The 72,089-nt window shown below is 33.6% G+C and overlaps 1 long non-coding RNA gene across 1 annotated transcript; it reads right to left on the bottom strand.

Moving 5' to 3' along the window:
- Positions 1-25,771: 25,771 nt before the first annotated feature.
- LOC124886519 lies at positions 25,772-62,252 on the bottom strand. The gene is made up of 2 exons (XR_007043852.1): positions 61,604-62,252; positions 25,772-26,254 (listed from the first exon to the last, which is right to left on the bottom strand). It is a non-coding gene; the product is annotated as an uncharacterized LOC124886519 (long non-coding RNA).
- Between the last annotated feature and the right edge of the window lie 9,837 nt (positions 62,253-72,089).

Here is a 72,089-nt window from a genome sequence, read left to right as displayed (position 1 = left end):
GCCTAAGCTTCATGAAATCTTCTACCTTAGCTTCTATCATCTATAGAGGGAAAAACCTATTTAGAAAGTCACTCTGAAACTCTAGCCATGTCACAGAAGCTGCATTTTCCCTTCTACTCTTCTCCCATATCACTACCCAATCATGACCAATATCTTTCAACATATAAGATGCTAACTCAACAGACTCTTCCTAAGAAACATGCATAGTTTAGGTGATCTTCTTCACCTCCTCTAGAAACAATTATGGGTCCTCACCTACTACCGACCCAAAGAATTCGGGTAGGTTCATTTTCATGAAGCTTTTAATACTGGATACGGTAGAATTCCTATCTTACTGAGGTGGGATTGTAGCCTAATGGTTGCCATAAATATTAGTCACCGCTTGGTCTAGCACCTGAAAAGCTACCCGAAACTCTTTATGTAACACTTTCAATTTTAGGATCTACTGGCTGAGGGGGCTGATCATAATCCTATGGATAAAGTCTCTACGAGGAGGCATACTCCATAAATCAAAGAATGAAGTGGATTACACTAAGGATCAAATTGAGCTCATGATCACTCACATGAAATGATCATTGAAAGAAGAGGAACTGCTCCAAACAACATCTTGTAGCCTCTTGTACATAAATATAGAGCGCTACACACCCATGCACAAGACTCTACTAGATACGGATTTTCAGACTCCCAAGGATACTCTTGAACCTTAGGCTCTGATACCAAGTTTTTAACGCTTCGGGTTCCCATCCCGAGATGTCAGACGGTGCTTATGACCCCGAAGGACCACAAGCTAACACTTTACTGATATATGTACCTGTACACTACATAATATCTTAAATTAATGCAGAAACTAGCCATAAGGTTCAACACATCTATGAATACTTATAATACAGAAAACTGAATACTAATACATCCGTCTGAAAAGTCTCTAAACTATTTGAACTGTTGAGTTGATGGGACAGGTCCACAACTAACTTCGTTAACTGAAAATAAGTAAATTCTGAAACAATAATTGTAAACTAATATTCGTCCTCAAAAGAAGAGGACTCACTGCTATTGCTGCTGACTGGGACTGAACTGCTGAGAATACTCTGGATCTTGTGCCTCTAAACGTATGGTGTCAAATAAAACACCATAGCCAAATGCATCAGTACAGAAATATACTTAGTATGTAGACGAGGTAGGATAACACAAAGGCTTATGCATGCACAATATCTAAGATGAATAATCATGAAGTTACCTCATGAGAACACATACATGAATGCATATACCATGAACACAAGATACTGAAACTCAGATACCACTTAACTACAAACTAAACTCACTACTAATACAAAAATACTGAATCACTGACTGATCAGATATTGACAATTAAAGATCTTGATGCACTTACATCAAGGAATAAATTCTGAGCCTACTAGTTTCGACTGACAGAATTAGAGATCAATCTTTCTAATTGATTATTCCTAAAGCAATTATCAACGATAGAAGTATGATCATATACAAATCTGACAACAAGAATACATAATAGAATCTGAGATAGAGATCAAGCCCATCTGATGCGAGATCTCATGATATGATAAGATAATAAGCACCTGTATATGAGACTAAGCCTATCTGACGAGATAGTACATGAATCAATTGAACTATTTGAGTTCCTCACTTGAGATAGACGGTTGTACTATATAGTCCTAATTTCTAAAGATTGCTACTGAAACTACAACTGTAGGAAGAACCGACATGACCCAACGTACCACAGGTGCGGTCAAACCTATGACCCCAGCAGGAAGGGTGTCAATATCGTTCAACGAGTAAAGACCTCTGTGGTCAATCCTCTCTGATGGGATGACCCTCGCAAGAAGTCAGCTTGAGGCAATATAATAGTCAACCTCTCTGACGGTGACAGCCTCTACTGATTGGAGACTCTTGCATCCTGCCCTGGCTATGCATTTTTGGAGTTCAGGGATTGCTACTAATGACTCAGCCTCTTTGATGGGAGAGTTCCATCCCTTTCCTCGCTCGGTGCTAGCTTCTTCTCCCAACTAAAAGTCTCTAAACTGAAATCTTAATTGAACACAACTGAACTAAATCTAATACTAATCATATTTCTCAAAAGATCTGACTTAGTTACGCTGAGATTAATTAGTTTCGTATCTAACAGAAAAGGTATCGAATCATGGTATCGGACTGACAATGCAGAGCTTGAATAGATTACTCAAAGCACTACTGAGATTAGAATTGAATCACTTGAATACTATTAGATCTGCGTTAATTGTAGGACAGAGTCTAGATTATTAATGATACAAAGATTACAGGGATAACTGAGATTACTGATCTTTCTTAAGTTCTGCACTTGTCTGAGTATACAAAGTTCTATAGTTCACTATGTTCTGCAAATCATGGTTCGATTGGAGTTATCGAGAAACTGACATGGGCCCTAGATAACAACTGTACTGTCTGGTATAAAAACTCCCAGGACTCGATGACATAAAAGTAAAGCGTAATCATTCATTATCACCATTATTCGTTCATTCATCATCACAATCATTAAAGTATCTTCCCAATCATTAACATATCTCTTCAAGTAATTAGGAATCACATAGCTTGGGGAATCTTCTTACTATCATGTCACACCTTACTTACTAACCACCTGACATGTATTAAAAAACTTAGCATATATCAAAGAGCACATAATCGGGGAACCTACAACCATCATATCTTGACTTGTTCACTAAGGTCTATCAACAACCACTCGACATGACCGATTTTTCACCTACTTGGGGATTTCATGCTATTTGGCACATTTCACTCACTAAGGCATTTTATCACACACAAGGAATGCATGGACTAACTCACAATTTGAAGTTTCATATTCAACATACTCTAATGGCTCTTATGCTTTACCTAAGCTCTTTATCAAAGCAATGGGGAATATTCTTCACTTATTCAACCATCTCTACACCTGAAGTCATGAACACATCACATGGAAAAACAACTTACAAAGGGTATATCATAAACATCACATGAATTCCACATACTAGGGTCAAAGCTCATAAATTTTGTAGCAAACAATCAATCAAAACTCAACAACATATTAAATATCAACTTCAACTCATACAAATCATTAACAACTCATAAACATAAAAATCTTTTAATTTTAAAAAGGGTTCTTGAGCTTCTTGGATGAAAGGGACCCAAGAATCAATATCTACATACCTTAACCTTTGAAATAAGATGAATTCTAATGCTTGAGACTGTATCCGCACTTTTAATAAATGATTCTCGAAGCCCACACTATGAGGAACTTAATTCTTCAAGAAAGTTTGAAGATTTGTAGATTAATTTTGGAATAATAGGGTTCTTGATGAAATCCTAATTAGATATTCTTGAGAGAATTGGAAGAGAAAAAAGATGAAATGAGGGTTTTCTAAGTGGGTTCTCATATTTATAGAAGCTCACAAAAGGTAGGAAATGACCAAAATACCCTTGTAATAACGTCTCTAAATTGCTAAAAAAATGGCTGACGATATTTGTGACTAGCCATCTAACCTGTGACAGGCCGTCACAAAATGTCGTCATAAAAGGATGGATTTTATGATTTTCTACCTAATTGTGATGACCTTTTGTGACAAGCCGTCAGACCTGTCACGGGCCGTTACAAAATGTCATCACACATTTTCCATACTGACATGCTGGAGTAAAATAGGCATAACTCTTTCTTCCGATATTGGATTTTGGCAAAATTTATATCGTTGGACAGATAATTCAAAGATATTTAATTTGATATATAGTAGGTCCTCTAATTCGATAAATTCTAGGAGTTATGGTTGATTTAAATTGACATAAGTTTTGACGGTCACTAGAACTTGAATGATAGGAAAGCTAATTCGTCCATGAGTTAGGGGACCTCTATGATCTTAATTCATGCTCAAATAAATTCCCACATGATTCAAAGTATTTCATGCTTGGGAGGATATTTCTAAAGCATTTTGACTCGGATTTCCGCTTTACCAAATACTCGCTAAGGCTCACACTGGTAGAGGATTTTGCGGCGCATTATAATTGGTATCAAAGACTATGTTGTTTAACGTTATTGAAAGTAGTATATATTTGGATTTATAAAGAATTAAAACAAATAATATATGAAAAAAGTAAAGAATTTAATATAAGGATAGAAAGACTACAGTATAACATAATTGTCGGAGTTAGTAAAAATTCAGTAAATGCACAAAAAGAAGAAATATCAATTTTTGAATCAACAATATACAGTCTAGAATATATATATCAACATAACCTATACACATTTAAATAAAATGAACAAAGAAGAATTCATAATAGACGAAAAAACATATGAAAATCACGAAGGATCAAAAATAAAAATAGTATTCTCTAATTTAGGAAGAAGAGATAAGAAAATAGATGAACATTTATATTTAATGTTAGAAAAAGAAGAATTAAAATTAGAAGATAAGTTGACAGCCATGGTAAGAATAGAAAGAGAAAACGAAGAGATAGACAGAAAAAAAGGAAATAGATAAAATAAAACAACAAACCATAGAAGAAATACAAAAAATAGAAGAAAGTAAAAATAGTAGGATTGCTGAATTAGAAAAAGAACTACAAATGCTAAAAGATTTATATAAAAAAAAAAGACAGAAAGAAAAAGAAGAAAAAAATAAAGAACAAAAATTATTAATTGAGATAAATCAATTTAAAGAAAAATTAGAAATAAAAAATAAAGAACCAGTGAATTAGAAATAAATAAAATAAATGCTGAAGAAATAGATAATTATGATTTGGAAGATAGTGAAACATATACAGAAATTCTAGAAAACATAGGAAAAACAGAAATTAATGAAAAACAAGAAGTAGTCAATAAAAAAAATCTAAAATTAATAAATACAGAAGTAAATACTCTAGATAAAAATATAATACCTAGTACAACGGAAATAAGAAAACCAACCTATAATTACAAAAATAAGTTGAAAAGATATAATCCAAAGGATGAATATGATAAATGGACACCAAAATAAATAACTAATTACAACTTTTTAGATTTAGACTGTGAAACAAACACAAATAAATCAATACAACTATGGGTAGGATACATGTAAAAATAATTATTAGATAATAAAATAGATACAACAAATACACCAGAATATATAGAAAAGACATTAATGGGAATTGTAAAATTATGATTTTTAAACCTAGCTGAAGCAAGTAAAGCAGCAGTAAGATCTGATAATAAAACAGAAGGAACATCAACAACAACTACTAAAATACTACCAACAGAAATATTAAAAAGTTATGAAATAGCTATAAGAGATGAATTTAGCAGTGTAACAACTGAAGAAGAAGAGCAAAATAAAGAAAAAGATATAAATAGAAATTTAATGTTAAAATTAGTAATATGTAATATGTGCTATATAGATGAGTATACATGCGCATTTAAAGAATATTATTATAAAGGAACATATAATATAGAAGAAAGTAAAAAAATAAAAAAATTATATTTTAGTAAATTATCTGAACCATTTAGTTCATAAATAATAAAGAGTTGGGATGAAGCAAAAATAGTAGATACTCTAGGAGCAAGAATAAAAATTTTACAGAAATGGTATAGAAATATATGTGAAAAATATAGAGAAGAGATAAAAATGAAAAAAATATTAATAAGAAATTTAGCATGTTGGAAAGATAAAATAGAACCTCAATTTGAATGTAAGGAAAGATATTATAAGAAAAGAAAAAGATAAAAAAATATAGGAAATATAAAAAACCAAAATATAAATATAAGAAACCAAGAAAAAAAATATTATGTAAAAAATTATAAACATAAAAGACCATATAGAAAAAAGAAATCTATAAAAGAATGTACTTGTTATAATTGTGGAAAACTAGGACATTTAGCTAGAGATTATAAAAAAAACACAAAAATAAACAAATATCAGAAATAAAACTAGAAAATAGAAAATATATGCAGATAGATTATATAGATTTTGAATTAGAAAGTGAAGATCGTATATATGAAATTTCGTAAAATGAAATAGATAATGAAATAGATAGTGAATTAGATGAATCAAATGACTGAAGAAGATATAAAAATGAATCAAATAACAGGAGAAAATGTAAAAATAATAACAACGGAAGAATATTTAAATTAAAAAGGAACAGATCAAAAAATAATATTTGACATTAATATATTTGACAAAATAAAAGGAAAAGAGTTAGGCTTAATTGTAGAAAAAATATTTAAAATACCAACAATAAAAATATATTTAGTAGAAAAAAGGAAGAATACTACGTAGTAAGCCAAAAAGAACATGTAATATACTGTAGATATGCAAAAGGGAAAGCTAGTATACCACTACTAACAAATAAAATAATTAATAAAGAAATAAACGATGTAAAAACTAAAGACCCAATAAAATATGTACACCTTGGAAGAACAGAGATATTAATAAAACCATGTTTTAGAGAAGGAATAGATACTGTAACGCCCCGAGATCTCATCTCGATATATCACACGGTGCTTATAACCTCAAAGGACCACAAGCTAATCCTTTACTAATATCTGTACCTGTACACTGCACAATGTCTAAAATAAATACGGAAACTAGCTATAAGGTTCAACACATCTATACATACTTAAAATTTAAAATTGAATAGTAATACATCTATCTGAAAGCCTTTAACTATCTGAACTGTGGAGTTGATGGGATATGTCCCCAACTAACTTCGTCAATAGAAAATAAACAAAGTCTAAAACAATAGTTGTAAACTTAGACTCGTCATAGAAAGAAGAGGACTCACAGCTACTGCTGCTGACTGGGACCAAAATACTGAGGATAAACTGGATCCTGTGCCTCTGAACCTATGGTGTCAAATAAAATAACATAGCGCAAATGCATCTGGACCAAAATATACCGAGTATGTAGATGGGGTAGGATAATGCAAGGGTTCATCGATGCACATTATCTAAACTAACTAATCATGAAAATGCCGCATGAGAACACATATGTGAATGCACAGAACATGAACACAATTATCGCAACTCTAGCTACTGAAACTCAGATACCACTTTACTGTAGACTAAACTCTTTACTGACACTGAGATACTGAATCACTGACTCATCTGATACTGATAACTAAGGATCTGGATGTGCTTACATCAATGACTAAATTCTCGGACTTACTGCTATCAACTGACATGATTAGAGATCAACCTTTATAACAGGTGATTTCGGAACCTTTATTAATGATAAGAAATATGATTATATCTGAATCTGACAACAAGAATACTCGATAGAAATATCATACTGTGATCAAGCCAGTCTGACAGTATATCTCTGAATATAATATCAAATACCTGTATGTGAGACCAAGTCTATCTGATGGGATGACCCATAAATCAAAGAAACTATCTGAGTTCCTCACAATGATAGATGGCTGTATATGACAGTCCTAATTTCTGAAGACTGATTTTGAACCTGAGGATGAATCTGTAAATGAAATTTTGGGAAGTAGTCACTTAACCAACATGCCCCGACCTACCACATATGGGGTCCAACCTGTGCCCTAGTTGGAAGGGTGTCATTACCGTGCCACTGGTAAAGACAACTCTATTTGACCCTGATCTAGCAGGTCCTCAAACGAGAATGGTGGAGCCCTCATCTAGCAAGTCAAGCTACCTCATCTACACTCATCTAGTAGGTATGATGTTTCTTATCCACCCTCAACTAACAGGTGTGATGTCTAAACCTACACTGGCTACGTAGTTCTGGAGAACAAGGATTGCTTTTAAGAATCACACCCTCCAGTAGTAGGTGAGTTCCCATCATTGAGCTATTTTGGTGCTAGTTTCTACTCCCAACTGAAAGACTCAGAACTGAATTCTTAACTGAACACTAGCTGAACTGAATCTGACACTGATCGTATTACTCAAAAGGTCTGACTGAGTTACGCTGAGATTATTTAGTTTCGTATCTGACAGAAAAGATATTGAATCATGGTATCTAACTGACGATACAGATCGTGAATAGATTACTCGAATCGCTTCTGAGATTAGGATTGAATCACTTGAAAACTATTAGAACTGAGCTAATTATAGGTCTGAGGCTAGACTACTAGCGATATAGAGATTACAAAGTTAACTGAGATTACTGTGCTTTATTAAGCTTTGAACTTGTCTGAGGATACAGAGTTCTATAGTTTATTGAGTTTTGAGAATCATGGCTTGATTGGAATTATCGAGAAGCAGACACGGGCTCTAGACAACAACTTTATTTTCGGGTATAAATACCCCTAGGACTCAATAACATAAAAGTAAGACATAATCATTCTTCATTATAAATCATTGATGCATCATCACGGTCATCCATTCATCACTAAAATCATTCATTCATCATTACAAGCATTCATTCATCATTATAATCATTCATCGCAATTATTAAAACATCACTTCAAGTAGTTGGGCATCATAACCTACTTTTCCTTTCAAGATCCTTAGGAAGTCCCATTAAGCATTTAGGAAACATAGACCTCTATTCATCATCACAACCGCAAAAAGGTCACTCCAAATCTTTAAGGATTATCAACATCAGTTCACTATCATATACTAGCCTAGGGAAGACGTGCTATTATAGTATACTCCATTCAATGAGATCTCACATCAAGTACTTCATACCTATATCAGTCTTGTCATGTATTTGGTTATCACTTGATTTGGGGGAAACTACATACTAACACGTCACTATTTACTTGCTAACCACATGACATGTATTAAAAGCTTAACATATATCAAAGAGCATAAAATCAGGGAATTTACAACCATCATATCTCGACTTGTTCTCTAGGGTCTTTCAAATAACCACTAGACACGACCAATTTTACACCTACTTGGGGATTTCATGCTATCTTGGCACATTTCACTCACTAAGGCATTTTATCAAACACTAGGCATGCATGGACTAGCTCACAATTTGGGGTTTCCTATTTAACATAATATAGTGTCCCTTATGCTTTACCTAATCTATTTATCAAACCTATGGGGAACATTATTCACTTATTCAACCATTTTTACTCCCAAAATTCATGAAAACATCACATAGAAAAACAACTTCTAGAGGGTTTATCACAAACATCACATGAATTTCACATACTAGGGTCAAAGCTCATAAGTTTTATAGGAAAACTTAAAACAAAACTCAACAACACATTAAACATCTATTTCAACTCATACATATCATTTACAACTCGTAAACACAAAAATTTTTTAGTTTTAAAATGAGTTCTTGAGCTTCTTGGATGAAAAGGACCCAAGAATCAACATCTACATACCTTAACCTTTAAAATTGAATGAACTTTAGTACTTGAAACATTATCCACACTTGAAATAAATAAATTCTTGAAGCCCACACTATGAGGAACTTGATTCTTGATGAAACCTTGAAGATTTATGGATGATTTTTTGAAGATTAGGGTTCTTGATTGAAACCCTAGTTATACTTTTTTGAGAAAGTTGAAAAAGAAAATGATTGAATATTGAATGAGAGTTCCTCATATTTATAGAGACTCAAAAAGGGTTGAAAATGACAAAAATACCCTTGTAAAAACTCTCTTGAATTGCTAGAAAAATATACTTGACGCCATCCATGATAGGCCGTCAGGTTCGTGATAGGCCGTCACGAATGGTCGTCACAAAAGTGGTCCAAATTCTTGATGTTCTGCCCAGGGCTGATGACATTGTCAGAAATGTCTTTAGAATGTGACGACATCATTAAAAAGGGCGTCAAAAACGTGATAGCCCGTCAGAAACGTCGTCACCATTTTCCAGCTTGACATTCTGGAGTAAAATGGGCATAACTCTTTGCTCCGATATTGTATTTAGGCAAAATTGGTATCGTTGGAAAAATAATTCAAAGATATTTCATTTGATATATAGAAAATCACCCGGTTCTTAATACACAACGAGGTATGATCAATTTAAGTTGACCCAAAATTTGACGGTTACTAAAACTTGAACGATAGGAAAGTTTTGAACTCGTTCATGAGTTAGGGGACCTCTATGATCTTAATTCATGCTCAAATAGATTCCCACATGATTTTAAAGTATTTCATACTTAGAAGGATATCTCTTAAACATTTTGACTCGGATTTTTGCTTTACCAAATACCCTCTAAGGCTCAGACTGGAAGAGGATTTTGCACGGCATTACATTATCTCCCACTTGAGAACATTCGTCCTCGAATGTCATTTGATAGAATAAGAATACGGATCAACAAAACTTACTCAAGAAATGGAAACATCTCAGATCAAGACTATGCAACTGGAATGATTGACATATAGAGTTCTCACATTACGCATGCAAATATGATACATGGAATACTCGACTGATGATACTCATAGCTGAATTCTCATAATACACATGCATATCTGATGAATGGACTCATAACTGGTATGATCTCATGAATGCACAACTAAAAACACGCTGACAAGCTGAACTTTTCTACTCAATGTGTATATCTAATGCATGAATGTCCGGCTAAGCTGACTTTTGAAAGGATGACTTTACAATGCAATAATGATTGATGCTAACTTTATAAGGAAAATCTAAACATGCATCAAGATGAATCGAATGGCATGTAACATCATAATACCGTAAGGTATCTCCCCCTTGGGACTCTATGTCCCTCTAAACACACTTCGCTAAAATACTAGAGCGGTGCGAGGGGCTCTTACAAACTGGGTCATAATTGACCGATCAAGATCTGAAACTTATGCATGACACATGCTAACATATAAGCTCAAAATGAGATCAAAGGATCTATCAATGTATAACATAAAGATAAAGTGCTCATAACATGTCCGGGTTAATTTCAGGGGATCTTTCCCGATCAAGGCGATCCTGAAGTGCATACAATCTATTATAAGCTGAAGGATGACTACGCTGACTTCGGGGACCTGGCTTAGGATAGTCTCTAACTTTGTGAATGGTCTCGCCACATCCAAAGCACACATCAGTACCCGCTCTACACACACCCTTATGATTCTTACCATATTCTTTATACAACGGGTAGGTACGAACACCACTAGTACTGGCTTTGGAGATTGGTGCTCCCTCAAATCTGACACCCCTAAATGCAGGTGCAAGTACACTAGCTGAATATGGAGTTGGAACTAAAAATCTTCAACCATACTGAGAAATACTATCATCTTGAGACCCTAATTGAGAGAAACCACGACTACTTGTCTTAGCTCTCTTACTCACTCTCCCTCTCTCCTTCATCTTATCTTTCTCAATCTATTATGCATTAGTCATTAGCCTAGAAAGATCCATATCTCTACTAAGCATGGCATCTCTACACTCTTTCAACACATCACTTGATACCCCAGTCAAAAACTTACTCATAATCGCTCTAGGGTCAGCTATCAAGTCGAAAGCATACTTAGCTAATTGGTTAAACTTAAGACAATACTCTTTCACTGTCATGGTGCCTTGCCTTAGGTTCATAAACTCTTTTACCTTAGCCTCTCTCATTTTTAGCCAGAAAAACTTATCTATAAAGGCACTCTGAAACTTTAGCCAAATCACGAGAGGTGTATTCACCCCTTTACTTTTCTCCCACATCACTACCCAATCATGAGCAATATCTTTCAACCTATAAGATGCTAACTCAACACTCTCCTCCTCTGACATATGCATAATCTGGGAGATCTTCTTCACCTCCTCAAGAAACAACTGCAGATTCTCACCTACTACTGACCCAAAGAATTTAGGCAGGTTTATTTTCATGAAGCTTCTAATCCTGGCTGCGAAAAAATTCCCATCTTGCTGAGGTAGGACTGCATCTTGACGGTTACCATGAACATTAGTCACCACCTGGGCTAGTGCTTGGAAAGTTTCCCGAAACTCTACATGTGACACACTCTCATTTTCAGGATCTACTGGCTGAGGGGGTTGATCATCAACCTTATAGACAAAGTCTCTGCGAAAAGGCATACTCTATAAATGAATGAATGAAGTGGATTAGACTGAGGACCAACTTGAGCTCATGCTTACTCGAATGAACGGATCACTGAAAGTAGAGGAACTGCTCCAAAAAACATCCTGTAGCCTCTTGGACACATATATGGCGCGCTACACACCCATGTACAAGATTCTACAAGATGCGGCTTTTCAGACTCCCTAGGATACTCTTGAACCTTAGGCTCTGATAAAAAGGTTGTAACACCCCGAGATCTTATCCTGAGACGTCACATGGTGTTTATGACCTCGATGGACCACAAGCTAACCCTTTATAGATATCTGTACCTATACACTTGACAATGTCTAAAATAAATGTGGAAACTATCCATAAGGTTCAACACACCTATACATACTCAAAACTGAAAACTGAATACTAATACATCTGTCTGAAAAGCCTCTAACTGTCTGAGCTATGGAGTTGATGGGATATGTCCCCAACTAGCTTCGTCAATACAAAATAAACGAAGTCTGAAACAATAGTAGTAAATTGAGACTCGTCCTTGAAAGAACAAGACTCACTACTACTACTGCTGATTGGGACCAAACTACAGAGGATAAACTGGATCCTGCGCCTCTGAACCTATAGTGTCAAATAAAACACCATAGCGCAAATGCGTCAGTTAAAAAATGTAACGAGTATGTAGACGGAGTAGGATAATGCAAGGGTTCCTGCATGCACAATATCTAAACTGAATAATCATGAAAAATCTGCATGATAACACATACACGAATGCACAGAATATGAACACAATTACGGCAACTCTAGCTACTGAAACTCAGATACCACTTTACTGCAGACTGAACTCACTACTGACACTAAGATACTAAATCACTGACTCATGAGATACTGATAACTGAGGATCTGGATGTTCTTACATCAATGACTGAATTCTTGGACTTACTGTTTTCGACTGACATAATTAAAGATCAACCTTTCTAACAGATGATTTCGAAAGCTTTATCAATGATAAGAAAAATGATTATATCTGAATTTGAAAGCAAAAATACTCAATAGAAATCTGATACTGTGATAAATCCTGCATGACAGCATATCTCTGAATATAATATCAAATAACAGTATGTGAGATTAAATCTATCTAATAGGTTGGCCCATAAATCAATGGAACTATCTGAGTTCCTTACAATGATAGATGACTATATCTGACAATCCTGATTTCAGAAGACTAATTTTGAAACTAAGACTGAATCCAAAACTGAAACTGTGGGAAGTAGTCACTTAATTGACATGCCCCGGCCTACCACATGTGGGGTCCAACCTGTGCCCTAGTTTGAATGGTGGCATTACTGCGCCACTGGTAAAGATAACTCTATGTGACCCTCATCTAGAAGGTTCTCAAACGAGAATGGTAGAGCCCTTATCTAGCAGGTCAAGCTACCTCACCTATCCTTATCTAGCAGGTATGATGTCTCTTATCCACCCTTAACTAACATGTGTGATGTCTCAACCTACGCTGGCTACATAGTTATGGAGCACAAGGATTGCTTCTAAGAATTACACCCTCTACTTGTAGGTGAGTTCCCATCCTTGAGCTCGCTCAGTGATAGTTTCTACTCTGAACAGAAAGACTCAAAACTGAATTCTCAACTGAAAATTGGTTGAACTAAATCTGACACTGATCATATTACTCAAAAAGGTCTGACTGAGTTACGCTTAGATCACTTGGTTCTGTATCCGATGAAAAAGATATCGAATCATGGTATCTAACTGACGATACAGAGCTTGAATAGATTACTCGAATTGCTTGTGAGATTAGGATTGAATCACTTGAATACTATTAGAACTGAGTTGATTATAGGTCTAAGGCTAGATTACTAGAAATAGAAAGATTACAGAGATAACTGAGATTACAAAGCTTTATTAGGCTTCGTACTTGTCTGAGGATACAGAATTCTATAGTTCACTGAATTTTGAGATTCATGGCTCGATTGGAATTATCAAGAAGCTGACACGGGCTCTAGACAACAACTTTATTTTTGGGTGTAAATACCCCCAGGACTCAATAACATAAAAGTAAGACATAATCATTCTTTATCACAAATCATTCATGCATCATCACGATCATCCATTCATCACTACAATCATTCATTCATCCTTACAATCATTCATGTAACATCAAAATCGTTAAAGCATCACTTCAAGTAGTTAGGCATCATAACATACTTTCCCTTTCTAGATCCTTAGGACATCCCATTAAGAATTTAGGAAACATAGACCTCTATTCATTATCAAAAGGGTCACTCAAAACCTTTTAGGATCATCAACATCGGTTTACCATCATATACTAGTCTAGGGAAAACATGTTATTAGATTATAACCCATTCAATAAGATCCTACATCAAGTACTTCATAACTATATCGGTCTTGTCATGTATTTGGATATCACGGTATTCGGGGAAAACTTCATACTAACACCTCACTATTTATTTTCTAACCACTTGACATGTATTAAAAGCTTAGCATATATGAAAGAGCACAAAATCTAGAAATTGACAACCATCATATCTCGACTTGTTCAGTAGGGTCTTTCAACAACCACTAGACACGACCAATTTTACACCTACTTGGGGATTTCATGCTATCTTGGCACATTTCACTCACTAAGGCATTTTATCAAACACTAGGCATGCATGGACTAGCTCACAATTTGGGGTTTCCTATTCAACATACTATAGTTGCCCGTACGCTTCACCTAAGCTCTTTATCAAACCTATGGGGAACGTTCTACACTTATTCAACCATTTTTACACCCAAAAGTCACGAACACATCACATGAAAAAACAACTTCAAGAGGGTCTATCACAAACATCACATGAATTTCACATACTAGGGTCAAAGCTCATAAATTTTATAGGCAAACATAAATCAAAACTCAACAACACATTAAACATCTATTTCAACTCATACAAATCATTTACAACTCAAAAACATAAAAATCTTTTAGTTTAAAAAGGGTTCTTGAGATTCTTGGATGAAAGAGACCTAAGAATCAATATCTACATACCTTAACCCTTGAAATTGGATGAACTTTAGTGCTTGATACTTTATCCACACTTGAAATAAATAAATTCTTGAAGCCCACACAATGAGGAACTTGATTCTTGAAGAAACCTTAAAGATTTATGGATGATTTTTGGAAGATTAAGGTTTTTGATTGAAACCCTAGTTTACTCTCTTGAGAGTGTTGAAAAAGAAAATGATTTAATTAGGGTTTGAACGAGGGTTCCTCATATTTATAGATGCTAAAAAATATTGGGAAATGACAAAAATACCCTTCCAAAAACTCCCTTGAATTGCTAGAAAAATATACTTGACACCATCCGTGATAGGCCCTCAGGTTTGTGATAGGCCGTCATGAATGATGGTCAAAAAAGGGGTCTAAATTCTTGATTTTATACCCAAGGCTGACGACGTTGTCAGAAATGTCGTTAGAATGTGTGGACATCATCAAAAAGGGCGTCAGAAACGTGATAGCCCATCAGAAACTTCATCACCGTTTTCCAGCTTGACATGCTGGAGTAAATTAGGCATAACTCTTTGCTCCGATTTGTATTTAGGCGAAATTGGTATTGTTGGAAAGATAATTCAAAGATCTTTCATTTGATATATAGAAAACCACCCAGTTCTTAATATACAACCAGTTATGGATGATTGAAGGTGACCCAAATTTTGATGTTCACTAAAACTTGAACGATCGGAAATTTTTCAACTCGGTCATGAGTTAGGGGACTTTTATGATCTTAATTGATGCTCAAATAGATTCCCACACAATTTCAAAGTATTTCATACTTGGGAGGATATTTCTTAAACATTTTGACTCGGATTTTCGCTTTACCAAATACGCTCCAAGGCTCAGACTGCATGAGGATTTTGCGGGGCATTACAGATACACCAATAGAATTATATTTAGCAGATGATAGAATTATAAAACCTATAGAAAAAAGTATAATAACAGCCATAAAAAGAAATTTAATATAGCAAAAATTTAAATTTATAATAAGTACAAATTATTCAGTAGCAATAAAAGATAAAAATATAGATAAATCATTAGTATTATATTTGAAAATATCAGGAATAGAACTTAACCCTGGAAGTAAAATATTTACAGCAAGATGTACAAATTTATATGTATTAACAACAAAACATAAAATAAAGGAAAAAAATAAAAATAATAAAAAACAAATAGAAAGTCCTTTCAAACAATTTGTAAAAACAATTGATAATAATGATTATAGTTACAAAGACATAGATATAGAAGAAGATTCCGAAATAATAAATAATAGAATAAGTACAACAGAAAGAATAGCTCATGAAAAACCAGAATCATCAAGCTCATCAAAAAGAACGAGTTATGAAAAAACTTCAATAGTTAATTTAAATCAATATTATATAACAGGAACAATAAATGAAAAAGAATATTTAATATTCTTAAACACAGGACAAGAAGAAAATTATATTGCAAAATATCTAGTAAAAAATGAAGAAATAAAATCTAATAGTGATATATGCCCAGATCTACCAAGGAATCTAATAAACATTAAGATACGACAGAAAAAAAATAATAATAGGAGTCAGAAAAATAAAAATAGAATTTGAAATAAAGAAAGAAATGCAAAAAACAAACATAATATTAGGAATAAAATGGTTAGAACAAGTAAAACCAATTATCTATAACATATAATAAAGAAAGATTATTCATAAGAAGAGCTTTAACATGATATGAAAATATATGTACTGGTAAAAATAATTGTAGAAGGATATTATAATAGGTATTATACACCTATGATAGATACAGTAGCAGAAGCAAACTTATGTAGACACAACTGTTTATCAGAAAGTAAATGGGATAAATCAAAAACACCAATAGTAGTCAAAGGATTTAATAATGACGGAAGTTTAATTACATATAAAGCTAAAAATGTAAAAATACAGATATGAGATAAAATAATAACAATAGAAGAGATCTATAATTACTAACTAACATCAAAGGATATGCTTTTAGGAATGCCATTTTTAGATAAATTATACCTACATATAATAACTAAAACAGATTGGTGGTTTACAACACCATGTAACCAAAAAGTAAGGGCAAAAAGAGTTATTCATAAAATAAGAAAGAAAACTGATTGGAAAGAAGGAAGTGAAAAAATTACACAAAAGTTAGAAAATATAAAAAATACAGAAGACACAATAGAACTAGTTCTATTTTCGATAAATAAAAAAGAAATAACTATATTTTCAATAGATAAGATAGAAATAATAAACAAAAAATTAAGATAATTATATAGTGAAGATCCATTAAAAGGATGGAAAAAAAAACATAAAACTACTGTAAAAATTGAATTAATAGATAAAAATAGAATAATAACTCAAAAACCATTAACTTATAATTTTGACGATTTAAAAGAATTTAAAATGCATATAGATGAATTATTAGAAAAACAGTATATACAAAAAAGCAATAGTAAATACAATAGTCCAGCATTTATAGTAAATAAATATAGTGAACAAAAAAGAGGAAAAAGTAGAATGGTTATTGATTAAAGAAACCTAAATGCAAAAACTATGACATATAATTAAAAATAAGACAAGTACAAGGATATAATTATTTTAATAAATTTGATTGTAAATCAGGATTTTACCACTTAAAGTTAAATGAAAATTCTAAGGAATTAACTGCATTACAGTACCACAAGGATTTTATGTATGGAACGCATTGTCATTTCGATATAAAAATGCACCAAGTAGATATCAACATTTTATGGATAGTTATTTTAAATAATTACCTAATTGTATAGTAAACATAGAGGATATACTACTATATACAAAAACTAAAGAGGAACATTTAATATTAGAACAATTTACAGATATAATAGAAAAATTAGGAAAAAGTTTAAGTTAAAAGAAAGCAGAAATTATGAAAAACCAGATAGAGTTTTTAGGAATACAAATAGATAAAAGTGGAGTAAAAATGCAACAACATATAGTACAAAAAATAATAAATTCAAAAGAAGAATTAGAAACAAAAAAAGAAATTACAATCATTTTTAGTATTAGTAAACCAAGTAAGAGAATATATACCAAAATTACCAGAAAACCTAAAGCCTTTACAGAAAAAAATTAAAAAGGACGTAGAATATAATTACAACGAAGAAGATAAAAAGCAATTCTAGAAAATAAAAATACTTTGTAAAGAATTACCAAAATTACAATTCCCATACGAAAATAAAAAATTTACATATATAGTAGAAGCAGATGCAAGTGAATATAGTTATGGAGGAATACTAATATATAAACAATGAAAATGAAAAATTAGAACGTCATTCCAGATACTACATAGGTATGTTTACTGAAATAGAAATAAAATGGAAAATAAATAGAAAAGAATCATGTTTATTATATAAATTTTTATTAGCATTTGAGCCATATATTGTATATAACAAATTTATTGTACGAATAGATAATACACAGGTACATTGGTGGTTAACAAAGAAAATATAAAATTCAGTTACAATAAAAGAAATTCGGAGACTAGTATTGAATATATTAAATTTTACATTTACAATTGAAGTAATTAGTACTAAGAAAAATGTTATTGCAGATTACATATAAAGACAAAGCTACACAGACTGATATAATAGAAGATGATGCTTTAGAAAAAATATTCAAAACCCTAACTATGCTTTCAGTGAAAGTGGACAGTATGGGTAATGAAATAGAAAAGCTAAAGACTAATGAAGTTAAACTGAAGTCTAAAGCTATGAATCAACTAACTCAGTAGTGTGCATAGCTATGTCGATCGGAATACATTAAAATTCCAGAGCTAAAAGGAGACGTTGGGACACTCCATAAAACCCATAACGTTTATCAATCTACAATTGCAGGTACAAGCAAAGGAGTTAGTGGAGAAAGATATCAGAACATGAACATGAATAAGATATTTAAAAAACCATTTTTACTAAAAATACAAAAAGACCCCTTGTACATACCCCAACAAATTACCACATATCGAGATAGTTTGAACCAAGATAAAAAAGCTTATAACCATATAACCCGAGGATATATAAAAAATATCTACAAAGTACAAACTTTTCTAAACCTTAACCCTAGAGCTACAAATATCCAAGAACCAAACACAAACTATATAACCCAAAAATTGCAAGGTTAAAACAAGCTAATCGCACTACCCAAAACAACCCAAGCTTAATAAAAACATATTTTGACTATGGATTATTAAAACTGTATATACCCAAGATGGAGAAAAACTAACTACTATAGAAGAATTACATAAAGTATTCACCACCTATAAAAGAGTGACCAAAGGAAATCTATTTTATATAAAGTTTTATACTACACCAGCAGTGATATTGTACGACGAAATCAAACCAGTTATACAAGTTGTAAAAATAAGATTAACCAGGGATATGATTATACCGGAAGATATTGTGCAGCAACCAGAGATACCCAAAATCGAGATACTTGATTTTTACACAAATAAATGACTTAGTAGAATAGCTGCAATTATTCAAGAATTAGCAAATAATTATATCAATGGAAACCCAATATGGAGCTATTATTCAAGAGGTCATCAAATGATTTATTCAAATTCAAGAGAACTAAGACAAATAGATATGGAAGATGTTAGACAATGGATAATGATGTTACTTATCCCAGAAAAATAATCTACTGCAAGAGCAATCAGGAAAGAATTTATTTCAGATGGATTATTAATAAGATTTTGCAAGATAATTGGACACAAATATCCAGACCATCGATGTTCGAGATGTAATGAAGGAGATAATATTATCCCAGAAGTCCAGCTAGAATAAAAGAAAAAACTAATCAAGAAGATAAGGACGTCAGCTAAAAGATAAAAATCAACGGAGCAATAATAGAAAGACAAGGAGACAAAAATATTAAAGAAAGAAAGCGATATATGGAGAAAAGGCTAACTTTGTGAAAAATAAAATACGTGAATTATGTAAACATTTAATAGCTTTACTATTTCTAGGGTAGACTTTTTGACTTTTCTTTTATTCATTCATTAGCTTTTAGTACTTGCCGTTATAGGCTTTTTGAGGACAAATGTATATAGGAAACGTGTAAAGTTATATTAGGACAGGTGTAAAGTAAAATAGTATACGCGTTTTCATTCTTAAGTTATAAATAGCAGAGTATTTGCTCAATTACAGGTAAGACTTTCATATGTTAAAAGCAAGCCTCCTCCTTTGTAAACAAAAAACTTTTGAATATTTAATAAAAAAAAGATATATTTCAAAGCAAAATCTATGGATGAACAAAGCCCAGAATTATCAAATCTACCAGAACAGGTATATTTATTTATGATTATGAATAGCTAAATTCATAAATTCCTAACAACCATGATATGATGAAATAAGTTCATGTTAGTTACTTTATAGTAGAATTATTCGAAAAATAGCATGTTAAGAAGTTTATTAGCAAAGTGGAAAAGGAGAAAAATCCCTAAGAACTATGTCATCCTAATGGTGAAACCGGTGAGGCAAGAAAGCCGTGATAGGAGAGTAGCCAGAGTAGAGGCACTGTTTAAAGGAAAAGTATCCAGATTATCATGCTAATAGTGACCGAAGAACATGTTATTTAGGAATAATCTAGTATATAGTAATCTAAAATGAACATATCTTGTTATGTGTATGATTGAAGGGAACATTTTGAAAATAGCATCATATGAAAAAACATGACTACCTATTTATCTGATGGAATGATAGATAAATTTAAAATACTTCTTTTGTATGCACTTAAAGATATAGAAATAGTAGATATAAGAAAAATTATATACGAAGAGGTATTTTATTTTAATGAAGATTTATTAAGTTCTACAGAAAACTTACACCTATATAATGAAAACTACTGTTCATATTTAGATAGCTGTTACTCAAATGGATATTATACAGATTAGAAATGTTAGAATATATTAGAAAAATTAGAGAAAACCAAAGTGACCTATATGAAGAAATTAATTATAGAAATCGACTCAAAGAAATAATGGAAAATCTAAAAGAAAAATTAATATGGATAAAAGAAACCTTAGAAAATTTAGTAAAAAGTACAGATAATAGTTTATATAACATAAAAAACTCATTAAGAGAAGAAGAAGGAGACATAATTAATAATATTAATAACCTTAATTCAGATATAAATTATAGTACAATCAGAATAGAATGTTACATAGAAATTAGTAAACAAGCAACTACTTTAGAATAAAATGATAAACTACGAGTATTTAAAATACTGGAAACAAAATATGGAAGAAATTAGATTAATAGAAATACTTATGAAAGACAATTTAATTGAATATTTTGATACAAAAAATATAGAATATTTAGAATACCTTCAAAATAATATACAAGAATTACAAAGACTAATAGAAAAAACTAAAGAATATTATAGTAAAGCATTTAATCAATTACCATATAATCACCTCCCAAGATATGACCATTAATAAAATTAAAATAAATAAACTAAAATAAAAATGATTAGAGAAGTTAAGAAATATCCACGTACAAAAAAAATAGATCCATTAAATAATAGATCTATTTAAGTTTCCCAAGTAATCCGCACCCCCTACAATTGGTATCAGAGCCTATGCTATTTAAAGTTATCAGAAGTAGTATATATTTGGATTTGTAAAGCTATCACAGCTGGCATAAGAGGTAATTAAAAAGAATTTTATTCTTGATAGCCAATCCTTACTAATGAAAACTTGAAAACGTAGAATTGGCTGTAAAAACAAAATAAACTGAGCGACAACTCAGCTGCCAGCTCTAGTAAGTCATAAATGATATGAGTAGGTATATGAAAGCTCTAATGGAGAAACTTTGTAGAAATTCAGAAAATGACCTGGACAGTCATTACATTATCCGCTATTGTAAGAACTTTCTTTCATAAAAGTAAAGGGTTAGGATGTACCTAAAGGCTCAAATAAGTAATGATACTAGGTTCGGATATCACTCGTGATCTCCAAAGCATACTCCTCAACAAGGTGGTACCTCCACTGAATCTTAACTACTGGAATCTCTCTATAGCGAAACTATTAGATATCCTTGGTTAATATGAAAATTGTCTCCTCCATGTAGGACAACCTCTCATCCAACTAAACCAAGTTGACCAAAGCACATGTGACTTATCGCGTATGTAATGCCAAAAAATTAAAACATGAAAAAATAGATGAAAAATGGCTAAATCTAGGGGAAAGGCTAACTAATATGCCATATCTCCAACTGTGAGAAGGATCTTAAAAGGTCCAATATCTATGGGGATAAGATTGCGTTTCCACCCAAACCTCATCGCATCCTTTATAGGTGATACTCAAAGAAATACTCGGTCTCCAACTCCAAATCCCATGTAACAAAGTCTATGATCTGCATAAGCTTTTTGCCTACTTTGAGGTGCCCTCAACCTATCCTAAATCATCCTTAATCTATTCAATAACTCTTGAAGCAAGTCCGTACCAAAGGTTCTAATCTCGAAGGTTTCAAACCATCCAGTCGGAGATCGACAATAGCCTACCATATAACACCTCAAGTATTTATATCTCAATACTTAAATAGTAGCTGTTATTATATTAAAACTGTAAAAAAGCTACCACTAACCTCTAAAATCCATTACACAAGCTCAAAGCATATACTCAAGAACTTGAATACTTTGATTCGACTGGTCGTTGATCTGAGGTTGAACAATGGTGCTAAGATTTGAGCCCTAGTCTGAAATGATAGATATAGGCACTCCATGCTTACAAACTATCTCTAAAACATAGATATGGGCTAACCTTTCAGTACTAAAGGACATCTGAATAGGAATGAAATACGTGATATGGTTAACCGATCAATGATAACCCAAATGACGTTTGAACCATGAGAGGTGCATGACAAATAACTAATAAAATACATGGTGATTCACTCCCACTTTCACTTATGAATTGGCTACCTCTAAATTAGGCCACTTGGCCTTTGATTTTTGGCTTTTAGCTACTGGAAACATAGATAATGAGTGACCAAATCCACCATATATCCCTTCAAGATGATCCATAAATAATATCAATGCAAATTCTTGTACATTTTAGTTGTCACGAGATGAATAGGACACATAGAGTTTTGAGCCTCACTTAATATCGACTAATAAAGCCACAAACCTTCAAACATAAATGCAACCATCATATCTAAAAATACCTTCAAAATCTATGATTGCCCTTCTAGACTCATCACTTAGAACCTGATCATGCATGACACAAAGTCCTCTATCGTCAAATTAGCTTAAATACGGTAGACTTGGTCTTAGCACTAGCAAAGATCTTCCTAGAATTAGAAATATCAAGTCGCACCATCAAGTTCTCTAAGGATTGAAAGTACCATGCTAACAATCTTCTAAGAACTGATATGAAGCCAAACTACCTATACTCACTACCTTCTGGCTCAAGGCATCTGCTTTGCCCGAATGGTACAAAATAGAGATGTCATAGTCCTTCAGCAACCCCATACATCTATGTTTCCTAGAATTAAGCTCTCTTTAGTCATAAGATTTTGAATGCTACAAAGATCAGTGCAGATCTAACAATGTAAACAATATAAATAATGTCTCTAAATTATAAGCACAAAAATTACCGCTGCCAACTCAAGAATGAGGTAGTTGCGCATGTGTACATTTAAGTTTCCTCGATGAATAAGCAATAAATCGACCATGATGCATCAAAATACAAACCAAACCAACATCAGAAGTATCATAATACATAGTGAATCTCTCGTCCTCAATGGGAAGATCTAATATAGGAGCCAAAGTAAGAAAATCCTTGAGCTTCAAAAAGATCAAATCACACTTTTCGTACCATTGGAAGGGACCTCCTTCTAATTCAATATATTTATTGGCTCTACAATAGTAGCAAAACCCTAAATGAACCATCTATAGTAACTAGCCAAACTTATAAAGCTACAAATCTTAGATAGGAATATAGGACAGGCCTAATAATGAATACCCTCAATCTTTGGTGGCTCCACCATAATCCAATCCTTAGCCACCATATTTCCTAGGAATGTAATCAACTCAAGACAACTCACACTTAAAGAATTTTTCAAAAATCCTATAATCTCTTAAAGTCTGGAACACAGTCCTTAAATGCTGCATATGTTCCTCCTAACTTCTTGAGTAGACAAGAATGTCATCGATGAACACAATCACGAAGGCATCCAAATAAGGCCTCCAGAAGTAGTTCATCAAATCAATAAACACAGTTGTAGAAATGGTTAACCCAAAAGACATCACTAGGAACTCATAATGGCCATTATGAGTCCTGAAGGATGCCTTTAGGATATCCTTAGCCCGAATCCTTAACTATTGGGAACTAGAGCTGTAGTCAATCTTAGAGAACTCCACTGCTCCCTGAAGCTAATCAAAAAAATTATTAATGTGAGGCATAGGATATTTGTTATTCAACATCACCTTATTATGCTTTCTATAGTTAATACACCTATGCAAGGAACCATTTTTTTCTTCATGAACAAGATAGGATCACCTCCAAGTTGACACACTTGATCTTATGAAATCCTTACCCAAAAGATTTTAAAGTTGAGAATTTATCTCCTTAATCTTAGTAAGAGTTTTACGATAGGTTTCCAAGGAAATAGGTTGAGTGCTCGACTAATAATCAATAATAAAGTCAACATTATGCTCAGATGGAAGACTATATAGATTTATAGGAAAAGCATTAGGAAGTCACAAATTATAGTAATAGAGTCAAGTGAAAGACTCCCTATACTAACATTATGACTAAAAGAAAGATAGATTGCAACCACTCATACTAGTCTCATTTCCTGAACATAGGAAATAATTCATGTTAGGTCGTAGGTAAGATATCTATGCCACACAATAGGGGTATTATCAGGAATGGCAAAGGTAACAGATAAAGCTCAATTTACTCAATTATCTTGGAGCAAGGTGATCTTTATCAATATAATAGCATAACTTAGGTTGGGGTCGAATACTTAAGAAGTGTAATTTAGCCTTTAAATCCTATGTATGTTAGACGTCACTAAGTGTCGACCAATAATGTACACTTACAGCAATCCATAACTTAAAATTTGGGGTTATAATTTAAAATGCATTTGAAAAAAATTATATTGTAAAACTATATGAGATCAACAATTATTGGTTACAATCTAATGAGAGAAGAGACTCAGGGTTGTACCTATCCTAGGGATTATACATGCATGGGTGATAGAGGGTTAGTCCATTTCTTAGTCAAATATGTCGATAGGCTAGTTTTTACCTCTTGGTGTGAGTCTTTCAACAACACACCAAGATTCACTCATATATTCTTTTGAATACCTCATGAGTGTGCCAATTTAACCAATCTAAGATCTCAATATACCATCCCTATTTTTATGATGATGCCAATCAATCTAGATACACACATAACATCCTTATTTCTAAGAATATGCTACTGACATAAATAGAATCAAATAGTTGTTCACTACTACTCATCATCCACACTCCTCTTTCAAGGATGGTGTGGGATTCAAGTCAAGTTAGGGTTTTCACCCACAATTATAAATTAAAGCAAAGTGTATTAGCAAAACCCATCATCAATAACTAATAATTATGACTAATAATCAATACCTATACACTTTAACACCTTAATCAAGCATTACCCCAAGATGAATATTTATATACCCACGAGATTAAAGAAAAGAGATATAGAAAAGTTAGGACCCAATGCATCCATTGATAGCAAATAAAGAATAATCTCGAAACATCAATATCAAATTATAACTAATAATTCTCTTAGAAATTTTAGAAACAATTGTATTTCCTAAATTGGTAGGATTTTTCTCTCATTAACAACTTTGAATTATGGTTGAAAAATGCCTCAATTGTGCGAGTGTTTTGCCCTTTTTTAGAATTTAGTTCATCCATGCATAATTATGAAACTGCCTTTTGAACTTCAGCCACATCATCACAATCACCATTAGTTGATCACGATCATGACTTCTACAATTGCGGTGATCCCCTTGCAATTCAAAAGAGTTTATCGAGCTTTGATTGGTCACGATTGCGGCTCTCAAACTGCGATCGCAGTAACTAAGGGTCAATCCCTTCTCTATGTTTTCCAACTTTTGAACTATCTTTTTTTGTTCCTTTTCCATCTTACTTCACTTTTTTTATTCCAATTACCTGTAAACCTACAAACAACGGGAATTAGTGCATTCTAACAACTAATTTTTCCATATTTACACAATTTAACCATAGTAGTATGCACGGATTTAAATGCCAATGAGTGATAAACTTACACCTCATCAACACCCATAAATTAAACCTTTTCTTATCCTCAACCAACACTATTTCATACTCAATGAGACTATGCAATTATAAGCATATTCATACCACCTAATGATCATGATGATTTTAAACTTGATTAGCACCAACAAATAGCTCTCAAGCGTGGGAATAATTATTCTCACAACTTTCTTAAATGTAAAACACACTTTTAAGGATGCAAAAGACAGTAAAGAATAACTAAGCAATAACCACTAACTCTCTAGAAGTGACTCTAGATCAATAGTGACACCATTAGCCTCCTTTGCCTGATTTTTGAAAGATGACAATTTTACCTACCTCACTTAGTCTACATTCCTTCTCACAAAAGAAAATCCCACACACCAAAGTATCTATCATGCAACAAGAGATTAAAGTGAAATCTCTCACTCTCAAAATTAATGTATCAATGCAAACAAGTATCATGCCATATGATTGCCCTTATTTTTAATTGCCACTAAATTAAAAAACTTAGTTGGAGATCTTGAAGGACTTGTTCAAGCTTGTAATGAAGGCTCGATAAAGATTGAGGATAACATTTGGGATCAAAGTGACTACACCCTTTTTGAACCTTACATAAAACACTATTTAATTACACTTTAGTTTATGGGCCACTGCATTTCTTTCTAACTCACACAAGTGCCTACTTTTACCACCTTGATTCGCCCATCTTTTGAAAGTAATTTCTTCTCATCTATTTTCTTTGTACAATTCATAAATTTTTTTCCTTTGTTGAAACCTTTCTCTTTCTTATTAAATTTTTGCATTGTTAAGATCTTAGGCACTCACTTATAATCTAATGGCCCAAAGTTACTTCTTTCAAGATTCACTACCCTAACTTAGGCTTTTAGCCTCAAGTTAGACTTTTAAGTTCAAGGAAAGTAGGTTTCAAAAAATGAATAAAATTCAAATGGTTCATGTACTGTAATGTGGTTGCCAAAGAAAGTTTTAAATGCTCAAAGTGGGTGACTAAAGACACTATCTATGTACGAGTAGACTTTTTAGGCTAAAATGGATTTGCATGTTAACAAAGAAGGCCTAAGATAATTTCACCAACCATGTGTAATTAAGATTATATTTGAGAGACTAATGGGGCAAGGTCTAGACACAGGTAAGTATGGGAATTAAATGATTAAGCTCACCAAACATGGCATGGAAACTTGTAACACCCCACATTTCCAAACTAGAAATTGAATTGTTGTTCCTACATGTGTAAGCTCTAATAGAAATTATTTCCATGTGATAATAAGTGTTATAATATTTATCCTTGTTTTTGAAGTACTTTCTAGGTGAAAAATCTTTATAGGAGTCACTTAGAGTGAAGTTGAGCTAAGAATCTTTGATTTGGCTAAATCTTTGAATTCAATTTTACAAGGGTCTACTTTGAATATGTATAAATTTGGATAAAAGAAGAATTTTGAATCTAAAGACCCACCAAATTGTAGATAATTGAGTCAGCTTTCTAATGATATCAATTTCTCCTTAATAGAATACCCGAGCGAGAAGTTGTACCCATTTTTGTGAGGAAGGCAGTGAGGTCATGCGATTAGAATGTGGCGTACACTCCAGTCTACCCCTAAGGGAGTTGATGATAGAGAATGTAGTGCACACTCCATTTAGAACCTTTAAAGCATGCGACACATGCTCCATAGCATGCTTTCTTATTTTCCAATTTCTATTTCCGCGTATTTGAGGGAAATAGGGTAATTTACCTCACCTAAAATAATCCAAAACATTAGATTTAAGCACCCAAAGATATTTTGTTACATCATTATTCTCTCTTCCTCTTCAATAAAAGCCTAATCCTCCAAAGATCACCAATCAAGCTCTTAGGTCAAGGTTTCTAAGAAACAAATCAAGATTCAGGTTTTATTCTTCGAACTAGGTAATCTAAGGTACATGAGGTTTTCCTAAACTACATGAGTTTATTGAAAACGTTTTGAGTAAGGTTTAAAGTCATGGAATCATATATTTACAAAGGGTTTTAAATTTACAATAACAAATATGCATGGTGAACCCTTTTTTATAATAATGTTCTTGTCTTGAGGCCTTCCACTAAATTTGATTTGTATTCATATATAAGTATGTATGCGTTTTGAGTTGAATATTGAATTGATAGCATACACAATTATAATCTCTCTCTTGTTATAAAACCTCTTGTTTTCATATGTTATGAATTATTTAATTGCATATTGAGAAGCATGATACAAATATCTTTACGATTGTATTAAACTTGATTTTGGTTATGGAGTGAAGAATGTGTACTTTCTTGTTTATATTAATGAAAAGTGATGATTTAAAGAAGTTCATGGTTTTATACGAAGTGATTGGCCACCATATGGTTAAGAATTGAAAGATTAGAATCTTTGCAAAAGTTGTCATGTATTTTGAATTAAAATTATATTGCACTGCTTAAATGATCTAGGTGGTGCAACTTACATATTTTGAATGAAAAGACCGTGACACAAAGTTGTATGGTTTATCTGAATTGAAATTCTTGCCATTACAATACCAAATAGACAAACGCCATAGTAAATTTAGAATAGACTAAAAATACTTTGTAAGATCATGTTTAAGAAAGAGTTAAAAATTGGCTTAAAGAGATTTATATGGTAACCCAAAATTTACAATAACATATATGCACGGTGAACCCTTTTTTATAATAATGTTTTAGTCTTGAGGCCTTCCACTAAATTTGATTTGTATTCATATATAAGTATGTATGTGTTTTGAGTTGAATGTTGAATTGATAGCATAAACAATTATAATCTCTCTCTTGTTATAAAACCTCTTGTTTTCATATGTTATGAATCATTCAATTGCATATTGAGAAGCATGATACAAATATCTTTACTATTGTTCTAAATTTGATTTTGGTTATGGAGTAAAGAAACTGTACTTTCTTGTTTATATTAATGAAAAGTAATGATTTAAAGAAGTTCATGGTTTTATACGAAGTGATTGGCCACCATATGGTTGAGAATTGAAAGATTAGAATCTTTGCATAAGTTTTCATGTATTTTGAATTAAAATTATATTGCACTGTTTAAATTATCTAGCTGGTGCAACTGACATATTTTGAATGAAAAGACTGTGACACAAAATTGTATGGCTTATATGCGTTGAAATTCTTGCTATTACGATACCAAATAGACGAACGCCATAGAAAATTTAGAATATACTAAAAATACAAATTTTTGTAAGATTTTTAGGTTTTGAATTCAGAAAAGTGCATGTTTAAGAAAGATTTAAAAATGGGCTTAAAGAGATTTATATGGTTACCCAAAATTTACAATACGAAATATGCATGGTGAACCCTTTTTTATAATAATATTTTGGTCTTGAGGCCTTCCACTAAATTTGATTTGTTTCGTATATAAGTATGTATGTGTTTTGAGTTGATATTGAATTGATAGCATAAACAATTATAATCTGTCTCTTGTTGTAAAACCTCTTGTTTTCATATGTTATGAATTATTCAATTGTATATTGAGAAGCATGATACACATATCTTTACTATTATTTTAAACTTGATTTTGGTTATGGAGTGAAGAATGTGTACTTTCTTGTTTATATTAATGAAAAGTGATGATTTAATGAAGTTCATGGTTTTATATGAAGTGATTGGCCACCATATGGTTGAGAATTGAAAGATTAGAATCTTTGCATAAGTTGTCATGTATTTTGAATTAAAATTATATTGCACTGTTCAAATGATCTAGGTGGTGCAACTGACATATTTTGAATGAAAAGACTGTGACACAAAATTGTATGTCTTATCTGAGGTGAAATTCTTTCTATAACGATACCAAATAGACGAACGCCATAGCAAATTTAGAATAGACTAAAAATAAAAATTTTTGTGAGATTTTTAGGTTTTGAATTCATAAAGGTGCATGCTTAAGAAAGAGTTAAAAATTGGCTTAAATAGTTTTATATGGTTACCTAAAAAAAGTATGAGTTGAAAGACTCAATGCTAGAAACTATGATTTGCCCACTTGGGGTTATGGTACCATGTTGTGTGGTCTTGTGTAGCTTGATTCATGTCGTATCAATGGGACTATGGTTAAGAGCTATGCTTTTTAGACTTATGCACTACCATGACATATTTATTTGATTGGGTATCATGGTACCATGTTGTATGGTCTTGCGTGTCTCCCCTTATCGATACTGTAATCCAAGCGGCAAACTTGGATTGGATGCTTGGCTACCGAGTCATGGGCAGATTCCATATAACCCATTGTATTATAGATTTTAGTGTGTACCGTCTAGGTAAGATGAATAACAAATAGTCGAGTCATGTTTTCAAGAAAGTTTTTTGAAATTTATCAAGGAACACCCATGTGTTTTTTCTATATAGTATGTAAACTATTTTATGAATTGAGCTCACTTATATTGTATAAAATACATTATTTTAGATTGCTCTACATAACAGTACAATTATATTGACCCTTTAAAATTCAGTATTTGAGGCTCAGTCCCAGGGTCCCGCTAAGTAATAGATTAGCATATCTGAGATTTACAGTTGGTAAGCCTCCCCTATTTCAAAATATCAAATTTAAAAAACATTATTATTTATTTAATTCATGGTCTAGCTAGGGCCCTTATCCCAGTTTTGATTTTAGACATATGTTGAATCTTAAATGTTAGAAATTTCACAGATGGGTATCATCTATTTTGAATGTTAAGAAATTTCTGTAAAATGGTTCAAGTAATTTTTTAGATTGGCTATGGTTCCATTTTGTTATGTTTTCCACAAATTCTTTATATTGTATGAATATTATGCTTGATTGCCAGGTAGAAAGGCATGCTTGGGCCTTCATGGTTTAGGATATTCGTCACGTCCAGGGCCTCAGCTCAGGTCATTACAAACTTGGTATTAGAGAACGGTTCATAGTCCTAATGTATCTGTGAAGTCATGTCTAGTAGAGTCTTGTTATGGGTGCGTTGTGCACCACACTTATAATCAGAAGGCTACTGGGAATTTAGGAGTTTTTTCTTACTCTTTCCTACTCTAGCTCATGCTATAGCATTGTCCATAAGAAAGTTATCAAAATTCCTTCCTTGTTCTAAATCTATGGGCTATGCCTCATTGTCGAGGCAATATAAGTCTAAGAGTCTAGCTCCCCCAGTGATGTGGTTCTGTCTGATTGAGTTATTCATAAAGTTATGAGATGGCACAAGGTCTTGAGAGGAGTCCATTAGTGATTCAAGGCATATTGATTTGAGTGTATACCTTTATCCTAATGAAATCGTTCTTTTCATCCTAGGGTATGAAGTATATTCAATGTCCTTTCAAAAGTCTTATTGTAGAGTCATACTTAAGGGTAATGATGTGTAGTAGAATGTTGGAACTATATTTCTAACCGAGTAGTAGTATATCTTAAAGTATCATAACCTATTTATGGTGAGATGGACAAGAAGTTAGTGATGTGAAGTCACAAGGTTAGAAGTCAGGGTGAGGAAAGCTTTTGTGTAAATAAATAGTTTTAGTTCAACAATCATGGATTGATGATTGGGTTTCCATTTTATAGTGATAGATTAATGTGGTAGCAATAATTATAAACTGTATCGTAGTCTGTAAATGAAGTGGCTGACTAAGATTATTATTTATTCAAAATAGGGAAGAATCTCAGAATGAATAGTTATGATGGTTATAGAAACCCCTTATAGGCTGTGAATGAAGATGGTTAGATTAGCTAATAAGTTATATGTAAAAACTTATTGTTGTATATGGAATTTTGAAGGTAGTTGTGATGTATGCATGGGTAAGGAACTATGATGTGAGAAAGTGGAATATGTTAATGGGATCATAATGGGTTATAATATAAGATTAAGATCGAATATCCCTATTATGTGACTATATGATCTTGGGTTATTTATACACCTAAGCACCAAAGCTTACCCATATTTTAGCTATGTTTGGAGAACAAAGTGCCTCATTTTTTATGTTTTTACGCTACTTCTATGTAATTGAGCTAACCGATGTGATTAGCATAGTTTCAAGTATTAATAAGGTAGGCGGAGAGATAATGGGACTATGGAATGCGGATGGCATATGACACAAGGGAAAATTAGTTTTTTGGACAAAATATGCCGCCTAGAAACTATGTCCAAGACTAATTTATTATTTATAATTAATTCAAGAACTTACAAGGCAAATATGAGAGAAAAGATTATTAAAAAGACTTGATGCGGAATTTTTATCATTATTCAATATTCTATAGTTTTTGGAACAAGGGAATAGCGGCTTAGGGTGGAGAGAGAAAATGTTTCTCTTTTGTTTTCACTATTTTCACACCAAGATCGTGTTCTAGTTTTTGGTATGATAAATATTTCTATTGTGATTTCCGTTTTACTCCTGAGTAGATAAGTTTATTAGTTAGGGTTATGGAAGTCTTGTAGCATACAATCTAGTACTTTGGGTTTTGAATTCATTATGTATTGATTTGTTTACATCATACTCTTTTCGTTTATCTTGAATTCTCGTGGTTACAAACATAGAGAATGTGCCTTAAAATACAACTTGTTCGAAAGAAAGGTTGTTTTTTGAAAAAGAGTGTAGTCACAAGAAAATAGGATTTCCAACCCCTATTTCATATGTTAATGCCTTAATAGGATTAACTACTTGGAGATTCTGTATTGTTTTTGTATACACTTTTGATTTGAGAGAATTAAAGTGAATTAGTCCTTGATGGTTGAGAAACACTAGGATTATGTTATTAAATACAATATGTTTCTCTATAAGAATGATACATGTATGAATTAGTAAAACCTATAGTAAGAAAGCATTGAAAACTACAAGGTGGACATAACCCTAGCTTGCTATTTTTCTGCATTTGAATACTACTACACATATTTCATCTTGTTAAACTGAAACCATGAATTTGTGAACTAAATCAAATTCACTCTTTTTGTTTTATGGAAACGAATGATTATAAGATAACTAATCTGCATACAACTTAATTAGCACCATATTCCCTGTGAGATTCAACCCCAACCTAGTTGGGTTATATATTTCACAACGACCGCTTACTCTATTGTAAAAGAGGTGTAATTTGGGCGTATCCTTATACCCTTTGATATTTCTTTGTCTAGTAGTTGTAAACTAGTTCTTCATGAGAGGAGGTATGTAGTAGATTTTGAGGTGTAGTAGTAATGTCATAGAGAGGATGAACTTATGGGCCATAGGTAAGTGAAATATGAGACTTAGGTTGATATTTCTATTTGACCGATTAGTATAGTGTATGGCATACTCTATATGATTAGCGTTGTTAGACAATAGGCTTGAATTTGAGATGTGAAGTGTAGTGGTGCAAATAGTAGCTCATGATTGATAATGCATGTTTTGGGAATAAAGTTGTTTCCCTAATGTAGTGTTTGAAATAGCCTAGATTGGTAACATATTGAATAAGTAGTGGAAAACTGTGATATATATAGATATATGTAGTCATAAAGATTAGTGTTAAGAGTTATGAATCGTGGTTGAGTAATTAAGTGGATAAGTGTGTAAGTATATAAGAATAAGTTTTACCCCCCGGTAGTATGACGTTTGATAAGATTTTATGGCATAAGATTCGTATGTACCTAGTTCATGTTCTTGGATTTTGTAGTATGGGAAAGACTAAGGAGTTGTTGTATGACGTTCCTTAGAGCTGAATTGAGGAAATACAGGTAGGAAGTATTTGCCTTTGGTGTAATATTTAAAATATAATCATGATGTAAGTTATGTGATTAATGGTCAAATGTTAGAATTTTAAGTGCTAGAGAGTAGATTTTTATGTGATACGGGGTGGGATATGTATGATCATGAAAGTCTGAGTTGTAGGGTGATGGCTTAGAGGCTAGCAAAAGTTAAGCATAGCATTTCCGGAAAGCAAGGCCTTCAAAGTATAGTTTATCAGGGAGATTATACAGTTTATGTATATGGTGATATCACTTTTGTGTTGAGGGTTATGGCTATAGATTTGATGTGAGGTTATGTCTACAAGTATAGGATTGTGACTTTGATCTAAGGAAGAGATGGTGAATTAAGGTAGTTCCCAAATTTTCTCAGTGTGGCAAATTGTGGGGAGGAGTCATGATAAACCTATTCTTACTCAATCATACTTCTCCTACTTCAATTTTTAAGATTATTCTGCTAATATCTTACGTCATGTGTTCAAGTAATACCAATGTCGATGGTTTGAGTTCTCTATGTAACTCATGTCAAGTCTCGACCTCCAAACCAAAAGCAATAAAATTCCTCAGTGGTTCAATATTCCAAGTATCCAAGCTCTGTGTATGTTGTTCATGTTCCATAAATCCATGTCCCAAATGATGCCTGGTTCTAAGGACCTATGTTTTAATATATTACTAATTCATTTTTATGATGAGATTAACCAGATTGATAAGGTTTATAAAAATAAAATAAGGAGCAATAGCCTTAAGTAGCAATCCTTGTCTTAATCACTGACCTTATGAATTTTGACCTTAAGTTATACAAATCATGAGATATGTACACCCGTGTTTCTCATGTAGTCAGTCCTAATAATTCACATTGTGTTGTACTTATGCAGAACGACTCTTTACTTATGATCTAGACACTTGATATCTGAAGCACTTCGTGTCTATTCTATCGTATCTTCACCTCATGTCCCATCTTGAGTAGATCAATAAATATAAGTTATGATTAAGTGGTGTTTCTCCCATTTATGATGCTTATGCTCGGGTCCCTCAATAACCCTCTGTATTATATTATGACGGTGGTTATGGAGCGTGGTGATATTTTAGGTAGGAGATTTGATTTTCTTGAAGGTGAAATATTTTTGTATACGATTTCTTGAGCTAAGTCCATCGGAGAAAGAGGAAGAAGGAGATGGACTTTTATTAGGTGAAATAATTAGAAAGGAGATATATGGAAAGAATCCTTGTGAGAATGATTGAATTTGTTGTTCTTAGTGGGGGAAATCCATGAATTGGGTGTAGTAATGATAGGCTTGAATGTTGTGGTTGATGAAAACACAAACCAATGTACTATCTGGCTAGTACTCCGTAAATGTACCACTTGAGTGTATTTGATGGTAGTTATAAGGCAAAATAATATTCTTAACTGAATGTAGAGTACTGGGTCCCGTAGTTTAAAGTAGCTCCTTGTTACTCTGAGTTAGGCTTCAACGTAAAAGAACTTTACAGTGCGACTCAAACTCTTGTGGTTAGATGTGTGATGGTAGAAATGTAAGATGAAAATTGTGAAGTATCCCATTTAATTTTGGGGCATAGCCGAGTAGTGTCTCTAAGTTTAAGTCTATTCGTTGTACCTTGTAATGTAGAGAACTCTTCTAATCCTCAGTCCCATGAAAACTTTATTTCATGATTAGCACTGATGTGAATCAGACCTATTATAACCAAATTAACTCATGCCTTATGTTTTGATGATGATTATGATTAATAGAACTCATGTGCAAGATAATATCTATGTAAAGTCTCGTTACCTCACTCTTCGTGCTTATATGTTCACTAAGGGTTATCATAAAGCTCATTTGATGCCTTAGTATATTTTATTGTAGAAAGATGTTCAATGCAAGATTATGTTCTTTATTCTAGATTTTCAAAGCTTTAAAAAGTCACTACCCATCATTCAGGGACGAATGATCCTAAGGGGGATATAATGTAACACCCCGCAGTTTTGAACAAGAAATTGAACTTTTGTTCCTAGGTGTGTAAACTCTAATAAAAATTATGACCAAGTTAGAATAAGTGTTATGATCTTTATCCTCGTGTTTGAAGTGCTTTTGAGGTGAAAAATCTTCATAGGAGTTTGTTAGAGCGAAGTTGAGCTAAGAACCTTTGATTCAAATAAATCTTTGTATTCAATTCTACAAGGGTCTATTTTGAACGTGTATAACTTTCGATACAAGTAGAATTTTTCAATTCAAGACCTCCCAAATTATAGATAATTGAGTCAGCTTTCCAACGATACCAGTTTCACCTTAATCCGATACCTGAGCCAAAAGTTATAGCCATTTTCGTGAGGGGGGTGGTAAGGTAGCGTGATTACCATGTGGCGCATATTCCATTCCATCATTGAGGGGGCACACACTCCATTTCGATGCTCCAGAGCATGAGACACACGCTCTATAGCATGCTCCCTTATTTTCCAGTTTCTATTTCCACTATTTTAGGGAAATAGGGTCATTTACCTCACCCAAAACTGTCCAAAACACAAGATTTAAGCCCCCCAAAGATCTTTTTTTACATCATTATTCTCTCTTCTTCTTCAATAAAATCATAAGCCCCCACAGATCAAAAATCAAGCTCTTAGGTCAAAGTTTTCCAAAAATAAATAAAGATTCGGGTTTTATTCGTCGAACATAGTAATCTAAGGTATGTGGGATTTTCCTAAACTACATGGGCTTATTGAAACATTTTGAGTAAGGTTTAAAGTCATGGAATCATATAATTACAATGGATTTTGAATTTATAATAACAAAATTTTTTTATGATAATGTTTTAGTCTTGAAACCTTTCCCTAAATTTTATTTGTATTCGTATATAAGTATGTATGTGTTTTGAGATGAATGTTGAATTCAGATCATGAACAATTATAATCCCTCTCTTGTTATAAAGCCTCGTGTATTCATATGTTATGAATTATTCAATTGCATATTGAGAAGCATGATACAAATGTCTTAACTATTGTTTAAGACTTGATTTAGTTTATGAAGCAAAGAGAGGGTACTTTCTTTTATATATTAATGAAAACTGATGATTTAAAGAAGTTCATGGTTTAATAATAGGTGATTGGCCACCATATGGTTGAGAATTGAAAGATGAGAATCTTTGCATAAGTTTTCATGTATTTTGAATTAACAATTCTCTTGCACTGTTTAAATGATTTGGGTGGTCCAAATAACATATTTTGAATAAAAAGATTGTGACATGAAGTTGTATTGCTAATTTGACTTGCAAGTCTTGGTATAACGATGCCAAACAGATGAATGCCCTGGCAGATTCAAAACAGACTAAAAATACAGATTTTCTCAAACATTCTGATTTTGAATTAGAAAGATGCATGTTTGGAAATGAGTTAAAAATAGGCTTAAAGAGAGTTAGATGGTTACCTGAAGAAAGTTCGAGTTGTAAAACTCAACGCTAGAAATCGTGATTTGAGGACATGGGGTTATGGTACCATACTGTGTGGTTTTTTGGTACTTGATTCATCTCATCCCAATTTGTGACTATGGTTAGGAGCCATGCTTTATGGTCTTGTGCAATACCATGAGATGTTGATTTGATTGGGGATCATAGCACCATGTTGTGTGGTCTTGTGTGTCTCCCTTTATTGATACTCCAATCATTGTGTCAAACTTGCATTGGAGGCTTAGCCTCCGAGTCAAAGGCGGATTCCATATATCCCATAGAATTACAAATTGTAGGGTGTAGCATCTATCTCAGAAGAATAACAAAGAGTAGAGTCATGATTTCAAGAAAGTGTTTTGAAATTTATCAAAGAATGCCCATGTGTTTTTCCTATATCATATGTAAACTATTTTATGAATTGCTCTCACTTATGTTGTACAAAATACATTATTTTGGATTGCTCTGAGTACCAACACAACTGTATTGACCCCCTATATTTCAACATCTGAGGCTCATTCCTGGGGTCCAACTAAGTAATAGATTGGTGTGCCTGAGATTTTTAGTTGGTGAGCCTCCCCTATGTTGGAAGGCTGGGTTAATACAACATTGTTATTTATTTGATTCATGGTCTGACTGGGGGCCTTGTCCCAATTTTGCTCTTATACATATGTTGAATCTTGAATAATAGAGATTTCGCATACGGTTATCATTTGTTTTGAATGTTAAGAACTTCTTGTCAAATTGTTCAAGTGATTTATCTGATTGACCATGGTTCTGTTTTGTTATGTTTTTCAAAAATTCTTTATATTGTATAAATGTTGTGCATGATTACCAGTTATAAAGAGGTGCCTGGGCCTTCATGGTTTGGTATGTCCGTCCCAACCAGGGCCTCGGCTCGGGTCGTGACAGAACTACTTAAGAAGGATCAATTTCATTTTCTATTAAAGACAAAAGGATCTAATTACAACACACTACCTACTAAAGAATTTGGAGTCACAGAGACAGGGTAAAGCATTGTTGCACAATTATTTACGTCCATGCCCTTCATTTTCACAAATTATTTTGGACGGAATGGGGATACGTGTTTTTCCTTTCACTATGCAATATGGTTATCGTTAGCACCAACTCAATCTGTCATCTCACATTTCGTACTTCACCATAGGCATAAGGGTGATCCCAAATCTATATTGCCACATGTACTTGGACTTTCCCTTCATCTATGGCTCAAAACCTAAACACGATGATTTTCCCTTAAGAATGTCATCACTTACTCTATCATAGGAAAAGGCTCATCCAACATCATCATAAACAAGTAGAAATCTAACAATAAAGACAAATCTAACACTGAAAATAAATGACTAATCTATGAAATTAGGCACCATCAGGGTGCCCAAATATTTCAACCAAAAATAAAAATACGAGCATCCTATCCAAAAAATATCAAAATAATATAGACCAATCAAATAACTATAGCTACTAAGGAGGCGAACATCCCCAACTCAAAGCTTGTAGTAACCTTACTGCATAATTAAGAAAGTATAGAAAGGGTAATGGGTTCTCCTTAAAGCCGCATCAAGGACCGCCATCTATCTTGGTCTCGGTATCATTTGAGTCTGACCATGTAGTTAGGACCTCATATTTATATAAGCTCAGGGAGAAGGAAGTCTCTCTTCGTGTTTTAGTACCTTCTATAGGCCCTTCACTCCTTCTCTATCTTAGTGAAGAATTCGCCTTTTTTTTTCTCCATCTTTCTCATCTTTTTATAAGAATCCTTCAGATCTATATGTGATTGCGCTAAGGAGGAGTATTCCCTCTCAAGCCTAGATATAGTGGCCTTCTGCTCCTACTGATATGCCAAAAATTGCTGACAGTCATCTAAGAAATATAAGAATGGTGAGTGGTAGATAGACCTTCTTTCCCTATAGGTAATCCAGACACAAGCTCCTTGATTGACCTCATCTCAACCAAGATCTACTTAAATGGCTCTGTTGTGTATGTCCTGCAAGAGACTATGTACTTAGTTGTAGACTTGCCTACGTCGATGTTCCTCTTCTTACTCATAGCAAGTGCTCCTTCACCACAAATCATAAGCGGGTAAATAGTGTTCTTTGGATGTAACCAAGTATCTCCAGAATAATCCTCAATCCTATCTCTCTTGCATAGCTCTGTGATCAAAGAAGAAAATAGAAGTGGGGATCCACCTCTGTTCTTAATATGCCTCATGTCTAAAAATACATGACGTCCAACATTCACAGAAATAATGCCTAAGATACATGAAACCATTAGGGCTCGCACATCTGGAACATAGGTCATTTGAGTGCATAGGGAAACTTGGCTACAAATGATGGCTACATTGGGCTTCATGCAAGCTTCCATCATTTTCTTTTAAAAACCTCTTGTAGAATAGGTTCTAGTAACTTTCAACTCCAAGTTTATCATTTTCTCCTTACCTATACTTTCTCTCAGTTTCTTTACCAACCATGTTAGAGGTATTTCATCCTTATCCTCTTCATCTTTTACATCTGGTGGTAACAACAAATCCTTTCCTTTATTCCCTTTATCATTATCACCCACTTCCAGTTCTTCTCTATTTACTAATCTTTCCTTGGTTTCATATGCAAGTAGGAGAAGATTTTCAGCTGTCAAGTTTTCCTTGGAGGAAAGATCAACCCTTTTCACTGGAATTTCATCACCAAATAACTGGGCAAAAATAGGGTTTAAATATAAGGGTGTTGGAGAGCCAGACGCTTGTTGTGTTTTATAGAGTTCAGCATTTTTTGATTTTTTTGACAGTTCAGCATTTCAGGCAGTTCTGAATTTCCTAGAGAAAAAGGATTTTCTGGCTGAGATATTTCTTGTTCAATAAGTGATCCAAAACTTTTGCTTGGATTCCCAATCTTGGTAGGCTGAGCATGAGCTTTTAAGATTAAACCGGATTCAATAAACACTGAACTGATTGAGAGATCTAGACATTCAAAAAAGGATTTGGTTTGTTGTTTAGGATTGCATATGATGTTTTCCTTGATTTCTGATGTGCCGTGGAAACACGTCACTTTGGATGCTTGAAAAATAAATTATGCTCGTACCTAGGTTATTTTAGTAGATATGATATGCTTTTGTCTTATTGCAGGTGAAATAGGTCAATAATACATTTAGGATGAAATTTAAAGAAAAAAACCTGAAGAAGACAAAACTACAGATGTTATGAGTAACCCTACAAGTCATTAACATATCATACAGATCGTAGGTTGACTCGTAAGCATAACAGTGAAAAAAAATCCAAGTGATGATAAGATATGACTGTACATACAGATCGTAAGATGAGGATACGTGTCTAAAGAAGCAGTCACCATGAGAACATAAACTAAAGTAAAATTCATAGTTGAAGTCTAAGAATAAGATGAGTCAAAAGCCTGAGTAAGACTCGTATGGGTAAACTGTAAGTAGACCAGTGTTTAAAGCATTAAATAAAGAAGTCCCAAGTTGTAACAAGTGAGGGACACGATTCATATCGTTAAGGTACAACTCATGAGCATGAGTCATAATGATTACAAAAAAGATGAAGACCTAGAATATCAGACACTGGAGAACATATGAGAGGAATAGTAAGACTCGTAAGAAAACTTTATGAGTTGATGAGAGAGTCGTACCTTGTACCGATATTACCTTTCGTATTCTAATTTAATTAAAATTTTACAGTATTTTGAGATACTATAAACACCCTAGGATTTATGTTTTATTATGTTACACTCTTAGGCGTTCCTTAACATTATTTTACATACTTTTACAATACATAAGATTATTCTTGAGATTTTTGGGTTATTATACAATTGAAGACTTCAAATTTTATTCTTCTTATTCTTGTGCAATTAATTACATAAATTCTTTATTGAATATCATTGATTATTGTGTGAATATGATCGGCTAATTTCCCCGACTAGGGTTGTGGGAACCCTGGTGGTTTATCAATGTAAAGGAAGTGGAAGATTCATATTTTATAATGTAATTGCTTGTATCTTAATCTTCTTCATTGGAATTGACCTCGAACCTACTGTTGAATCTTAGGAATTTCCTGTATTCGATAACGTCCTCACATGGGATTTTGAGATTAGAAAAAGAGGATTAAGACTATAGTTTGAGATTCGCGTCCATCTTATTATCCCATCATCTCATCTAATCAACTTGAGTCTCAAAATGTGAATGTTGAACTGAAGTCATAAACAAGGAGAAATAAGGCGACACCTTGAGACTCACCATGTAAAGAGTGAGATTTATCAACGTGTTCACCAGACTTATGATAATACGTATCATGTTGACTTTACATGCAGAACAATAGAATAAGTGGGTTGAAAATTAGAAATTTACAGATTAGAGAAGCCAGGGGGAACACACTCCTATTTTTCTTCTTCTATTATTTACAAACTCAATACATTCAAGTTCGGTAACTATTTACGATTAATTTCAAATCTCCCATTTACTTTTCTGCACTACTCATGGAATTCAACGAGTTGAGAACCTGTTAAACATTTTTCCTGTGGGATCGACCCAAACCTATTTGGGTTACTTTATTTGGCATCGACCAGACCATACCTCTTTACAGGTTAGTTTTGGGCGATGTTAAATTTTGGTATCGTTGTCTTGGAAGACGACTTGAGTAGTTAATTGAATTGGTAAAGTTTGCAGGTTTTATTTTTTATTCTTGATTTGTCATACGACGGTGTATGTCAACAACTATGAGAGGAGGAAATACCTTACTCCCTTTTTATCTAGAGCCTAAAAGAATTCTTTAAACACCGAGAAGGATGTCAAGAAAAGTTCATGATCATGTTCCTACTGGTGTTCAATATCCTTTTCCTTCATATGTTGATACAAATTTGGCACTTCCGCATGATCTAGGAAATCCACAAAATGTTGTAGATTTACAAATGCAACAACTTTTAGCTGCTGCAAAGGGAGAGAGAAGAGTAGTGAAAGAGGCCCAAGAGCAAGGAGAACTAGTCTGACCCAGACAAGTGGCCCAGTGTTGGGACCAAGTTCAGAGAGGCAGAGCTCCATTGATTCCTATATATCATCACTTAAACTCATATGATGATGAAAAAGATATGGGTTATGCTGAACCTACTGAAATAGGATCCATCATTCTTCCTGCTCTATCACCCAATGTTAAGTTTTGCATTACTAGAGCTATGATCCAATTGTTGAACTTAAAGGGAGTATATTTTCCATCAACAATTAATGATGTAAATATGTATCTTGCTCACTTTAGTGGGATATACATGTCATCGCATGGTACTTTGTGATCATAATTACTTAGTACTTGATCCCTGCACATCACATATCATACCTATTCCCTTCTATATAAAATCATAATTCCCCCTTTTAGCATCATTGAAAAGGATTACCAACAAACCATAAGTAAAGATAAGTTCAAGTTAATAACTCATAGCCACTAGGGAAATACTAGCATGAAGACAAGCTTTAAAAGTAAAGGAGATAGACAGGATACACAAGCTAAATTCATTCATTTTCAAAATAAAGGTTAGTACCATTATAATCATACAAAAATAATGCATAGAACAAATCGTCTTCAAGAGCCAACACAGGGGCCAAAATATGAAACTGACACTAGATTGATTTGAGAACATGTATAATAAGACTAACGTTATCGGAAGGTTTATGGGGAAAGAGACCTAATAAGCATCTCTATTCTTGTATTTTCAGCATTGTGGGAATCCAACAATTGTTTCGTGGGAATTTTGACTTTAGGAGTCAATCCTTAAATTTCACCAGTCAGTTCTACCACTTGTGTATTAAGTTTCGCATTTTAAGCAGGAAGCTCAGTAGTTGTACCTGGTCCCTCAGAAGACAACTTCTGATTTTGCAACTTTAGATGCACTATCTCAGCATCTTTGGCAGCCAACATAATCCTTCACTCCTCAATTTATTTGGCCAACCTTTCCTTAACAACTAGTAACTCAGACACTTGGGACATAGATCCAATGTTTCCCTCTATGCATTCATTCTTCACAAGGGTTGTAAGGCTGATCATCTGCTTGGCTGTTCCAGGGGTTCGTTAAGTTCCATATATATCATAGTGTTCAAACACCATGTTCATGAGATATGCATAAGGTACTCCATGTTTGCCTCTTTTTTCACGAATCGCTTTATGTATATGCTCTATCATTAAAGCTGGAAGATTTATCATTTTAAATTTACTCAACGATTAATTCAAGAACAAGTCAACCCTGGAAGTAATTTTCTTTTCTCAGATCTTTCCAACAAGACCTTGAACATAAATACCAACTTATAGTCTCTTTTTAGAAACTATTTTTCACTATAGCTATTAAGGTTCCTCTTACTTTTGATGCCTCAATCATGAACTTAGTGGTATGAATTTGATTTACTACAGTTCTTATCTCTACAATAGATACATTCAGGATTCTTCCTAGTGTTTCTTCATCCACCTTAAGAACTATTCAGTCAAACATTAACCATCGTTTAAGAATTCCATAGAGTAGTACAATTCTCTCACTTCTCCATCAATGATAGTAGGAGTTGGTTCTTCTAGAAAGTGTAACGAACCATGAGGCCTCATATACTCTACCAGTTCTACCATGTATGGTTTTCCATATATTTTTGGATCAAATGATCTCCCAGATAGAATTATCTGTGTTCTAAGTTTCTCATTCCTCCTTTATCTGGACATGCCATTCCTTTCTTTATTCCTTTTCTTTCCCTTTCTTGGATCACCCTTTACATACATTTTTATCTTTATGGGACCGAGTCCCTGAGAATCTATTCTTTTCTTAAAATCTCAATATTTCTCCCTTATTCCAATAGAGCTACCAGTCTTTGACTTAGAGGAACTGGTCCTCTCATCATCCTAAACTTCTAATTTTATTTGTTTAGTAGTAGTAGCAACTACTTAATCTATGTCTTCTTCTTTCTCAACCTTTAAAACTTTAACATTTTCTTCCTCCTCTACTGCCATTGATTTCCTCAGCCTTCTTCTTTTTATGGATGAAGATTTGTTGGCCTTAATGCCATTTTCCATCATTTTATTTTCAGAACCTCTTATAGAATAGGTACTAGTCACTTTCACCTCTGAGTTTATCATTTTCTCCTTACCTATACTTTGTTTCAGTTTCTTTACCAACAATCTTAGAGGTATTTCATCCTTATCCTCTATATCTTTCTCATGTGGTGGTAACAATATATACTTTTCTTTATTCCATTTATCCTTATTTACTAATCTTTCTTTGGTATCATATTCAATAGGAGAAGATTCTCAGTTCTCCAACTTTCATTAAGGGAAAGATCAACACTTTTTACTGAAATTTCTTTACCAAATAACTAGGAAAAAAATAAGGTTTGAATATGAGGGTATAGGAGAGTTAGGCTCTTGTCGTGTTTTATAGGGTTCAACATTTTTGGATTTTTTGGATGACTCGGGAATTTGGAAGATTTTAGGCAGTTTTGAATTTTCTAGAGAAGTGGGATTTACAGGATGAGAAGTTTCTTATTCTATCGATGATCCAAATACTTTGTTTGAATTCTGAATCATGGCAGGCTGAGCATGAGCCTCTGAGATTACGAGGGATTCAATGAACACTAACTCGATTGAGGGTTCTTGACATTCTAAGGAGGATTCGGTTTGGTGTTTAGGATAGCAGATGATGTTTTCCTTGGTTTCTGATGCACCATGGAAACACAACATTTTTTAAGTTTAAAAAAGGAATTTATGCTTGTAATGAGGTTATTTTAGTAGATATGATGTTCTTTTATCTTGTTGCATTTGAAATAGGTCAATAATAGTGCTGGGATGAAATTCGAAGAAAAAGACCTGAAGAAAAAAAGCTGTAGATAATACGAGTCACCTTACAAGTTTTCAACACATCATATGACTCGTAGCTTGACTCGTAAGCATAACAGTGACTAAAACCAAACAGAAAAACCAAGTAATAATAAGATACGACTGGATCATATGGATCGTAAGATGAGGATACAAGTTTGAAGTAGTATTCGTCCAAAAAATAGAAACTAAAGTCAAATTCATAGTTGATTTCTCAGAATAAGATGAGTCAAAAGACTCAGTAATACTCGTATGGGTAAACTATAAGTAGACTAGTGTTCAAAGCATTAAAAGAAGAAGTACCAGGTTGTAACGAGTAAAGATCACGAGTCATATAGTTAAGGTATGACACGTGAGCATAAGTCGTAATGATTATAGAAATTTAAAGACCTAGAAGATCAGACACTAGAGAAATATGAGAGGCGCAGTACGACTCATAAGAATACTTTATATCTATACGTGTGTGTCAAAACTTGTGCCAATGTTACTTTTCCTATTCTTATTTAATTAAAATTTCTATATATTCTGACATTCTATAAATACCCTAAGGTTTATCATTTATTAGTTTACACTCTTAGACGTTCCTTATCATAATATTACATACTTTTACAATACTTTACATTATTCTTGAGATTTTTGGGTTATTATTCAATTGAAGACTTCAGATTTTATTTTTCTTATTTTTATGGAATTCATTGCATAAATTCTTTATTGATTATCATTAATTATTGCGTGAACATGATTAGCTAATATCCCTGACTAAGGCTTTCGGAACCCTGAAGGATTAGCTAGGTCAAGGAGGTGGAAGATTCATCTATTATAATGTAACTACATATACCTTAATCTTCTTCATATGAAATGACCTTGGAGCTACTATAGAATCTTTGGAATTACCCGTATTCGATAACATCCTCATAAGGGAGTTTGATCTTAGGTAAAGAGGATTAAGATTGTAGTTTAAGATTCGCATCCATCTTATTATCCCATCGTCTCATCTAATCAACTTGAGTCTCAAAATATGAAAGTTGAATAGAAGTCATTGACAAGGATAAATAAGGCGACACCTGAGACTCACCATGTAAAGAGTAAAATTTATCAATGCGTTCATAGGGCAGATGATAATACATATCATGTTGACTTTACATGCAGAACAATAGAATAAGTGGGTTTAAAATTAGAAATTTACGGATTTGAGAAGCTAGGGGGAACACAGTCCTAGTAGTCTTCTTGTATTGTTTACAAACTCAAAGCATTCAAGTTTGGTTACTATTTACTATTGATTTCAAATCCCTCATTTATTTTTCTGCACTGCTCGTGGAATTTAGCAAGTTAAGAATCTGTCCAATATTCTTCCTGTGGGATCGACCCCAACCTATTTGTTTTGCTATATATGGCATCGATTAGAGCATACTTCTTTACAGGTTAGTTTTGGGCGACATCAAATTTTTGTACTGTTGTCTGGGAAGAAGGTTTGTGTAGTTAATTGAATTGATTAAGTTTGCAGGTTTTATTTCTTATTCTTGAATTAGCATACGCCGGTGTATGTCAAAAACTATAAGAAGAGGAAATCCCTTACTCTCTTTTTATCTAAAGCCTAAAAGAATTCTTTAAACACCGGGAAGGATGTCAGGAAAAGTTCATGATGATGTTCCTACTGGGGTTCAATATCCTCTACCTCCATCTGTTAATACAAATTCAGTGCTTCCATCTGCTCTAGGGAATCTAAAAAATGCAACAACTTCTAGTTGCTATAGTGGGAGAGAGATAAGCAGAAAAAGAGGACCAAAAGCAAAGAGAACTAGTCAAACCCAGACTAGTGGCCCAGTGTCAGGACAATGTTCAGAGAGGCAGAGCTCCATTGATTCCAATATATCACCACTTACACTCATATAATGATGAAGAATATATGGGTTATGTTAAACCTACTAAGATAGGAGCCATAATTGTTCCCGCTCTACCACACAATGTTAAGTTCGGCATTACTAGAGCTATGATCCCATTATTGAACTTAAAGTGTGTATTTTTTAGAACAACAATTGACGATTCAAACATGCATCTGGCTAACTTTACTGGGATATGCATGTCATTACATGGTACTCGGTCATCATAATTACATAGTACCTAATCCCTGCACATCACACATCATACCTATTCCCTTCCTCCTAAAATCAATATTCCCCCTTTTAGCATCATTTAAAAGGATTAGTAGTAAACCATAAGTAAAGATAAGTTCAAGTTAATAACTCATAGCCACAAGGAAATACTAGCATGAAGAGAACCTTTAAAACTAAAGGAGATAGATAGGATACACAAGCTAAATTCATTTATTTTTAAAACAAAGATCAGTACCATTATAATCATACTAAAATAATGCAAATAACAAACTACCTTCAAAATCCAACATAGGGACCAAAATATAAAACTAACACTAGAGTGATTTGAGAACAGGGATAATAAGACTTCGGTAGAGGGAGGTTTGTGGGGAAAGAGACTTAATAAGTATCTCTATTCTTGCATTTTCAGCATTATAGGAATCCAACAATTTTTTGGTGAGAATTTTCACTTCAGGATTCAATCCTTGAATTTCACCAGACAGTTATATCACTTGTGAATGAAGTTTTGAATTTTCAGCTAAAAGCTCAACATTTCTACCTGGTACCTCAAAAGACAACTTCTGATTCTGCAACTTATGATGCACTATCTCAGCATCTTTGGTAGCCAATATTATCCTTCACTCCTCCATTTGTTTGCCCAACCTTTCCTTAATAGCTAGGAACTCCGACACTTGGGACATAGATCCAGTCTTGCCCTCTATCCATTCATTATTCACAAGGGTTGTAAGGATGATCATCTGCTTGGTTGTTCTAAGGGTTCCTTAAGTTCCATATACATCAAAGTGTTCAAACACCTTGTTTATGAAATATCCATATGGTATTCCATATTTGCCTTCCTTTTCATGAATCATTTTATGCATATGCTCTATCATTAGAGCTGGAAGACTTATTAATTTAAATTTACTCAAGGATTCATTCAAGAACAAGTCAACACTGGAAGTAATTGTTCTTTTCTTAGATCTTTGCAACAAGACCTTATTGATCAACATAATTACAAGATGATAGTCACTTTTTAGAAAGTTCTTTTTCACTACAGTTATTGAGGTTCATCCTAACTATTGTGTTTCAATCATGAACTTAGTGGTGGGATGTTGATTTACTACAGTTCTTATCTCTACAATAGATACATTCAGGATTCTTCCTAGTGTTTCTTCATCCAGCTTAAGCACTATTCCATGGACCTATGCACTCAAACACAAACCATCCTTTAAGAATTCCATAGATTAGTACAATTATCTCACTTCTCCTTCAACGACAATGGGAGTTGGTTCTTCTAGAAAGTGTAACCAACCATAAGTCCTCACATACTCTACTAGTTCTACTTTCCCTAGTTTTCCATATATTTTTGGATTCAATACTCTCCTAGATAGAATTATATGTATTCTAAGTTTCTTACTCCTCCTTTTGTCTATACATGCCATTTCTTTCTTTATTATTTTTCATTAGTTTTTGTCTTTATAGGATCGAGTCCCTCAAAATCTTTTCTTTTCTTGAAAGCTATATATTTCTCCCTCATTCCAGTGGAGCTAACTCTCTTTGACTTAGAGGACCTAGTCCTCCTATCATCCTCAACTTCCAGTTTTCTTTGTTTAGTAGTAGTAGCAACTACTTAATCTATGTCTTCTTCTTTCTCAACCTCTACAACTTTAACATTTTCTTCCTCCTCTACATCCATTGACTTCCTCAGTCTTCTTCTTTTCGTGGTTGTAGGTTTTTTGGCCTTCATTCCATTTTCCATTATTTTATTGTTAGAACCTCTTATAGAATAGGTTCTAGTTACTTTCACCTCCAATTTTATAATTTTCTCCTTACCCATTCTGCATCTCAGTTTCTTTACCAACTATCCTAGAGTTATTTCATCCTCATCCGCATCATATTTCTTATGTGGTAGTAACACCATATCTTTTCATTTATTCCCTTTATCTTTATTACCCACTTTTAGTTCTTCTCTATTTACTAATCTTTCTTGGTATGATATGCAAACAGGAGTAGATTCTTAGCTATCAAGTTTTCATTAGAGGAAAGATCAACCCTTTTCATTTAAATTTCTTTACCAAATAACTTAGAAAAAATAAGGTCTGAATATGAGGGTGTAGGAGAGTCAAGCACTTGTTGTGTTTTATAGGGTTCAGCATATATGGGTTTTTTGGATGACTCAGTAATTTGGAAGATTTTAGGTAGTTTTTAATTTCCTAGATAAGAGGGATTTATAGGATGAGATGTTTCTTATTCTATCGGTAATCCAAATCCTTTGTTTGGATTCTCAATCATGACAGGCTAAGCATGAACTTCTGAGATTAAGGAGGATTTAATGAACACTGACTCGATTAAGGGATTTTGATACCTAAGAAGGATTCAGCTTGTTGTTTAGGACTGCAGATGATGTTTTCCTTAGTTTTTGATACGCCATAGAAACATGACACTTTTGATATTTCAAAAAAGAATTTATACTTGTACTTAGGTTATTTTAGTAGATATGATGTACTTTTATCTTGTTGCAAGTGTAATAGTTCATTAATTGTGTTGGGATGAAATTTGAAGAAAAAGACTTGAAGAATACAGAAATAAAGATGATACGAGTCACCTTACAAGTCTTCAATACCTCATATGGCTCATAGGTTAACTTGTAAGCATAACAGTGACTAAAACAAAATAGAAAAACCAAGTGATGATAGGATACAACTGGAGCATACGGATTGTAAAATGAGGATACAACTCTAAAGACGCAGTAGTCAAGAAAATAGAAACTAAAGTCAAATTTATAGTTGAAGTCTCAAAATAAGATGAGTCAAAATCATGAGTAAGAGTCGTATGGGTAAACTGTAAGTAAACCAGTGTTCAGAGCATTAAATGAAGAAGTCCAAGGTGGTAACGAGTGAAGGCCACGAGTCATATGGTTAAGGTATGACTCATGAGCATAAGTCATAACGATTACAGAAAGTTGAAGACCTGGAAGATCAGACACTGGAGAAATATGAGAGGCATAGTAGACTCGTAAGAAGACTTTATGAGTGGACGAGTGTGTCATACCTTGTGCCGATATTACTTTTCCTATTTTAATTTAATTAAAAAATTTAAATATTTTGACATATTATAAATACCTTGAAGTTTATCTTTTGTTAGGCTACACTCTTAGATGTTCCTTAATATTATTTTACATTCTTTTACAATACTTTACATTATTCTTGATATTTTTGGGTTAATATTTAATTGAAGTCTTCATATTTTATTCTTCTTATTCTTGTGCAATAAATTACATAAATTACTTATTGATTATTATTTATTATTGTGTGAAGATGATTGGCTTATTTCCCAGACTAGGGTTGTGGGAACCTTGGTGGATTAGCTGTGTTAATGGAGTGGAAGATTCATCTATTATAACATAAATTCGTGTATCTTAATCTTCTTCCTATGAATTAGCCTTAGAGCTATTGCAGAAGCTTAGGAATTTCACATATTCGATAAAATCCTCACAAGAGAGTTTCAGATCAGGAAAAGAGGATTAAGATAGTATTCTGAGATTCATGTCCATCTTATTATCCCATCATCTTATCCAATGGACTTGAGTCTCAAAATTTGAAAGTTGAACTGATATTATAGACAAGGAGAATAAGGTGACACCCTGAGACTCACCATGTAAAGACTAAGATTTATTAACGCATTCACAAGATGGTTGCTAATACAGATTATGTTGACTTTACATGCAAAACAATAGAATAAGTTGGTTGAAAACAAGAAATTTATGAAGTTGAGAAACCAAGGGGAACACAGTCCTAGTGGCCTTCTTCTATTGTATACAAATTCAAAGAATTTAAGTTTGGTTACTATTTCTTATTGATTTTAAATCCCCCATGTACTTTTCTACACTGCTCGTGGATTTAAGCAAGTTAAGCACCTATTCAACATTTTTCCTGTGGTATAAAACCCAACATAGTTGGATTACTATATTTGGCATCAACCAGAGCGTACTCCTTTACAGGTTAGTTTTGGGCAACATCAAATTTTGGTATCATTGTCTGGGAAGAAGGTTTGAGTATTTAATTTAATTGGTAAAGTTTCCAGGTTTTATTTTTTATTCTTGATTTGGCATACGCCGGTGTATGTCAAACACTACTAGAAGAGGAAATCCCTTACTCCTTTTTAATCTAGAGCCTAAAATAATTCTTTAAATACCGAGAAGGATCTCAAGAAAAGTTCATGATGATCTTCCTATTGGGGTTCACCATCCTCTTCCTCCATCTGTTAATTCAAATACAAAACTTCCACATGGTCTTGGTAATCTATAAAATGTTGAATATTTACAAATGTAGTAACTTTTAGCTATTATAAAAGGAGAGAGAAGAGTAGCGAAGGAGGCCCGAGAGTAAGGAGAACTAGCTAGACCCATACAAGTGGCCCGGTATCGAGTCAAAGTTTAGAGAGGCAGTGCTCCATTTATTCCAACATCTCAATAATTACAGCTATATGATAATGAAGAAGATATGCGTTATGTTGAACCTACTAAGATAGAATCCACCATTTTTCCTTCTCTAGCACCCAATGTTAAGTTTGACATTACTAGAGGTATGATCCAATTGTTGAACTTAAAGGGTGTATTTTTTTAGATCAGTAATTGATGAAGCAAACATGAAATTGAATAAATTTACTGGGATATGCATGTTATTAAGTGGTACCTAGTCATCATCATTACATTGTACCTGATCCCTACACATCACACATTATACCTATTCCCTATCTCATGAAATCAGTATTCCCCCTTTTGGCATCATTGAAAAGGATTAGCTGTAAACAATAAGTAAATATAAGTTCAAGTTAATTAACTCATAGACACTAGGGCTATACTAGCATGGAGAGTAGCTTTAAAAGTAACAGAGATAGATAGGATACATAAGAGAAATTCATTCATCTTTTAAATAATGGTCAATACCAGTATAATCATACTAAAATAATTCATAAAACAAACTATCTTCAAGAGGAAACATAGGGAGCAAAATATGAAACTGACACGAGATTGATTTGAGAACAAAGATAATAAGACTTAGGTAGAAGAAGGTTTAGGGGAAAGAGACTTAATAAGTATCTCAGTTCCTGAATTTTAGCGTTGTGGGCATCCAACAATTATTTAGGGAGAATTTGCACTTTAGGATTCAATCCTTAAATTTCACCTGTCAGTTCTACCACTTGTATATGGAGTTTTGCATTTTCAGTTGCAAGCACAGCAGTTGTAACTGGTCCCTCATAAGATAACTTCTAATTCTGCAACTTCAATGAACTATATCAGTATCTTTGGCAGCCAACATAATCCTTAACACCTCTATTTCTTTGCCCAACCTTTTCTTAACAGCTAGCAATTCATAAAATTAGGACACAGATCCAGCCTTTTATTATGTTACACTTTTAGACATTCCTTAACATTATTTTACATACTTTTATAATACTTTACATTAGTCTTGATATTTTAGGGTTATTATTCAATTGAAGACTTCATATTTTATTCTTCTAATTCTTATGCAATTAATTACATAAAATCTTTATTAATTATCATTGATTATTGCGTGAACATAATCAACTAATTTCCTAGACTAGGGTTGTAGGAACCTTGTGGAATTATCTATGTAAAGAAAGTGGAAGATTCATCTATTCTAACATAACTTCTTGTATCTAAATCTTTTTCTTATGAATTTACCTCGGAGCTACTACAGAAGCTTAGGAATTTCCCGTATTTGATAACATCCTCACAAGGGAGTTTGAGATTAGGAAAAGAGGATTAAGACAGTAATTTGAGATTAGCGTCTATCTTATTATCCCATAATCTTATCTAAACAAGTTAAGTCTCAAAAGATAAAAGTTGAACTGATGTAATAGGCAAGGATAAATAAGACGACACCCTGAGACTCACCATCTAAAGAGTGAGATTTATCAATGAGTTCACAAGATGGTTGATAATACATAGCATGTTAACTCTACATGCTGAACAATAGAATAAGTGGGCTGAAAATGAGAAATTTATGAAGTTGAGATGCTAGGGGGAACACAATCCTAGTGTTCTTATTCTATTGTTTACAAACTCAAAGTATTCCAGTTTGGTTACTGTTTATGATTGATTTTAAATCCCCTATTTACTTTTCTGCACTGTTTGTGGATTTCAGCAAGTTAAGCACAAGTACAACATTTTTCATATGGAATCGACCCCAACCTATTGGGGTTAATATATTTGGCATCGACCTGAGAATACTTCTTTACAGGTTAGTTTTGGGCGACATAAAATTTTGGTTTCTTTGTCTAGGAATAAAATTTGAGTAGTTAATAAAATTGGTAAAGTTAGTAGATTTTATTTTTTGTTCTTGATTTGTCATATGTTGGTGTATATTAACACTATGAGATGAGGCAATCCCTAACTTTCTTTTGATATAGATCCTAAAATAATTCTTTAAACACCGAGAAGGATGTCAAGAAAAGTTCATAATGATGTTCCTAGTAGGGTTCAATACCCTCTTCCTTTATCTGTTTATCCAAATACGACACTGCTGCATGCTCTAGGTGATCCAAAAAATTGTGCAAATTTACAAATGTAATAACTTTTATCAGTTGTATAGGGAGAGAGTAGAGCATCAGAAGAGGCCTGAAAGTAAAGAGAACTAGCCAGACCAAGACAAGTGGCCCAGTGTTGGGTAGAGTTAAGAGAGGCAAGGCTCTATTAATTCAAACATATCATCACTTACACCCATATGATAATGAAGAAGATAAGGGTTATGTTGAATCTACTAATATAGGATCCATCATTCTTCCTGCTCTACCATCCAATGTTACGTTGGACATTACTAGTGCTATGATCCTATATTTGAACTTAAAGGGTGTATTTTTTAGATCACTAATTTATGATGCAAACATGCATTTGGCTAACTTTACTAGGATATGCATGTCATATATAATTCCAAGACAGGATCAAGAACCTTTAAGATTGAGGTTGTTCCCATTTTTGCTGACTGGTGAAGAATCACTATGGTTAGGGGAATTTCCAAGAGGTTCAATCACTACATGGTATGAGTTGCAAAGATAGTTTTTGAAAAGGGTTTCCCTCCTGCAAGGATGCTATAGTTGCAAGATGGTATCTATAATTTTAGATACTTATATGTAGAATCCATGTATGAGGCATCTTATAAATTCAAGAAGAAGCTAAGCGTGGTACCTAATCACAGGGTCTAACTTGTTGGAAATCTTCTACGGATCACTGAATGTCAGTTCTAGAGAAATGGTAGGTACAATTTTGGGAGGTACATTTATGCATTTTCAGTGGGATGCTATGTAGGAAATGCTTGATGATATCTTGATAACTAATACAGGTTGGCATACTAGAGATACTAAGCGTGGTTTTGGTACAAATGCTATTAGAGCAGCTAACGATTGTCGAGTTCGTCATGATTTCGTAGTGCAAGAGGTTGAACAGCTTCAGACGAAAATTGGGTTACTCAAAAAATAATTTGCAAATTTTAGTGCTAACAAAGTTAATGATGTCGAGGAATAGAGATCTTCTTTTAGGATTGTTGAGACTAAATTTGAAGAGAAAGCAAAATATATTGATTTTTGATTGGTGGATTTTTTAGCCCAAGTGCAAGGGAATTAAGTTCCAAACTATTATAATGATAGATACAAAGATAGAAATATATATATAGAGAGATGGTGATTGGTGACAGAAAGATGATTACAAAGAGAAGAGCGATAGGTACGTTCCACCAGGTGGTCGTGATTCAGAATCAATAATGGAAGCACTTTTGTCAAAATCAATCAAAGGACAACAATGTTAAGAATGTTGTCTTAAAGAGAAAAAGGCAGATCTATAAGGACTAAATCATAAATTTGAGTTACATGTTACCGCAATCAAATAGTTGGAGCAGCAATTTGGTCAGATGTCATCCACAGTTAATCAAAGGCATTTGGGTATTCTCCCTAGTAACATAGCAGTTAATCCCAAGACTAATAGTCACTGCCATGCCATTACCACTTAAAGTGGTAAAACTACCATAGATCCACATGTACCCACTGTTAATGAACTAAAGAATAATGATGAATCAGTTGATGTAGAGAGTGGTAGCAATCAAGATAAAAGAAAAGACACATATGAGAAGCCTATTTTAAAGATCACCTCGAGACGTCTCCCTTCTTTTCCTTAAATACCAAAAAAGAAATAAGAAGAGGGTTAGTATTAAAAAAAATTTATATATGTTAAAAGAGCTATCTGTCAATATCCCACTTGTAGAGGCATTAGAACAAACACTAGGATATGTAAAACTCATGAACGATCCAACTGCAAAGAAGAGGTCAGTCAGATATAATCTACTTGATAGTATTCATCACTGCAACACTCTAGCCACTAGATCATTGGTAAAGAATAAGGAGAAACCTAGTGCTTTCACCATTTGTTGCACCATTGATATTTTAACTTCACTCGAGGATTATTTGATTTGTGTCCTATTATAAACCTGATGAAATTAGAAGTGCATAAGAAATTATGGTTGGAAGCTCCCTCACCATCCAACATGAGACTAGAGATGACAGATAGAAAAGTGAAAAAGCCAGTTGATATTCTATATGATGTATAGGCAAAGGTGGATTATTTTATCTGTCCTACTAATTTTGTAATATTAGACTGTGAAGTGGACTTTTAAGTCCTAATTATCTTGGAAAGACTGTTCTTAGCTATGGGAAGGACGTTGATAGATTTCGAGCTAGGATATTTTATACTGAGACTCAATAATAAACAAGTGATTTCAATGTATGCAAATCAATAAAGCACCCTAATGAGTTAAGAGTCATATTCTTGATTGATGTGTATGATGAGAATATCAATTCATTCTATAATATTGATTCAGTAACTATATGGGATAATTCTTCTAATGTTGTTCCTATTGATGAGCGGTTAGGTGTTGAAGCTCTAACAGTCGTGATCATGAACTTCGATAGTAATGGTATTGATAAATATGATGATAAGGTATGTGCACTCTATGGGAGTGGTTCTTATACTTATGCACCAAAGAGGATTGATTTTGATCTAAAAAATAGAACTATTCTACCTTCTCACCCATTGATTGATGAGCCACCCATCTTAGAGTTAATGTCCCTCTTTTCTCATTTGTGATGTGAATTTTTGGGGGGCTAGTAATGCTTTTGCAGTAATCATTGTAACTGGCTTGATTTAGATAGAACTATAAACTTTACTATCAATTCTACAGAGATTTAAAAGGGCCATTAGTTTGTCCATTGCAAATATTATGGGTATCCCACCTAGTCTTTGTACTCAAATGATCCATCTTGGAATGGATTGTATTCTAAGTATAGAACATCAGTGTCGACTTAATTATTTGATGTAAGAGGTAGTGAAGAAAGAGATAATTAAGTTTTTTGATGTAGATGTAGTGTATCCCATTGTTGATTATAAGTGGGTCAATTCAGTACAATGTGTTCTTAAGAAAGAAAGTATTAGTGTTGTGCCTAATAAGAAGAATGATCTACTGCCAATAAGGTCAGTCACAGGATGAAGATTATGCATGGATTAAAAATAATTGAATGCATAGATTCAGAAGGATCACTTTCTCATGCCTTTCAAGGACCAAACTCTAGATAAACATATGAGTAGATGATGGTACTATTTTTTGTATGGGTACACAGGCTACAACAAAATCACTAATGCACCTGACGACCAAGAGAAAACAACCTTCACTTGTCCTTATGGGACATTTGCATTCATACATATTCTATTTGGGTTATGTAATGCTCAAGCTATATTTTAGAGATGTATGATGTCAATCTTCTCTAACATGGCATAAGACACCATTAAAGTGTTTATGGATGATTTCTCTATCGTTGGTTATTCTTTTAATGATTGTCTTGTTCACTTGGCAAATGCTCTTAGAAGGTGTGAAGAATGCAACTTGGTACTTAATTGGGAAAAGTGTCATCTTGTGGTTAAAGAAGGCATATATCATGGACAAAAAATTTCAAAAAGGGGTATTGAGGTAGATAGAGAAAATATTAAAGTGATCAAGAAATTACCTCCACCAATTTTTGTGAAGGGCGTTCATATCTTCTTGGGACATGCTGGGTTTTATAGGCTATTCATCAAGGATTTCTCCAAGATTTCCAACCTTCTTTGTAGGATTCTTCAGAAAGAGGTGAAATTTTATTTTACTGAAGTATGCTTGAATTCATTAGAATGTCTAAAAGTGTAGTTAATGCCTGCTCTTATCATCAATTCGCCAGATTGGTCCTTTCTATTTGAGATTATGTATGATACAAGTGGATTTTTCTTAGATGGTTTACTAGGCTAATAAAAAGAAAATATCTTTCCCCCCATCTACTATGCTAGCAACGCACTAAATCCTGCTTAAAAGAACTACACCATCATTGAACAAGAGTTATTGGCAGTGGTTTTTTCCTTTCAAAAGTTTAGATCTTATTTGGTTGGGACAAAGGAGATTGTGTAAACAAATAATACAACATTACAGTACTTAATGGTGAAAAAAGATACAATACTAGGATGATTTGGTGGGTTCTATTGCTATAAGAATTTGATTTTGAGGTCAAGAATAGAAATGGCACTGAGATTGAAGTTGTAGATCATTTGTCTAGACTTGAGAAAGAAGTTATGCTAAATGTTGTAGATGAGCTCGAGATTGATGATAGTTTTTTAGATGAGCAGATATTTATAGCCTATTAAGATCTAATTCCATGGTCTGCTGACTGTGCAAATTATAAAGCAAGTGATCTAGTCCCAAAAGATTTTATTTTGGCGAAAAAAGAAGTTTATGAATGAGGTAAGGAAATATTTTTAAGATGAGCCTTTTTTATTCAAAATTTATGCGGATGGGATTATGTGTAGATGTATACCTAAGGTGGATATGATGAGAATAACTGAGGCTTGTCTCTCTTCACTAGTTGGGGGTCATCATGAAAGAACCTGCACAACCCACAAAATAATAAAATATGGGTACTATTGACTAACAATTTACAAAGATGCACATGATTTTGCTTTAGCTTGCGATCAATGTCAATGCCAAGGTAACATCTCTAGATGCTATGAACTCTTTGTGGCTCTTATTCTAGAATTATAATTATTTGATGTATGGAGTATATATTTCATGGGTTCTTTGATGTGTTCATTTCATATGAAGTATATTCTAGTGGCTATAGATTATGTCTCTAAATGGATGGAAGCGGTTGCGCTCCCCAACAATGAAGCATGTAGTGTCACTACATTCTTGAAAAAGCATATCTTTTCTCGATTTGGCATGCCACGTTCTATGATTAGTGATGAAGGTTCACATTTTTGTAATTGTCTAGTCAAATATCTGCTTAAGGAGTATGGAGTAAAACACAAGGTGGCAACACCTTATCGTCCGCATACTAGTGGATAGGTTTAGGTATCTAATAGAGAAATCAATTCTATTTTGGCAAAGACAGTAAATGCTAATAGGATTGATTGTCCAAGAAGGTTATACAATGTATTATAGGCATACCGTAAAGCTTTAAAAAAAGACCATAGGTGCTTCACCTTTTCAACTAATGTATGGCAAGGCTTGTCACTTTCCTGTTAAGCTTAAACATAAAGAACTATGGTCTTTGAAAAAGATAAACTTTAAGTAGGAAGATGCAAAAAAGTAAACAATGAACAAGATAACTGAGTTGGATAAATTTTGACTTCGTGCGTATGAAAGTTCTGCACTTCACAAAGAAATGATGAAACTGCATCATGATCGCAAGATTAAGAAAATGATATTTGAGGAAGGCGACCATGAATTACTCTACAACTCAAGTCTTTACTTATTTACAGGTAAGTTGAAGTCTAGATTGTATAGTCCATTTATTGTGCTAAGAGTGTTCCATATGGTGCATTGGAATTGAAGCTGGATAGTAAAGCCCCATTCAAGGTGAATGGGCAAAGTGTAATGAATTATATGGGTAACACTAAAGAAGTAAGTGTAATTTTTGAGATGGACCTTGGTGGAGTCTGAGTAACCAAGGAAATTATGTTATCCCATGCTGTTAAATCAAGCGCGTCATGAGAGGTAGACCATGACGCTAGTTAATGAAATTTGAGTATCCATCTTAGCCCTGTCGTGCTGTGACGTTAAATCAAGCGTTGCAGGGGAGGAAACCCATGTTTTTTTCTTATTTATTTATCAAGTATTAATTTTTTCAGTGTACAGGTCTAAAGATTGCAAAAAAGATCCATAAATTCAAAGAATTTTGGTCATACAAACTCTTCACGAGTCGTATCTTAAAGTAAAGACTCGTAAGTAGGAGTCGTAAGGACCTGGGAGATGATACAGATCTAGGTAAAAGTTTCTGGAGTCTTTACGATTCTCAGAACGAGTTGTCTGTTCAAGGTATTATTTGTAACACTAAGTCGTATCGACTTCAAAACCCAAGTAAATTTCATGGTCTCTACGAGTGGAGGAAAAGACCCGTAAGACATGGTAAGAGTCATACACGAGACTCGTAGTAAAGCTTACTAGGTCGACGGTTTTGGATCAACTTGGCGCAGCTCACCTGATTTTAAACAAAAGGGGCACTCAATTCAGGTACCCAATACTATGAAAATCAAATACCTCCATTTGTGATCAATCCTTTAGCTTCAAAATGCACGAATTCACTCAAAACACACAAATCATTGGGTTCTCTCACATTGCGGAAATTTCATAAGAATTTGGGAAAGAAAAGGGAAAATTCAAGAGCCCTAATCTCTCAACCATTCAAGTAAGTTGTTGAACTCCAATGCTCTATATTTACAGATTGAAGTCGAAAATAGTTTAAGATTTTAGAATTTCTTTGACTTGGATATCAATGTGTGTTGAAATTTAGAACCTTAGTTCTTAGAAATTAAGCTTAAAATGGAAGTTGGGTGAACTTAATATTTTGTGCTAAAAATGTGTGTTGTTGGACTAAAATAGGGTGGTAATGTTAAGCATTGAAAGGGTAATTTGGGGATTGTTTATTTGAATAAACTCATAAGTTAAACACTTATGTTACAGTCGATACGAGATCCCTTACAACTCGTACGTACATGAAAGAAGTCGTAACGAGACTTATACCCACTGAAAGCTAAGAAGTCTAATTAAGTGTAGGTTTTAGTATGGATTCAAATTTCGTATGTCAGTCATATCCAACCCATACTACTCATACACATAATTTAGAAGTACCTAGGAAGATATCACACATTAGAGTTTTGTTTATGGTCTTCTTAAGATTGTTGGTAACGAGTTGTAACTTGTCTTTATGACTAGCTAGGAGGACACATAAGTTGACTAGTGAACATCCTTATCTACAATGCTTATCATGCGAATCAATCATATGAGTTATACCTAGATCATATAACTCTTACCCTCCCAGTCGTAACCTAAACAGAACATGCACAATAATATAGACTTTTCTTATTTTTGCTTTTTTTCCTTAGTATTTGCTAATGAATGTATGCATACATGTACCATGCCTCGTAAAGGTGCTTTATCTTTCAAGCAAGTAGCCAAGAAGAAGCCTTCCCCAAAAACCATTCAGTTAGTGAATGATAGCACAAAATCATCCAATACATTGGTAATTTAGTTGAATTCCCCATGAAGAAGAAAGCACACCCATAGTAAAACACCCTCAGGGATAGAAAATAGCCACCCCGGAGGAGAAAACTCCACGAGGACCAAGAATGAAGAATACCAGAGAGGATGACAATGTATAATCAAGCTTAGAGAGAAAAAGTTTTGTGGATACTAATAACGAAAAGGTTTATGTAACTCTGTTTGATAGACAGGACGTAACTCTAGCCATTACACTTATTCTGGTGCCCACCATTAAATGGTAGAGGTACCCCAGTATACAGGAGAGATATAATAATAGGCTGAGCAGACTTCCTAATTGAAGAATAAAATTAAGTATTTATGTTGAGAGGAGATAGACCACCAACGAAATGCCAAAGATGCCAAGATTAGATGCTCGATTCAGCTAATACGGGTTTTAGTGGATGATAACACTATTTGGGAAATACAGTACAACATTATTGCTAGAGTTTTATATGGCATACAAGGGTAGGTTGATGAAGATGTATCCACAAGGAAACTGATAGAATGTGGAGAGATTATTACCTCATTGTCCATTTGAGAAGTGCGGGTGAATATCTCCACTCTTACTATTTCTCAATTCTTTAATGTACCAAATATCCAGCCACCGATAAATATAGCCAAAATGGATTACTGTATGGATAAAATGCAAAAAATTATAAGAAAGAAGCTGGGATAGGAAGACAAGATAAGTTATTTTTGGTGGATTATAGGGTTGATTGCTTTGAACAGGGAAGAAGCCAGTTGGGTAGTAGGTGGCCCAGAGGTGACTTTACAGATGATATAAAAGCCCATATTAAACTTTGAGTCCAAGGCATGGTGAAAACTGGCCAGACACAGAATTTTTCCCCTTACTAAGGATAACGTACTCAACCCAGTTAGTGCAACATTGATAGCTGGGTTTATGACTGGGTACGAGTTTGATATGGGAGAGTTTTTAGCTTGAGAAATATGTGATAAAGTTATAAGAGGAGAGAAGTTATTACTGGATTATCCTTCTTTACTGACTTAGATCTGTTAAGTTATGGGGGCACAAAAATTAGAGATGTAGCAAAACATATGGCCAGGGAAATGGGATAACGATCTAATATAATAGCTGAGATAATCTGACAGAGTATATAGACTGAGGCTGTAGGGAATGATGTGAAAGGTGTGCAGAAAGAGAAAAATATACATCCAATGGCACGGGTATATCTTGTGCCCCTCCTCTAGCATAATTTGTACCGCCTTAAGCTAGTGCGATGCTAGCTGGCTTGATAGTGATATCATAGGCCATGTGAGATGAGGAAAAGAAAATATTAGTTATGTTAGAGGCAAACATCTAGAATATGGAAGAGGGTTTGAATCCTATGTTGAGACTACACTAGAAAACCAAGGTAGTTGGGTGCAAGAAAGATTGGATACATTTGAGCAGTGGATGACATGGTTATGAGGAATTGGCCAAGTCCCGAATATATCATAGGTAAAATTAGAGGTAGAAGGGACCAAGAAAATGGTATATGAGTTATATGTCAGACCATTCATCCTAGCACCCGTAATTACGGAAGTTGTGCCTGAAGTATAGGTTAAAAATATCTTGGCTATTCTAGAACCGAAAGTAGAACCCTGAGACAAAAAAAAAGAGAAAGCATTGGATTGCAAAAAAAAACTATGAAAAAGGCTAAGTAAGATAGACAGCAGAATGAGCAGGACCTGTTGGTAAGGGTCTAAGAGATGTATGCTAGAGACAAAAGCTCTAAATTGGCGATTATTGATGTTGAGGGATGTGATGATGTAGCCCGACAGAATGACGTACCACTGAGAGCATCAGCCACAAACAGTGGCACTATTATTGCAGACCCGACCTGAGGGACCACATGATGAGGCATTTTGACCTTGAACCTTGAGCGCCAAGGTATGTTACCTACCTGTTGTATTACATTGTAGATGCACTGGGGGACAATGCATAGGCTAAGTTAGGGGTGAGGATGTACCAAGGTTGCCACGGGCTATACTAGCCATGTTTCAAAGCTTGTGGCCATAATCTGAAAAATTTGAGAACTGTCATGTTTTTGTTTCAGTTTTTGTTTAATGTGTACTGGAATAGCTTAAAATAGAAGGAAAATTTTTTCTTGTGGTAGTATATGTTTTTTTGAATGACTACATTGTACTTGTTTGATTTTTAAATAATTATGCTGAAAAATTGATACCCCCCATAAAATTTTGTGTTAACTGTATGATGTGTGTATTTGTGTTAGACGATTGTGAACCTGATAATGGCATTAGGATTATGAATAGATCACCTAAGGTGAATAATTGCATAACTTGATAAGTAGTACCTAGCATTATAACCCTTTGAAAGTGTGTGTGAGGCGTTACTTAGTTCTCGATTTGTCTAAATATAAAACTTGCTCGGTTGCCCTTACCTAGATTTCAAGATAGTCGAGTAGGAGATGATCATTGGTCATTTTTGTTATGAGTCCACTTAAGCCTAAATTCCTAACCAAATAAAGTATGAATCCCCTGATCCAAAAAGTCGAGCCTTAATTGACAAATTTTTTATTACATGATTTCACTTTCCTATTTCACTTATAATTAACTTGTATTGGACCTGGTCCTCATTGGACTCTACGCACCACAACTTGGGCAAATTACCTAAATTGTGAGTGGCTATTATAAGGGTGCATAGGGAAAATTGAGTATAAAGAAAGACGTGCAGAAACAAAAATAAAAAAGGATAGGTGTGGAAAAAATTAAAAGAAAAATATAAAGGAAGGATAAAAGAAAAGAAATGAAAATGAAAGGGAGAAAAGAAAACCGCACCTAGTCCAGTTTGAATGTGCTTTAATAAGAGAAAGGGAGACATAAGGATAGAAACAAAATAAAGAAAAAGTTGATAATAAGTGGATTCTAGATAAAGCGTAGAGTCAAGGAGGTGTAGTAACAGAAAAAATCCCAAAAATATACCATACCTTCCTCAAACCTACATTACAAGCCGGGAAAAGTCCTTCAATGATCCTTCACCAACTATCAAAAAAATTAGGAAGAGAGAATATGGGCTAGCCTATGGTATTTTGTATACACGGGTCGATACTATTTTGTGAGCGAGAGCGTTTTTGGTAATATCCCTGAATAATTTTATTCATCTAAATTGAGTGAATTGGATTTATTTGATAATGACAACACAATGGATATATTGTTAGGTTGCTAGACTATTCGGTAAAATGTGATTTATATATGCATAGTTGTTTGTTACTAATGTAATGCCATCATCAGATTCTTTTTTGTCATTCCATGTACTAAATTTATATAAACAATTGGGATCGTGTTAAGTAAAACTAGGAGGGGGTATAAAATGTTGAGAATTGAAATAAAAAGTGTCTACCATAGGTATATTAGGATCTTACTATTTAAGCATCATTTTTATGGGTAGTAGTTTTGGTTTTTGTTTTGCCTAAGGAAACACTACTTTCTAAGTTGAGGGAGTTGATACGTCGTGGAAACATGGCATTTTTTATGCTAAGAACAAAGAATTTATGCTTGTACTTAGGTCATTTTAGCAAACATGATGTGCTTTGGCGCTTATTGCAGGTGAAACAGGTCAATAATAGTGTAGGGATTAGATGTGAAAAAAAGACATAAAGAAGACAAAATTGTAGATGATAGAGTCACCTTACCAGTCGTCAACACATCATGTGGCTTGTAGGTTAACTTGTATGCATAACAGTTACAAAATCCAAAAAGAAAAACCAAGTGATGATTATATATTGCTGGAGCATACAAATCATAAGATGAGGATATGAGTATGATGAAGTAGTCATCAAGAGAACAAAAACTAAAGTAAAATATATAGTTTAAATCTCGAAAGAAGACTAGTTGAAAGCGTGAGTATGACTCGTATGGGCAAATCCTAAGCTAACTAGTGTTCAAAGTACTAAAGGAAGAAGTGTCAGGTGGTAACGAGTGAAGGCTATGAGCCATATGGTCAAGGTATGATTCATGGGCATGAGTCATAAAGATAACAGAATTATGAAGCCCTAGAAGATTAGACACTGGAGAACGTATGAGAGGCATTGTATGACTCGTAAGAAGACCTTACAAGTAGACGAGTGAGTCATACCTTATGCCTACATTACTCTTCCTATTCTGCTTTAATTAGGATTTCTGAGTATTTTGAGATACTTTAAATAGCATAAGGCTTATCTTTTACTATGCTACACTCTTAGACGTTCCTTAACATTATTTTACATATGTTTACAATACTCTACATTATTCTTTAGATTGTAGGGTTATTATTCAATTGAAGACTTCAGATTTTATCCTTCTTATTCTTATGCAATTAATTACATGAATTCTTTATTGATTATCAAGGATTATTGCATGAACGTGATCGAAAAATTTCCCCGACCAAGGTTCTATGAACCCTGGTGGATTAGCTATGTAAAGTAAGTGGGAGATTTATCTATTTTGACGTAACTTCATGTATCTTAATCTTCTTCATATTAATTGACCTCAGAGATACTACAGAAGCTTGGGATTGCCTATTATCGATAATGTCCTAACAGGAATTTGAGATTAGGAAAAATAGATTAAGAATGTAATTTGAGATTCACGTCCATCATATTATCCCATCATCTCATCTAATCAACTTGTGACTCAAAAGGAAAAATTTTAACTAAATTCATAGACAGGGAGAAATAATGCGACTCCTTAATAATCACAAGGCAAAGGGTAAGATTTATTAACACGTTCACAAGACGATTGATGATACATATCTTGTTTACTTTACATATAAAATAACAAAATAGGTGGGTTGAACACGAGAAATTTACAGAGTTGAGAAGCCAGGGGGAGCACAATCCCAGTATTTGTCTTCAATTATTTAAAAACTCAAATCATTCAAGTTCAATTACTATTTAAAATTGATTTTAAATCCCCCCATTTACATGCCGCACTGCTCGTGGATTTCAGCAAGTTAAGAAATTGTTCTACATTTTCCTAGTGGGATCAACCCTAACCAAGTTGGGTAACTATATTTGGAATCAAACGTAGCATACTTCTTTGGAGGTTAATTTTAGGCGACATCAGTTTCAAATTTTAAAGAAGTAGGATGTTTAATTTGGGATTGTCTAATTTGAATCTCTGAAGTTTTGTCTGCTTCAAAATTTTTTTATGGGTTTTAGGAAGTAGTAATGTTGTCCATTTTATTTGGAAAGATAGAGAAAAGCTGGCTTAGTTTTTAGTTCAGAGAAAATTTGTAGATTTGGGAAGTTTATTTGGACTAGTTGGAGAATGGAGACAAGAAGGTTTGAGTTAGCAATTTTAAGCAATGACCGATATCCTTAAAAGAGGTTCCTTTAGATTTGACATATCTAGACCTAAGAAGTGTGACTCATTATTTTTTAAATAAAGTGACTCTTTCGAGGAGAAAACATATATGGCTTTTTCAGACAACATTTAATGATTATTTTAAGCTTCTTGTATAGGTATTAACTTAAGTGATAGGACAAGGTCCCTTGCCCTTTTTACATATTTTAGTACTTTTGTTGGTTTTAATTGTTCTCCTCTTAAGTTGTTTGCATGAGTGTATACTTGTAAAGGTTTGAGACTATGTTAGATTAACAAGCAGTTATTCTACCAAGGATAATTTCATCCTTAGCATAGCCAATTCTTGGAGTTACATTGATTCCCATGTCAGGTGAGGTTTGCTTGATCAATCCATGATCTTCCCTTTTGCTGAAACTTCCTATTTTAAGATGAGCCTTCTAAGGACCAGTTCCCTCGAATTCAACTATTTCAAAATATGACATCTTCACCTTGGAGTGACTTGAGATAGAAAAAACACAGTCAGATCTTCTAAGAATGCTTCAAAAACCAAATTTCTATAAATATTCCTGACTCCAATTCCCTTTTCCCAACTTGGACCCATGATCACTTGCTTGATTTTGGAACCCACTTGGGTTTGAGTTTCCAGTAAGAAAACAATTGTGTGGCCAAAATCTTTTTGGTCGATCTAGGTAGAGAGTCCTTTTTCATCATATTCAAGTGCCTAAATCCATTTTGCTGTGTTTTCTTATGTTGAACATATCTAAATTCGCTCATTTCTTCACTTTTTGGGCTTTGACAATTCCCTTTAGAGTGCCTATTTTTTCCATAATGATTTTCAATAGATTTTGGAGCCTTTTCTCTAGCACCATTGACAGTCTTTCCTTGCCACCTAGTAGGTTGGAATTTTCCTTGATAGCCCAGTCCTTTGACAATATTAGCACCCTGACTAATCAGATTAGAAGAAATGTGTGAAGAAGTATTCCATTTAAGATATTTATAAAACTCTTCTCTTAAGCTGACCATGTCGCTTTCTAATTCTTCATTCTTGTAAAGTGCAGTCATAAGGTATTTTGGGGAATCCCTTAATCTTTCCTCAAGATCAACTTGAAGATATGAGGCTTCTTTCTTCCTTTTTCCATCTTCATCATTTATTTTCTTCTAATTACTCATCAGACTCAGATATTAATATTTCATTTTTATGAGCAATACTTCAGTTTCAAAGATTTGGAGAGTTAAGGCAACAAACTTGTGCTCTTGATTCTCTATTTTTATTCTAAGGAATTCTTCTCAGTAGTTTATTCATATACGGAGTATCTCAATGCACTTGCAACCCCTTTTATCTCCTACAAAAGTGATTATCTAGGTCTTCTTTAAAGTTGTAAAAAGTTACCTCTTTTTCTTTTTCATCTTTCAAGTTTACCATTAATGCAAACAAGGAATCATATATAACTGAATTGTCTTCCACTGCCAGCATAGAGACATCTTAAGTCTTCTTATTTCATCTGAGTCACTGGAAAAGTTTCCCCATGCTGCCAATATTTTTTTAATTACACAGCTAGCAGCAACCTTCATTCTTGACTTCTCAAGATTTTGTTCCTTCTCTTACATTGGGTAATTCCATATGAATTCTTCATAGCCACGATTTTTTGACAGCCCTCAATCCTACCATTTCTTTTGCTAAGCTGACCATCCTTTTTATTGGTCTAATAGTTCTTGTTGCGAGAAATGCAAAATCAGTGTTTTCTTCACTTGAGTCAGACTCCAAAGCCTTCAAGGTCAGGAGTGTCTCTTTGTCTACTTCCTTTCTTTCCACCTGTAGTTCAATTATAGTAGCCATGATTATCAGAACACTCTATTTGTAAACCTTTTAGAGTGACCCTGGATCTAATACCAATTATTGGAACCCTTGGGGGTTGCACCATATAGTGAGGGACTAGGTCCCTCAAAGTAAAACACAAGCGATAGAATAGTTAAACAACTATGAGGTGCTGGAAAAACAAAGACAGTTCAAGAAAATAAGAACAAAGGATTTTTACATGGAAACCCAGAAAGGGAAAAACCATCGCTTGCCCTCACTAGAACCAATGAAATCCATTGTAATCAACCTCCTAATTACAATCTAGATTTTAGCCTACCTTTAGGTTCCTTTTGATTATAGAAGCTCTACTATAAGATCATATTGGTAACTTTACCAAGGACCTTCTCTACTGATTAGATCTAATCAGCATCAAACATAGGTAACTCTACCTAAGCACTCAAAAAGGAAGAAACTACTCTCATGACATGAGTAATTCGATTATAGATCAGTACTCACTCAAGAATAATTTTCAATTTAAGCTCTCATAAATAGATAAGATCTTGAGTGGTGTTGAAATAGGTTTATTGTTGCCTTTCTTCGCTCATTGCAATTGTTAAAAACCAACTAATGAAGAGATATCTCTTTCCTTTTATAGATGATTGATGATAAGGGCTTAAAGGTCATTAGACCAGTTGTCCTAATCAATACAAAATAGCACCTGAAAGTATGTTACACAAGATGACAAAACTGTGCAGACAATGTGTGCCAGTTGTACTATATCTTGCACATCCGGGGACTTAGTCCTTTACAGTTAGGTGCTCATCATCAAAACTATATATAGTAGAGACCCATCTTTGGTAGTGTCCATAAATATTATTGGATTGAAAGATAGTTTATCCAATAAGGATATTCTAGTTGAGATCCTTGATCGACAAGTTCAAATCGTAAGGAATAAGGAAGTCACATTAGTAAATTTTCTTTGTAGGAATTATTCAGTTGAGAGAGCGACATAGGATGTAGAGGCAGAAATGATGAGTTAATATCCTCAACTATTTTCCCCTAGCACACAGCCAACTTGAGGTATGAATTCTATTCACCTTTAATCTCCTAACCAATACTCTTGCTCATATCAGACTAACCAATGAAGTTCAAGTGTTACAAGTCATACGAGTTGTAAGTTTGTTATTAGGTTAATAGTTTTACTTTCAAGGAAAGTTAAGCTCCATACCTCATCCTAACAAACCTATAAGATAGATTTTCCCCATACAAACGTTCATTTGAGCTTTAATGGTTCCAAAGGGGAGATAATATTGGATCCCAAAATTTCAATGATTTTATTTTGATAGATATCATATATTTAATTGCGATTCTAAGTTGAATAATGAAAAGGAATTTTAATGGGTCCTTTAGGAAGTGTTTCAAATTTTTTGGAATGAATTTTGGGGTATTTCAAGACATAAAAATAATAAGGGTCCACAATTAGGGCATTCTATGGAGGCATGGCACACCCTAACGTGAAACCTAGTGGAATGGCATGATAAGAGGTACACACTAGTTGGTTGCTGCGATAAGGGAATTTTACACCCTTAGTGTGGCGCGATAAGGGCATGACATACCCAAGGGTGTAGCGATGCCAAATTTTAGTTTTCTCTTTAGTTTTTCATGGGCTTCTTGGCATTTTACCTCAAAATCACTCTTAAAACAAATACAAAGCCAATTTCTCTACCCTCATAAATCAGAAGATATAATTCATCTCCACCCAAGTTCTCAAAAACACTAAATTAGTGTTCTTCTAAAAAGTTGAAGCTTCCTTTAAAGAAAATTCATCAAGTCAGGTATGTGGGGTTTGATCAAGGATTATCTTCTGTCCTTATACCTAAAATTTCAATATTTACAAGAACATAAGGATTTTAAATGGCTAGAGTTTATACTCATTTACATTTTTTTAAAATTAAGATATTCCCAGGTGATTAAAAGTTTATTTAGTATGAGAATTAATATTTACTCATGTTTTAGTTACATGGTTGATGTTATATGATGAGTTGTAGTATTTTGACTTAAAGTTTCATGAGTTAGTAGATGTATATGACTTTCAGCATGATTCAATATGTTTACAAGTACAGGAATGTGATTTTAGCATGATTCTGTCACTTTATAAGAAGATAGATTTACTACTTTAGATTATAGATTCTTTTAGTATGATTTATGACACGACCCGAACCGAGCACTATTCATAACAGGCATCCTATGTCTAACTAGGATTGGAGACCACCCCTGATACCTAACCCAACGAACCATGCATAAACCTTGAGTTGGATAAATTTCAAACATATAATAAGATAGCATATTTTATACAACTTCTACACTCTGGGATAGATCTTAGACTGTGACCGACCGAAATAAGTCCAACCATCCAAACCCAACAATAACCAATCCAAAACCATAAGCCAATAACCAAAACAATAACCAAGTTCCTGTCCATAACATTATATAAGAGGATGGAAAGATCGTAAATTTAGTCTAATGGTATCAGCCCCAATACCAATACCAATACCAATACTAAGGGTGATACCAATACCGATATCGTCCATTCCAACCCGTAGTAGTCACACAAGTCTCTAACCAAATGAAAAATAGTATATGGTTGGGACATGCCCTTAACCATAGCTAAAACCAATATCCATAAAATAAAATAAGTATGTAAAGACATCTACGAAATAAAATGTAGCCTTCAAAAATATGGAACCTTACTATTTCAATCCAATTGCTAATCCTAAATCTGATCACTATGTTGGAGGAGTATAATGGACGATTCCTGCATCGCGTGGTGATATAACCACACGAAGATGGGTTAATGGGTGAATTCTAGCATGAACTCAGGATAAGTATAAAATAATGTCATCCACTAAAACCAAGTAAACCAACCATATGCATACAAATCATACACACACATATATATATAACCATGCCAAGAAAGGGAATCGAGTTTACCATACCTTTAAAACTATAAAACTGGGTATGTGCAATATAACTATCTTAGAACTACCCACAGGCTATATGGGTACAGTTAACCCTGGAACGGGCATCGATACTTGTAGTTGCACGAACTGAAGATACCATAATACTAAGGGATTCCCAAGTACCCTTCGCTCTCATGATAAATATTTATAGTGTACTTAGAGGATTCACATGTACCTCATAGTATCATATATGGTCTCTATGATAAACCCTCATATCAGAAAATATGAATTTCCAGTGTTTGTATATTATACTTGTACCTTCACGATTAGTTATCACACGTTGCCATTATTGCCCAATTAAAACTATTACAATCTAACAAAGCCAGTATTCCATTATTATTTACCAAGTTTATAAGTGTTGGTATTATCATACCGACTATAGCTTACAACCAATGTCCTTAGACAACCTTTTTATGTAGAGTGATTGCCATGTACCCATACTTTACCTTATCACGTTAACCTGGGGGAATCCTATGTACCCCTCAAATATTTCATTATTATGTTTGGTTGGGGGAATCCCATGTACCCCACAAATTTTTCATTAGTATGTTTACTTGGGGGATTCCCTTGTACCCACAAGAAAGTTTAATTGACCATAATAATTCCAAACCATTCAAACCATTTATGTCATTTAGAGTTTTATTAGCAAACCATATCGTACAGTAGTTCCATTAAAATCTCAATAATATTGCAAAAGCATTATTTTAAAGGCTTTTTATCAAACTTGTTAGGGGCGTAGTATTTCTAAAACAAATTCCAATTACTAATTAGCGATTCCCATGCAACCAATTGTCCAAACCACCATTAAAGCATGTAAAAATAGAATTAAGACATGGGAAAATCATAACCAAGAACTTAATTCCAAAACCCCATCATATATTTGAAA

This window comes from Capsicum annuum, chromosome 8, assembly GCF_002878395.1.
Source record: "Capsicum annuum cultivar UCD-10X-F1 chromosome 8, UCD10Xv1.1, whole genome shotgun sequence".
NCBI classification, from domain to species: Eukaryota; Viridiplantae; Streptophyta; class Magnoliopsida; order Solanales; family Solanaceae; genus Capsicum; species Capsicum annuum.
The sequence above is the reverse complement of the archived record's forward strand: the minus strand, read 5'-3'. Positions and strand labels throughout refer to the sequence as shown.